Genomic DNA, 72,089 nt, shown 5'->3' with positions numbered 1-72,089 from the left:
GGACATACCCGTGCTCCTTCATTTTAGCATGGTCTTGCGCACCCTCGACATGAAACAGCACTTAATTACAAGGACACATACCATTTCTTCCCTGGTACTCCTGGATGACTTACTGCCCTGAATGGACAGTGATCAATTAATGAGCAATTTTCTTTTGTCTCAGTTAGCATGTGGCCTCATGCACATGTGTCGGATCCTGACCTGGATAAAGATTTGTAAATTTTCTCTACTGGTTTTCTATGAGTGTTGTCCTCTTCATACCTTAGGGCTCAATTCACCCTCAGATTTAGGTGCCAAAAGTGGTCTGAGGAACTGACTGTGACTGATGAAATTACCACATCCTAAAGCCTAATTTCCTGACAGCTGAGACACATCACCACATATTTTCTCTTGGCCTAAATAATTTCTTACACAAATAGATTACCTTCAAACTCATTTTGTTACACATGTCAGATGAAGTATCCAGCTCATCTGTGGGAAGTTCTTAACATAAAGTGACTCATTGACATACGATAGGGCCAGATTTAGCAGGGAACTACTTATGGAGAGAACTGAAAGGGACTTTACAGGGACCTTTCAGGATGGATAGGGAAGGAGATGATGGGATTCAGGGGTGCCTGGAGTAGACCTAAAGGGGTCTGTCATGTGTAGAAAAGCCTCTCCAAGGGCAGCTGGGAGGAGGCAGATTAATTATCCCTAGAATCTGTGACGGATGCTATGAGGTAAGTAGGAGCAAGGGAGAGCAGTACCTTTTAGTCTCTTTGGCCAAGTACAGCAGGAAATCATCTGGAAAAGACCCAGACATTTTGGAAGGGAGAATCCATCTCTATCAATGTCATTTATCATTTCTGCATCCATTCCCAAACACAACACCCTGTAGCCTCATCCTCACTGGCAGGACTAGGTGTGCTGTAATTAGGTTCAGTCACAACTGAATGAAATAAGCCCCTAATGAAAACAAAAAATCATTGCATTTATTAGAGAAACACCACTAGAAGGCTTCTTCACTTTGAATAAGGTTTAAGTCTACATATACTAATGCTACGTGGAGAGCTACACAGATGTGCGTGGATCTCAAGAACCTAGTGGTGTAGAGTTGGATCAGGGCACCGTTATGCATGGATTAGGAACACAGTGATTACACCAGGGACCTTGAATATGTTCCCTTACAAATAGGAAGGGGAATAACAGTTTTTACTGTGGCACACTGTCAGTTTGCACACTGTGAGTGCAGCCCTTCGACATGTAAAGGAGTGAAATTAATGAGACATTTTGTTTGATAAACAGTGGAATACCATTGCAATATCTAAGCTATCGGTTACAATATTTTATAGGGGTGTAAGTCGTGACCACTACTGAAGTGTGAAGAAAACAACATATGTCATTATTTTACCTTTTGTTTAAACAAAAAAAAAGTAAGAAGCAATTGTTCAGCCTAATTGTTGTATTTGGTTGTGATTTCTGTGCCTGTCAGATGGCAGTTAGCAGGACTATTAAAGTGCATTAGCTCTCTGCTGGTGTTTAATGACAAACAGACATGGTCCATATTCATCAAGCAATTATTTATATCACAACCTTTTATAGAGCTGTGAATTACCCTTAAGACTTTTGCAGTGAGTGATATTTCTAATAAACTGTTAATTTTACTCCATAAATTGTTCATATTTTTAAGCTGGGAAACTAAAAACTGTGAAATTAAACCTACGGTGCAAGCTGTGCAAATGGGATCTGTGAGACTAGGACACAGTTTCAGGTCACTCTAGTGTAATAAAAGTGCATCATTACAACAGAAATTAAAGAGAGCTGCAGATATTAATATCTGCACAATAGACTTTTATGAGAATAAATCTATGTGACCTGCCAAGGTAAAGAACGTACACAGATTTCTTCGGTGCTACCACTGGGACAGGCTCAGAGACGGCATTTGCATCAGGCTTACCCTCAGACCTCCAGCTGGAGCGGCTCTGTTAGACACTTTTCCCCCTCACCCCTGCTCTGCCAGCTACCTGTCATCAGGATGGCGCTGACATACATGCTCCGACGTGTCCTTGTGTTAGCAACACATTGCTGCTGTGATCCAAAAAGCAGAAGGAAATTTTGGAGGTCAGGCCACGCACTCCTCAGTAAGGCCAAATGTTCTCGGATGCTGGTGGAGGTGCTGTCCTAAAGAGGAGCACGTGCTCCTGACACACCTGGCTTCTGTCACAGCTTGCATGTCCCCAGTCAGAAACTTGCTTAAGCTTTGTTCAGTTCTGCCACGGAGTCTGATTTTACAGGTACTTCACAAGCTAATGGTGCAGACGGGCATCTGGCGAGCTTATCATGAGGGCCTTGGAGCTTGATTTCCCACATTAAGGCACCTAAATGCTTTAAGGAAAAAAAAATCTGGTCCTAAATGACTGTGAGTGCCTTTGGCTCATTTTCAGAAGCAATGGAGGCTCTGCAGACTCTGTCCACCAGCCTGCAGAGAGGCATCTCCTTCCACCTGGGTTTCCCCAAAATCAGCCATGGAGCACCTCCAAAATCCTCCAAACTACTGATGGCCAAGAAGTGCCGTTGATGTCCAAGCCCCACCTGCAGGGTGGACCAAGCCACACAGGAGTCCAGATGCTACTGATCCTCAAAAAAGCATCTGGCTTCTAAGGCTGGAGCCACAGAGGAGGCTGACACTGACCGCCATATCATGCTGGCTGATACTCCCATGCATATTTCTTCCTAAACACAATTTCCTGCTGGTAGATGGTTGGGTAATGTAGTAACATAATCAGAAATTGAGCACTTATTATTTGGCCAAAAGCATTAGAATGGATCTTCAATGAATAAATTCTTACATTTCTCTAACAACAACCAAAACCAGAAGAATAAGATGACTCTTCTCCAGGACTACCATCTTTATTGCTACATTCCAGCACAAAGCAATTTTTCAGGAACAAGGAACAACTTCCAAAAATAGAGTTCAGAACAGAAACACCGATTTTACAGTTTTGAACGAGAACCTTATCATTCATGTTTCTCATGAATGTTTTATATCTCAACAATTTTCTGTTCCTCAGCAATGTACATCACCAGAAAGCTTACCTCATTATGTGCTTTCTAAATGGATTTTCTTCTTCTTCTCAATGCAGTATTGCCTCGTAGCATGTGACTGACCTGGCAAAATACTTTAAAATTTGATGCAGGGCATTAAAATGTAGTTTATATTCACTCAGCAGAAACTCGTTTCTTTTGCTACCTGCTGCCTTGTCACTATCCACATTCCAGACTAAGAATCTGCAACATTTCAACAGTACTGGGGCACCCAGGGCTTCCTGGGTGTCGAGCTGAAATAACAACTAATTAATTAATTTTGAAGCCTACAAACTGCTTTGGACAATACCGTCTGATCCCGAAAGATACAGCATAAAGTAGGGCTCTTATTTTACCTTGCTCGGTGCCATCTAGCACCCTGGGAAGGGATGAAAGATCATGCTTCACCCAGTAGAGAAAGTACCGTATTAGGCAAAGGCCAAGTGCATTTCACCTACATGCATAAAACAGCATTCAGGGAGAAAGGTAACTGAAGCAAAGCGCCTATTCCATCCTCTCCAGCTCATGTAATCATTTCAAACTGGCATTTATTGGTGAGAAGATGCTGGCAGAGTCAGCTCTGACTGCTTCATTGCTAGCAACATGCAACCCCGAAAATAATGATTCAGAAATTATTATTTTTTTCTTCCGATGTATCCACCAGGAAAAAATCAGAGTACCATAATAAAAACTGCAAAACCAGGCTGTTATGTTTTCTAGCTGTCCACAGAAAAAAGTAAAAATCATCCTTTTTTCCCACAAAAGTGCTTTTGTACAATCTTGCAATATCTCACAATCTAATTTTGTTTCAAATCCCATCTCCCAAGAAAATACCAATAAGAACTTAAGAGAGAGTACAGTACAGTACATATTTCTGTCATGAAGAAAAATTCTAATGTGCTTTCAAGGCTGTGGTGATTCTGGTTTTCGGAAAGAAATTGAACAATTACAGTACATGTAGTTTTGGTGGTGGGTAACTGGAAAAGATTAACACTTTCGCCTTACAGTTAATGGAGTGATATACTCCACTTGCTTAAGAATACAGTAATACTATTGAATGCAATTGGTTTGTGATTGCTCCTTGAAATATGGGATGAAATGACAAGAGGGAAAAGATTTCTCACTTTGAAACATCTCAGGTGGATGAGGAAGTATCAGTTACACTTTGTAACTTCATGGCTTTCTGGCTGGCATTTTTCAGACTGTCAACAGCATAGATGTTCGTGGACACAAATGTGAAGGTAGATCTCCTTAGGGTGACGTGACTTTCCAGGAATTCTTTTTATTTATTTAGGCAATATTGCCATTTAATTTTTACCCCAATTAATGAGCTAGTAGATGAGATGTTGTCGATTTAGCAGAACATGGCGGGCTGCTTCTCTGCAGAAGAGCAGAGACCTCGCGCATTTATGCTTGCTGCTTACTACCTAATGGCCACACTGAGAGTCAACTGCAATCACAGGAGGAAATGGCTTGCTTTCAAAGCAGCAGTGGCTCTTAACTAAAGGTAGTGTATTCCAGATAATTCAGCATTGACAAGGTTTACGGTTTCATGCGGAGTGGGTCTCGTATAGGTGCTCATGCTTGTGTTTCACAGTCCCAGAAACCACTTTGTTTTAGTAGCTGGCTAACAGGCCACCATGCAGCAAAGACCTGCATACCTGGCTCAGGGAAGGGAGGCACCAGCGTGAATTCAGGAATGGATGAGGATGATATAAGTCATAAAAACCTAGAATAATTTAGGTTGAAAGGGCCTTCCATTGGTCACCTGGTCCAATCCTGCGCTCAAAGCAAGGACAACTTAGATAAGACTGAATATCTCCTGGAGTAGAGATTTCACAGCCTCTTTGGGTACCTTGTTACAGAGTTTGACTATCCGCAGGGTAAAATATTTTCTTCCTGTTATCTGATTGAAATATTTCTTGCCGCAACACGTGTCCCTTTCCTCTTGTCCTACCACTGTGCACTTCTGAGAAGAGCCAAGGCAGATTCCAAAAGAGAGAAAATTGCTAGACCACTTTGAAATAAAGATATTTTTAACAAGCTGCCTAGATAGGTATATGGCAGTTGGCATTTTGGAGGCCAAGAGGTAAAAATGGCCCTGAATGGTCAGGGAAACTGAGGTTAAAGTCGATTCTGAGTCTAAGCCAGTGAAAAGATTCAAGTTTCTAAGTCCACTAGGCATTGCAACCCTTCATTCTGTTCTGGCATTAATTATAATCATCCTCTTTAAACTTTCTTCTTTGACTCTAAAGTGCAAGAAACTGTATTTTATCACTGTCAAGGCCTGCACAGGGTTCAGTTTCTGCCAAACCAGGCTCATCTGAGAGAAATTTCTGAGAATAAATAGAGCAGATGATAGATAGATTTCAGGGAAGGAAAGACAGAGACTAATTCGGCCAGCCTCTGGCAATGGTGTCTAAGATCTTGCATTCTGAAAAGATGGAGTGTCTTTCTGAATGGAATTGAACAAACCTCTCTCAGGAGAGCTGCATGTAGGGGCAGAGGAGGGTTAAGAAGAAGGTTCATAGCTTCTGTTTGTCTCTTTCCGGTGTCAGCAAATGACAACGATTAGATAGAAATCTTCCTTAAGTGGTATCTTTCCTGGGTTTTGTGCTGTTCTACTTGCCAGAACTGACAGTAGACTGAAACCAAGGAGCTGGCTACAGTTTTTGAGCAATGACGCACACATATGATTCTGAATTTCTCTTAATATACGGGAAGAAGATGTAAAGACACCAGCAATGCCTCCAGACCCAGGTGTTTTGTGGATTTCCATCCTTCTAAGCCTGAGTAGGGATGCCCCATAAATGCCAGCCACGAAACTAGACACAGAGGCCCCTGCAGAGCAACAGAGGTGCTCGAGATCCTGGGAGCAGAAACACAGCCTACAGAGAAACCTGGGAGAAGGTTTGGGAAGGGAATCTCCTGCTGTAAGTCATGACCTTCCACACACTGTGTCCTTGCTAGTGTCAGTGGCAACAAGACTGATTAGCGTGGCCTGATTGTTGATCAGACACGCTAGTACAAATTTGGTAATTCATTAAGTGTCACTGTAACAAGGCAAAGATGTAAATCCGTTTCCCAGAGGCATCCAAATGTTTGGTGTCATACTAGGATTAATGGCTATAGCTGCCAGGATCAAAGACCACAGGTGACTAAACAGAAACATGGTCTCTTCCATAGGAACTTCATATCTGCCATTATTTCTCATAGGTGTGGGAAGACAATGTGCTGCACTATAGGATCATGGCTAGCTCTACATTTCTGTCCTGACATTAAAGCTAGTTCCGGCTTTTCTTCAGAGGATTAGCATTTTCATAGCATGTGCTGGAAAACATCCAACAGCCTCTGACTTCCGTAGTCCCATGATTAATTCTTTGGAGAGATTTGGCTATTTTAAGAGATCTTGAAAAGATTTCTTGTCACCAGTGACTGAAAAGAATTTAACCTTTACAAACTGACCAAACTGTGAAGTTACTTTCAGGAAGCCCATTGCAAAGGAAAATGTGTCCTTGAAAGCTGAAGAATCCTGAGAGCATCCTACCTACAAGAGAATCAGAAGTGGAGCAGAAGAACAAAGAAAAAAACCACACTTATTCTATGGAAATGTTAAGGAACAGAGAGGCCCATACCTCCCCGCATGTCAGACAGTGTCAGTCATACTCTGGTTTACGTACTCACAAACTGAGCATGAGAAGTAGGTATGAACCCAGATTTATGGATACTGTGAGAATAAAAAAAATAATCTGATCTTTAGTGATAGTTATTGAAGGCATATACAGCTTCACAACAGGAATGTAGCTCTGGTTTATCTCTTGAAAATGGAGCTGAATAAGATGATACTGAAAATGCCTTTCTTCTGAGATATTTTTTTGGCATGGAAATTGTCAGTGAACAGGCTGGATGCCTACAAATTTCTTCCAGTTTAAAAATACTTGAATGTTAGTTTATGTGGATACACTTCAGACCTTGAATTAGTTGCAAACTGTTTGCTGGCAGGATTGGTTCTTGTAGCCAGATTTCAGCCTTTGGAGTGAACCGGGAGCCCCCCTGTTCAGTCCGTAGCTGTGTGTGCAGGTCTCAAGGGACCGTTCCTCTTCTTTGGAGTGACCAGAACCACATGACTTTTAAGGAGGACTAAAGAAGACTGGTCTTTGAGCACTGGGCACCTGCCAGATGATTGAAATGTCCCTGACAGATTGGCATCCAAAGTCTCATTCATCCTGAAGCTTGGTCTACTCGAGAGGAGGCGAGCCTTTTAAAACAGCCATTCGATTAGCTGTCATTGCTGACTAGCCAGAGCTCCATGTAGGAGGTAACAAGTCCTCACTGTTAATCAAACATCAGCAGTAGCACAGCTTGAGAAATGACAGGCTTTACATAATATATGAAGCTGCAAAAAGACATATGCATTGTCAATCCTGTTGAGAAAATTAGCATTGGTGTTGACTGGACATTTTTACAGAAGAAAGTGTGACCTTCCTGTGACCTAGCAGCAGGTAAAACATCTCGTCATAAAATCACGAAAGTATTGTGCGTTGCTGGCCCTATGCCTGTAAAGGAAAAAGAAACAAAACAGTCAAAGCAGAATTATAGGATTTATAAATTTACTAACTTTCTATGAAGGATTGCTATTTTAAACGTACTAAGTATCAGCCTTGGGAGAAAAGTAGTAGTATCACATCTATAAATTTATATATAAATGTCATGGCTTAAGTAGAGAATCTTATGATCAATACAGAATGACCTGAGGCACTCAGATATGCCTCACAAATGTCAACTCCCACAACAGCTCTGTGATTTAGACAAACACCCTCATCTCCATTTTATAGCAGGGGCACTTGAAGTCCCCAGAGGCGGAGGCCAGGAATCGCCCTCCTGACCATCAGGCCTTTGACCACCCTGTGACCAGTACAGAGAGAGGCAGCTCCAAAGCATGAGCTCATCTTTTAAGTAAAAAGGGGTTTCCATGATGATGCTCTTCATTTAAGCATCTTCTTTCTGTTCCTAAGTACACATAGTGAATCTCAACATAAAAGGCGTCCCAAAGCGATAGGACATGGTGGTGCTACAAACAGGAGAACTCGGTAGTCCCAGTCTCCAATACTTCATTCATGCTTATTTCTTCCTACAAAAAAACAGCTTTCTTTAGTTTTCTTCAATTTTTTTTCATAGTCGTGTTTCTCAGCCATATACAAATCAGAAAAATACATTTGGCATTTGGTTCTCCTCTGTCACTACTCTACAGACTACCTGTTGGAATTACTCGCGTGAGAATAGAAGAATGATTTAAACATTTGATGTTACAAGTCTCTGACTTTTTCACAAAGTATTGGCTATGAAGGATTTGCCACTGGCTTCTTGGAGAAAGCGTGCAGGTCCAGAAATGGTGTTTTGTTTTTAGCTGCCAGCTTTAAATTAAACTTCAAGGTGTTGGCTTGGAAGCAGCAATGAACTGGGACCAGCCTCCAGAGCACTTCAGATCTGCTCGTCTCAGACCTGCAGAGCAAATCAATGCGTTTCTGCTGCTTCTAACAAGAAGGCCACATATGCTAAAACTAGGTTCTGGAGGTGGGGAGCATGTCTTCAAGCACAGCAGGATCTCACAGAGTGACCAAAGAGCCTCTTTTCAAACATCTCTGAAACAAGAACACACCATCATCAGTATTTTAAACACATTTCATACAATCATAGAACAATTCAGGTCTGCAGGGACAAGGAAAAATAATGCTTCTCAAAGGTTTTTCCTTACAGAGGTCTTTGACAAGGGATCTTATAATGGCAGAGGAAGGGCCCAAGCCAGTATCCCTTCAGATAAGGTATGGAATGCTCACTGTGCAGACAATTGTGTGGCAAAGAACCTCTGGAAGAGTGTTTTTCACTGTTGGCAAGGAATTGCCTTGGAGCAATTTATTCCCCTTTTTTCTTTCATTAGGATTAATTACAGTGGGAGTACAGAAGCAGGAAACCCAGGTCCCTCCTAAACCCCCATTCATGGCATAGGCTTTAAGCCTAACAAAAAAATTTGACGGAAGGAACATTAAAGTCAATTTGCAGCACAAAAGAGCCTTCTGGGAACTTGCAGTAAAACACCAAATGTCTCAGTCGAAGGGATGCTTACAAAGCTAGGATAGCAACAAGGAGGTAAAACAGGGATTGGGATGGCCTTATTCTCTTCAATAACGAAGGGGTTAAGTCTAGATATAAAATTGTGCTGCACTGCCCCATTCCCCCTTTTATAAAACCCAGCACGAGAGTGGTTTCTTCCACTTCTTATTTTATCTTTTTAAAACATATTTTCCTTATGAAGTAATGAGGTCCCTGCGTTAGAAACTGAAGCTCCCAGAAGACAAGGAGATCCCAGACAGTGTAATACCTCCACAAATATATCTAACTCCTGTAAAAGACAGGGGATTTAATATGTTTTGTGGGTAAAGAAATACAAAAGCATTCATAATTGAAATAAGCTGTGCGAATGATACTGCTTTCTAAAGGCTTGATCCAAAAGTTGCAGAAGTGAATTAAATCTTTCCACCAAATTAGTCCAACTTTGAAATCAGGACTAAGTGTTATTATTTCTAAAATAATTAGGAGTAATTTGGAATAACTAAAATGACTAATCTAAAATAATTATGAATATTCTGGAGATAATTACAAAAACTAGGAATAAGATTATTATTCCAAAGATAATATATTCCTAAAATACATAATAAATATAACAATCCCTAAGTAAAAAGGTGTCTAGAATCATTCATTATAGCCAAACGTAACCAGCTATAAACCTCTTTAAAACCTTCCCAGTCTTGTCGGGAATTTTTCTTCACTGGTGCAAATTCTGGCCTGTTTTGGGGTAATTTTGTGGTTCACCAACTCATTTCATTTAGACAATTCAACAGACATCAAATGCAACAACATCTGAATAAAGTGCATAATCCTCAAGTGAAAAGCAACACATGCCATTTTCAACCTCTTTAGCCATCTGGTCTCTCATCATCAGATTATTTTTAATATTCACAGACCACAGCCATAAAAACTGCTTGGGGAATAGAGAAAAATATAATTAATTGACATGACCTGAACTACTTTTTTTCTACATGGAGGACACCGATAGTTTAATTAACATTTTGCTGGACTGTTCTGAAGGGCTGGAGGGATTATTATCTGGACTTAATTACCAGCATTTCATAAAGCACTACATACTCTGATCAGAAATGTTTACAAATTGATGAACTGATGCAATACCTTTGTCTGGTGTACAAGTTTGTTATTCCTAATTAGATGTCCCTTGAAAAAGAACACCAAAACAAAGCTTAGAATGGTAATGACACAGTAGGCACTCACAAGGATCGACATAATTGCCTCTATAAAACCAGAATGGCGGAGCGTTGTGCCACTTTTTGCTCTTTTACAACCAGCATGCACAAGGCAAATGCTCCATCAGAGGGCCAGGTGAGAGAAGCGTGTGTGCGTGCGCACGTGTGTGTGTGCAGACCACATGCGCTGCAGAACATCAGCTCTGCAACCAAAAACATCATGGGGCTGCAGAAACCGCAGGTCATGGGTGCCGCGGTGTCCTAGGAGGTCCCCGGGGATAGAAAGCCCAAGGCTGGACCTGAGCCAGAAGCGATTGCCACTGGTGAAGGAGTGTCTCTGAGTGGACACGAACACCCAGGACACCAGCTTGTGGTGTCATGGAAATACGTCCTGCTGGGCTGGGGTCTCACAGGTGTCCCTGGGCACATGCCAACTGAAGGGCTCTGGCCTGTGAAGGTCATGGATCTCATCTGGTAAAACTCTTTACAAGACTGTGCACTTATGGCCCGCCATCAGACCAAGAAAGATGATCCTCGTGCTGATGCACGACCCATGTCAGTGGTCCCTGACTACAGAGTGGGCTCCTGACCCTCCTGCAGGTCTTTTCCTTGACAGGACACCTTCTCCTCATCCTCCAGGCCATGGCGGAGGTAAGCTGCCTCTTGCAGAGGATGCAGTGTGCTCCAAAGATGGCAGTTATGCTCTTTGGAGTGTGTGTGAGCCTTTGACAGACAGTTACAGAGCAGACCTGGTAGTGCAGGCACTCGGAGGATGAGGGGCCAAGATCACAACCTTCAGAGGAGGAGAAGAGAGCAGAAGGGACAAGCCACAGCAGCTGGTGGAAGCTGAGATCAGAGCAGGCACCCAGCCCCTGGGATGTGTTCAGTTCTGGGCCCCTCTGTACAAGAGGGACATAGAAGTGCTGGAGTGTGTCCAGAGGAGAGCTACCAGGCTGGTGAGGGGTCTGGAGACCAGGTCATATGAGGAGAGGCTGAGGGAGCTGGGCATGTTTAGCTTGGAGAAGAGGAGGCTGAGGGGAGACCTCTTTGCCCTCTACAACTACCTGAAAGGAGGTTGGAGAGAGGTGGGTGTTGGCCTCTTCTCCCAGGTGAATAATGACAGGACCAGAGGAAATGGTCTGAAGTTGTGGCAGGGGAGGTTTAGATTAGATATTAGGAGGAATTACTTTACTGAAAGAGTGGTCAGGGACTGGAACAGCCTGCCCAGGGAGGTGGTAGAGTCACCATCCCTAGAGGTGTTTAAGAAACGTCTAGATGTGGCACTTCAGGGCATGCTCTAGTAGCAGAGATTGTAGGTTGTTTGGTTGGACTCAATGATCTCAAAGGTCCCTTCCAACCATGAAGATTCTATGATTCTATGTGCTCCTGTGGCCTGTGCTGAGCTTCTCAGAGGGTGTATGGGTTCAACCACATTGCAGGGAGCATGGCTACCATGGACACGTGCCCCCCCCCCAGCCATGACCGGACTCTGTTGGCATGTTTGCACCCAAGCAAGATCCCAGCAATTTGGTGCCAAAGCCTGTAGGGTGGAGCTGACCATCCCTGGTGGCCATCACACCGACAGCATAGGTCCCTGACATTGCCACCTCTTCCTCTCCTGAGCTCCTGGAGCTCAGCAGCTCTGGTTGGTCCTGGCAGACACTCCACACAGCCCACTTGCACAGGCCCTGAAACATCTCAGGCTCTGCTTGGCTCTTCAGAGAGGGACGGGGAGGAGGAGGAGGAGGGGCAGGGGGGCTGTCATGACTAGTCCCTTTCAAAATGCTATTGGTAATTTTGGGGGTTGAGAGGAGCCCTCAGGAGGCAAAACAAATCAGGTGGGTTTCTTAGCGGACCCTTGCGTGTCTTTAGTAAGGCACTTCTGGGAAGAACTGATTAGACACAGTAACTTGATTTCAAGTACTAAGAGTAGACAATGATCTAAAGATAGCTACAGGGCTCTGTGGCATATCAAAGTTAAGTAAAGCAGAAAGGATATTTTTGTTAGAAATCAATATTATGACAAAGAGGTTAACCATAAAGAGACTGACAAAAAGCTGTGCAGCCCTAGGGTGCAGCGAAGTGGTTAGTAATCTGATTCCCTTGGGGGGAAGGGAACTAAATGATTAAGTGATCTTTGGAAGTATTAAGATCTATGGTCTGACTTCCTAGAATAAAGTGATTAATACTTTTTCCTACTTATTATGAATATAATCTCTGCCCTTCCCCCCCAAAAATCAGGCACTCAAATTTTTAAAGCTGAAGAATAAAAATAGAAGAAAGCACACCTAAGGGTAAGGGAGGGAGAGAAGGGAGGGAGGGAGGGAGGGAGGGAGGAAGGGAGGAAGGGAGGGAGGGAGGAAGGGAGGAAGGGAGGAAGGAAGGGAGGAAGGGAGGAAGGGAGGAAGGGAGGAAGGGAGGAAGGAAGGAAGGAAGGAAGGAAGGAAGGAAGGAAGGAAGGAAGGAAGGAAGGAAGGAAGGAAGGAAGGAAGGAAGGAAGGAAGGAAGGAAGGAAGGAAGGAAGGAAGGGAGGGAGGGAGGGAGGGAGGGAGGGAGGGAGGGAAAGAAAATTTGGAAATGCAGAGGTGATGAAAGCGGGCCTCTTTTTCTAGCTTTTCTCCGGAACTGCTAAGCATTTCTCCCATTGGTTTCTGCTGCCAAATAAAACCTCCTCTCTTGTGCCTGGAGAGGGGAATGGGAGCAGCTGGCTGCTCACCCCAAAACAAGCAAGAGACGAAGCAAGAGAAGAAGCAAGAGGTTACAAAACCAAACAGAAGCAATGTCCCTTAAATGCCAATAAAATAATATTTACATGTGTACATGTGTGTAAGCGTGTGTGTGTATAGACATATATATATAAAAAATATGCTTGCACACCCGTACACATACACACAGAGAACACAGCTAACTGATCGTTATGTATGTACAATTCTGATGTCATAGGCTGCTACACAGCTCTATAGGTGGCCAAGTTATGCGATCACATTAAGAAGGTTCCTGGTTTTCCTCACTACTCTTTAAGAAATACAGTTTCCTCCAAAAGGAGGTTTCTGGTTTTGCTAACACTCTTTCTGATACACCTTTCTGGTAGTATGACTAATGGCTTCATTAGCACAAATAAGCCATGTTTTCTTTTTATTTTTAATGTTCTAAAACCAGTTCCTGTCCAGGTTGCATTTAAATTGATCGATATGTGGTCATCTGTGTTTGCAGCCCTCTGGCCTGGTTTCATCTTGTGTTTGTTCACTCTAGTGGAAGGCTATATGCATACACGCATGTAATCCCTTCTTCACTGCGGGGTTTCAATAGCTCTTTACAGCAAAGTTAAAGGTAGTTATCAAGCTTATTTACTTAGATTCATTCAATTCTTTCCAGCCTACTACACCTCTGACAACCTGAGCTGCTGCAGACACCTCTCTGCTTTTTCTTTGTGGAAAATTTGCGCAGCTTGACCAGAGCACATCCTTCCAGAGTGTTTTCGTTTCAGTGAAAAAGGAGGGACTTTTGTGACAGACAGACAGTTGCTGCGCCCTAAGTGCACCAGTGGGTCCCCAGTAACCACCTTTGGGCACGTTCATACCCAGGCGAGGTAGCCGAGGGGCTGTTGTGCGTTTCCCACATGCCGCAGACACAAACGTGCGCCCGGGCCATTGCCGCAGGAGGGCTGACACGCTGCGAGCCCACACCCTGCGCTACCTCACTGCAGCGTGTTCCTCCCTCCCTCCCTCACGCTAGGTTAGCTTAAATGGCATAAACTGTGGGAAGTGCCTTGCCCCAGTTCTATCAAGGAAACTGGAGAACCCATTTTATAGAGGGACAGCGTTGCTTAAATGTGCTACCAGCACATGCACAGATTTCAGTAGATGCAGTTAGTGATTCGTGGGTAGAATTGATTGAAATCATGCTGATTTAGGTTTAAGCCAGACTTCAATGATCAGGAATAAGAATGCTTTCAATAAATAGAAGACTGTCCATAGAGGAGACTGCAGCAGGGTAACTAAATCAGGTCCAAATGACACCTGGAGGCCTGTTTTTTCAATCTGGACCATAGTTTAACTGACTGATGTTGATGCTGGGCTGTGATTCAGGCTCCTTTTATTAAAAAACTATTTGCCTTTTAGATTGCTACTTCGGTTTTCTTTTCTTCCTATTTGTTTCTTCCATCTTCCCATTTTTTCTTTCCTTTGCTGTATTTTCTCCTCATCAGTGTCTCACTGATGGGAGAAGTACCGTGCCAATTATCTAATAAAATTCTGGCAGAAACTCAATCACACTCAATATGTAAGACATTTTTTTTTAAAAAAATCTGAAGTATGATTGAAAAGTCAGGGATCTGGTTATTCCAACAGCAATAAAGTATCAGACTTCTTTTTGTTAACACTCTCGTCTTCAGAAGGGAGTGGGGAAGGACACAAGAGTGATTTCGGTAAATGCAATTATCCAAATGTATTTATAGCAGACAGATCTTTTTTCCCCACCACCCACCTCCTGTAAGACAACCTATCTAGAGCTCAGCTTGTCAGTACCCACAGAATCAATGCTGACAGTGCGTATTACAGCTGTGGAACTCAAAACTGTTAAAGAGTTCTGCTCAAAAAACTGAAATCGCTGGTGTAACTCACTACTAGGTGCCTGGCATGCATTCACTAGGTGAATGGGAGACAGCCCAGAGTTTCCAGGTAGCCGAGTCTGTGCAGCAATGGGCACCAGAGGGAAGGTGGAGTTTGCTCTGAGAACATTGTGCACTCAAGTATTCAATCACAGATTGTCATTTGCACTTACAGAATACTTCAAGTACAAACTAAGCTTAAATAGACCTGAAGGGTATGTGAAAATGGTGCATCTACCAGCCATCACAGCTTCCTGATGCTAAAGAGGTCTTCTGCTGGACCTGTCCAGCTCTGGGTGGCCCTGAGTGCAGGACTGCCCCAGAAAACCCTGCTTGGGGCCAACCAAGGGAGAGTAAATCCTTCTTCAGACCTCATAAACCTTGATCCCACCACACCTGGCAAAACACACGGCCCCAGACAGCAAGCAGGGAGTTTTGTGGTCAGTGGAAATACACGTGGTGCTCATGAATGCTGACGGTCCACCGGTAAAAATGGAGAGGCTCCCCCCATTGCTTGCAGCGCAGCTCTAGCACGGGGACTGAAGGCAACTTCTCTGCAAAGTGTAAAGCTGTTAAGAAAATGTCAGAAAAAGACAGCTCGGTGACCACATTTTTCAATCTTAACTGGCAAGTGAAAAGAAACATTAATTGTCTGTTTATGTCATCTCCTCCCACAGCTGACTGATGCAGAATACAGTTTAAGGTGGCATTAAACTGTAAGGTGGGTGTTATAATTTGCCTGAAGTACTTTAGCAGTTTTTAGGTTTTGTTCCAGAAATTATCTAAAGATTGCCATTCTACCAATGTCCTTGTAAGTCACCTACATCCTCTGCCATTCAGTACAGGAGCCTACAACCCCATGATTTAGCCAGTGTTTCCAGCAATGACAGTGCCTTAGTACATGATGTTCCTTGTTTTGTGTAAAAAGTGTATCAGAGGCGGGTAAATACCAGTCTGGTACCCTGCAAACCTCAGAGCCAAATTTTGCCCTGGGATCATCAACGCCTCCCACCCCCGCCCTACTTTCACTGCCGTGGGAGCTGTGCATCGGCAGCGATGCTGAGACTGCACGGGCTGGGACCGATCGTGCCTTTCTGGAAGTAGATTTCCAGATGTCTATTTAAAAACACAGAAACATGCTCGATACTCCTTAAACAGGCGTGTTTCTGGCCTCCTGGCCCAACCTGATTAGTAGAAACAGCATCTTGCTGCTTTTTTTGTAGCACTGATGGGTCCTTTGCAACTTCAAAACAGCTCTTCCAAGGTCTGAGTGTGGCCATGCCTCCTCCTGCAGCGCTGAGATGCTCTGGCTGAGTGCCCCAAACCTGCGGGTGCCACGGTGAGTGCGGGAGGGCACAAAAGAGCAGCTCACAGCAAACCAAACGCACGAGTGATCTTTCCCCGTGTATGAATCACCACTCCTGCCTGCGCTCGCACAAAGGAAACGGCTGCGGCCACAAATCAGGCAACTTAATCATTGCACTCCCCAAGTATTTCCCTTCGAGCTTTTCTCTAAACAATACAGAAGAAGCATCTGACCACATTCCCTTCATTAAGGAGCATAAACGAAGTGAGTAAATCTGCCAAAATATGCCATCCGCTGACCAGTGAGGTGTAACATCCAGATCCTGTTAACATCCCTTACAGTAATGTCACCACCAAAGATGTTCAGGTTTGTGAACCGACAGTATTTTTTTTCCAGACAGGCAGCTGATAAAGAGGGAATTTGCAAAAATCCTAATTCATGCAAACATAAAGACAATTAGATCTAATTATCTTTGTGGCAGCAGATACACCATACTGTACCCAGAAAGCGGGGGTGTTCCCCCCAAGGATCACCTGGTGCTGCCCAGTGCAGCGCTGACTGGCGGTGCTGTGCCAGCTGAACTGGCACTGATGGGCTGCATCTATTTTACCCACCCTGAAGTTGTGTAACATTTACTTTTGTCTCCCTGCGAGGCTGCCTTTCACCGTTTCGCTGCTGGAGCGGGAGCCGTATTGCCTTTGACGAGCAGGTCTCTCTTCAAACAATTCCCTCCCCGGAAAATGTCCCCTCACCTCCATGTTTCACCCACTTCCTCCGAAATCCTCCTCCTTCTGCAGTCCCTGAGGGGATAGGCCAACTAGGGACTGGAAACTTCAGTGCCACCCCCCTCCGCACACACACTTCTCTGCCCACTTGTTCCCCCAACACTCGTGCCGCAGGGCAATGGAGCTGTTGCCTCCTCTGAGCACGGAGCAGTTTTAGGGCACTGAGCAGAGCAGGTCCAGCCTTTGGTCAAAACAGAAAAGGAGTGGGTGTTGGATAAAAACATAAAAGGTAAAAAGGTAAAAATGTAAAAAGATAACGCATTGATAAATAAGTGAAATTCAAGTCCATAATTCCTAAGACTGGGAGTCTGAAGAGGTTCTTCCCAAAAAAACCTAAATCCACTACAGGTCAGGGGAGAGGCTTTTTTTAAAATGCAAGTCTCTGGTATCCTGTTATTGAAACCTTTAGGTTGCAAAGGAGTTCTCCACTGCATGTTGCGTAGTTTCATACCCATTAGGGCCCAACAGAATGCTGAACATTTGAGGGCCCGTAAAATTATCACAAAGTGGCTTTCATATGCCATTACACCCATTTTTCTGGAAGCATCTCTTCTTCACGGAAATGTTCCCAATGACATTTATGTTACAACCCGGTGGGAGGTCAGTTTTATGTTTTATATTCTTCTCCTGAGCTGTACTTTTCAAACCAGCACTTATTAGAGTGGAAATGGGAAGAAAGCAGGGCCTTGTACACAGAGCATACACAATATTAATGAAACTGCTTACCTAGACAGAGATAGGAATTGCCACAACAAGCCTTACAAACGGTCAGTTGCATTTAGTGCTATGTCTCTAATAGCAGGCTATGCTAAATGGACTAAGAAAGAGGCATAAAAACCCTGAGGTGTGCCAATATGTTTTCCTCTAGCTGATTTACTGAGCGATCCCACTGGGATTTTAGTCTTTATTTTATTGTACAAAATTATTTCAGTAAGCCAAGAGTAACATTAAAAAAAAAAAGCAAAACCCCCATTATTTTACGTACCATCTTCTTAGCATAAAAACCAGCCACATGAGATCCACAGAAGAAAGAAATGCTCTTTTCGGAGCCCACGCGCTGATTGCCTGGGGTGCTGCGGCTTTTGCGCTTTTCAGTACAGCTTTTCTGGTGATGTTTACTTCCACGCTGTAGGCGAGGATAGTCCAAAAAATCCAGGAACCCAAGGTATGGCAACAGGACTTGGTATTACCATTACTGAGAAACAGCAGGGATTCAGCAGCGGTCCCAGTTTGGACACTGAAGGTCCGGGCTTGGCCAGTTGAGCCATTTTGGTGAGGTGAGAGCTGTGTACAGCTTCCTCTCATGTGCTAGCATGGATTTGATATAGAAAAATTTCCGGTGCCCTCTCTTTACAACTGACCAGAAGTGTACATGGGGGAGGGGGGAAGAAGGCAGAATAGAAACATTTGTCTTCCAGCTGAGCACCGAAAAATCATGAATCAGCTCCCTCTTTCCCCATCCACTATGAAGAATTAAAAACCGAAGTATTTTAGCAAGTAGGAGGCCAGGTCTTTTTACAAGTCTCCCCTACCTGAGCATCTAGGCACGCATTTCACAGTTTCCTTCACATGCAGCTAGAAATATCCTTGCTGAGAAAGGAAGATGAAGTGACTAACTGACTGGTGATGTTCTGCTATTCCTATGATTTCCATAAATCCACATGAATGCAGACACTTGTGCTACTTGGGCACTGGTGGCCCAACTGAAGTGCGTGGGAGGAGGGAGAAGATGGGGGAAAAGGGCAGGGAAGCGGCTGATACCCGTTGCTGTTCATCAGACTTGCCAGTGGCTCAGTGGCCGCTTGAGGATGAAACTCAGGTTCACGTTTAGTCTCATTTCATCTTCAATATTTGCTGACTCCCTTTCAATGAAATGCCTCCCTTTTAGTTTACACAGGCAAAAAAAAAAAACAAACGTGCTCTCTGAGAATAACAGAGCATAATGGTTTCTTAGAATAACTTTTTACCTCTCTGTGAGCTCCAGCAGGGTTTTTCTCACAGTTTCCATGGCCGTCACCGCTGCTGGTTGGAGGTGGGCTATGTGTTGTATTAAAGCTCAGAGGATGTTTGCCAGCCCCCACCACAGTCTTCACTCTGAATTGCCAAGAGCTGCTAGCAATCTGTGTTAATCAAAGTTATCCGTGTACCTTTCCAGCACCAGCTGCCTGAAATTTGTAATTCCCACAGGGAGACCAAGTCAAAGTCTTGCTAAACCAGTAAGGCAGCCACCTTACATTGATCCAGTACAACAAGGAGCTGATTCTTTGCTACCTCTGGCAGCCACCACAACTCAGTGTTCACCTTATAAGCCACTTCCCACCATAGTGAGAAGGGGTAAACACAGGTCCCTAATTACTGCTTGATATAGCACACATTTCCATTCACCCAAGATCTATGGTCAAATCCTCTATAACCACTTTTCTTTTAAAAAAATCACATCAATTCATTAATTTCTGATGTTTCCAAATGACATTTTTTCTATCCGATTTAGCTTTGCCTCACGTTATCTAATTAGATCTATTAATGGGAATTGTCATTACACTGCAAGTTTGACAGAGAGATGTCTGAGCAGAGCTCTCAAAGGAGAGGCACAATTGAGGGGTCACAGTACCAGGGAAAAACCCACTCTGTTGCATTCTATGTGGAGTAAGGAACCTCAAGTTTAAAGAACATGGCTTCAGGGTAGTGTATTGGGTTTGCATGGCAAGGTTTTGGTAGTGGGGGCGGCTACTGGGTTGGTTTCTGTGAGAAGCTACCAGAAGCTTCCTCCATGTCCTATAGAGCCAGTGCCAGCCAGCTCCAAGATGGATCCACCACTGGCCAAGGCCAAGCCCATCAATGACGGTGGTAGCACCTTTGGGATAGCAGATCTAAGAAGGAGGGGAAAAACCTGTGCGGTGGCAACCAGGAGAGAGGACTAAGAGCAACAACTCTGCAGACACTGAGGTCAGTGAAGAAGGAGGGGGAGGAGGTGCTCCAGGTTCTAGAGCAGAGATTCCCCTGCAGCCCCTGGTGAAGACCATGGTGAGGCAGGCTGTCCCCCTGCAGCCCATGGAGGTCCTGGTGGAGTAGATATCCCCCTGTAGCCCATGCAGGACCCACCCTATGCCAGAACAGATGGATCCCCAAAGGAGGCTGTGACCCCATGGAGAGACCATGCTTGAATAGGCTCCTGGCGTGACCTGTGGACCCGTGGAGAGAGGAGCCCATACTGGAGCAGGTTTGCTGGCAGGACTTGCGACGCCATGGGGGACCCTCACTGGAGCAGTTTGTTCCTGAAGAACTGCACCTCATGGAAGGACTCATGTTGGAGAAGTTCATGGAGGACTGTCTCCCATGGGAAGGACCCCACACTGGAGCAGGGGAAGGGTGTGACAAGTTCTCCCCCTGAGGAGGAAGAAGTGGCAGAGACAACGTGTGATGAACTGACTGCAACCCCCATTCCCCATCCCCCTGTGTCGCTGTGGGGGAGGAGGTAGAGAAAATCAGGAGTGAAGTTGAGCCCGGCAAGAAGGACTGGGGGGAGTGGGGGCTGTTTTTAAGATTTGGTTTTATTCCTCATTACCCTACTCTGATTGGATTGGTAATAAATTAAAATAATTTTCCCCAAGTTGAGTCTGTTTTGCCCATGATGGTAATTGCTAAGTGAAGCCCCCTCCTTATCTCGACCCCTGAGCCTTTTGTTATATTTTGTCTTCCCTGGCCAGCTGAGGAGGGAGTGAAAAGGCAGCTTTGGTGGGCAGCCGGCATCCAGCCAGGGTCAACCCACCACACGTACAAACCTGTGTGGCTGGCAAAATCACATGATCAACCCTTCTTACTTCTGAGTAACATTAAAAGAGGTTAAAAAGTACAATAGAAATACACATTTTCCATATAAAAACTGCTTGCTTTCTTAGCAGTCATGTGACTGATGAAGGGGGAAGGCAGAGGGCTGGGTAAATGCAATGCCTGTAAGCCAGCCTTGCTTGAGTAATAGCTATCCGGTTGGTGAAGAAATGAGAAACATCAATCCAAGGTACCTTAACCACATTTTAAAGCAGAAATATACCTGTAGACCCCCAGGTACGCTTCAGGAGGAAGGGTTCATATTTTTGCACATTTAGTTCTTCTGCTGTAGGGGTAGCAGATATTTTTCTGGCTGACTTGGCGTGGGGACAGCCAAGTTCAAAAAGCTTTGAAGTTTGTAGTAGGTTCCCTATCAAATGATAGAAAGGGGGAAAAGAGTGTTAATAGTCTAAGGAGAGAAGGAGGGTGACACGAAGAGAAGTGACATTAACTGAGTGCCTGGAGTAACACCTGGTCAGGGAGAAACACACTTAAGAAAATTTAAAGGTAGCAGCACATTGTCTCAGCCCATTTCCTTGACAGAACATTTTTTGTTGCAGGTGATTTTCAGGGTTGGTTTTTTTTTTTAAAGGGGCTGGTAAATCAGAACTGATAAATGGAATGAAAAACGTTTTCTTCCCACTTAAATGCAGCTCATTATTAATACCTAGGTCTGAGTCACGGTACAGGAAATGTATTTTAGTCCTCTCAGGCTATTGTGACAGTCACCACGAGCGCTGAGGCACAGACACTGATGCGTGCCGAGCTGCAGCCGACCCAGGTACCACCCTTCACCTGTGGAGAAATGTAAAATACACTTCTGGCTAAGACAGATAAGGCAGCCAATTTAAGATGCGTTTTTAAGCAGCTCTAAATGCAATTCATCTTTTAAAAGCAGATTTAAGTTAAGGTCCTGGTGCAGCAATGCAAAGCTTCACGTCAAAAGTCAGTGATTTTCTGCCATTTCTGATTCCTGATTTGAAAGCAGCAAACAACTGAGGTCAAAGTTAACGTGTTTCAAATACGAATGCATTAAAGCAAGTTAACATTTCTGATTGATCTGATTATTTAACTTTGACTCTTCCCGCTTAGAAGAAGCTGACCACACCAAAAAGTGTCTAAGCCTTTGGACTATTAATATTCAATTAATAAAGTTTATTTCCTGGTTTAGATGACTTAATTAGAATCCACCTTCGAGTTTTATAATGCAGTGAAACATGTACTGGAGCAATTGTTTAAAAAAAATAAAAATATCTGTGCCATTACTGATGGAATAGGATTTCTAAAAGGGTGTGTGGAAAGAGAGTATTTCCAGCTGACTTCAGTGGGGAAGACAGCTGAACAACAGGAATCATCAGAAACACGGTAGAGTTGAATGGATGGATAAACTCAAGAAAAGCATCCCTAGCTGTGAGAATAGTTTGCATCATAAATGCAGAATAACATCAATTTCAGTCCTTCTTTTCTTCCATATAAAAGAAAGTGAACCAAGAACAGAAAGTAAAAAGGTGTTTTTTAAAGGAAAAGGAGCTTAAAAATGGGACACAGGAACATGTTGAAAGACAAATATGAAAGATCTTTTAAGGAGCGTCACGTCCCACTCTCAGTAAAGAGGTGGGGTAAGTGACTTCAAATTCATAAATTCTCAATGGCGCGGACTAAGGTGAGATAAATCTCAAGGTCCATATAGAAACATTTATTAGCTTCCCAAAATGGTTAGTATAGGTCTTAACAAGTCCACGATAATTGGTTAGGTATATAATAAATTATGGCAAATGGTGAGGTATGCATTGTGTTACTTAACAACAGGTATAGGACAACTTATGGCAAGCGGTACTTAAGGTCGTACTTAAGGTCATTACATAACAGCTCTAACTGTTACTTAACAATTCTAAGAGAAAAGAGAAACTGAGGGATAGTGAAAGGAAAAGACTGAGGAAAAGACAGAGAAAAAGACAGAGATTAAGAGATCACCGGTCCTGCTTCCAGTGTCTTTTTTCAGGGAATCTTCCCAGGCATAATCTTCTTTCTTGGAAAAATCTTCCCAGGCACGGTCGTCTTCATTTGTTTCTTCTTTGTTCCCCCCCTAGGGGCACTTATTTTCCCCTTTTATGTTTGCTGAATTAGCATGGTCCACCCCGCCTTGCTAAGGACAGCCTCATCTCAGATTTCTCCCTTCTCCCAGGTGACGTGTAGCATGATTTGGGTGGAGAGAGGAGTGCCATAGTCATATGTGTTTAGCATGATCCCTATAATCTTCATTAGCATATGCAGGGCTGTGTGCTTTCATATGCATTTCGCAGATAATGAAGCAAAGGTGACTTATCGGACACAATGGCCTTGAGAACTGAGAACTAGCAAGCTCACCACACGAGTGGCAGAACTAGCCTGTCTTCACAAGACAGTTCTCCCACACTTTCAGGCGCCAGAAGTGTTAGCCTTATCAGTTCTTTGAAAGCCAGGCCTGCATTATTTATTTCCTTGCTAGTGTTTGAGGCGTTCCATTGAAGGCTTGGAGGGCCTTCTGCCCCTCGTCAGGGAATTTACGGTCCGTCTCTTACAAGGAGCCAGTCACCTACCTTGCACAGAGTCTCCTAAACCCTCGTTCTTAATTGATACGAACATATTTCTTTGACAAAGGGCATTTCACACCCTCATACCTCTGGGACAGGCTGCAGATTTACAGCCTATGGGGAAAGCTGCCGTGGGCAGGCTGTTATAGCCATGTTAGGTATTAGTCACCATCAACTGTTTCCGCAAGGACATCTCATGGCTCTCCTGCTCCCATCAATCCCACTTTTTCAAAGGTGGGATGTCTCCAGCCACATTTCCGAAGGTATTTAGACTCCTTGAGACTCACACCCAAGGGTCAGAGGTGCCAGTGGCATCAGCAACCCATGGGCTCTCTCCAGTGCATGGGAAAATAAGATTAGCAAAGAAGTGTGAAATCTTCTGAGCTGACCACCAGTCTCTGTGTGAGAGTCTGTAACATGGAACCTAAATCCACAAAGCTAACTGTGGATTTAGGTGCAATCATATGGCTTGAGGTGACGCCTGTGGAATTTTACCATGCATTTAAGCAGCCATGGATCATGAGGAATTAGGCAACAGGGTGTTTTAAAAAAATTCCACTGGTCATCCATCTGCATGTTTGGGCACGTAAGTGCGTTTGATCGTAGAATCACAGAATGGTTCAGGTTAGAAGGGACCTTAAAGATCATCTAGTTCCAGCCCCCTGCCATGGGCAGGGACACCTCCCACTAGACCAGGCTGCTCAAAGCCCCATCCAGCCTGGCCTTGAACACTTCCAGGGATGGGGCATCCACAGCTTCTCTGGGCAACCCGTTCCAGTGCCTCACCACCCTCATAGTGAAAAATTTCTTCCTGATGTCTAACCTAAATCTACCCTTTTCCAGTTTAAAACTGTCTCCAGCTTTCTTGTAGGCCCCCTTTAAGTACTGAAAGGCTGCTATAAGGTCTCTCTGGAGCCTTCTCTTCTCCAGGCTGAATGACCCCTACTCTCTCAGCCTGCCTTTGTAGGAGAGGTGCTCCAGCCCCCTAATCATCTTCGTGGCCCTCCTCTGGACCCTCTCAAACAGGTCCATGTCCATCCAGGTTGTCTTGTGGAAACCCACAGTAATTCAGGAGTTTTGGTATTCACATCCCTGTTATCTGTCCTGGCTGCTGGCCCTGAACGGGGCTCCAGGCAGAGATGCTACCTGCAGCCCCTGCTCTTCTTCCCGATTACCCAAAGAGCCCTTCTGAAGAGCATTTCATGTGCACAGCAGAGCATCTAACAAATCAAGGACAAGGAATAAGTCTGCTATCACACACTACAGAATAACCCGTCTAAAATGCAGGTCTGCCTTAATCCAGACTCTAAAAATGGCTCTAGATCTAAACAACCAGCAATAATAATCTCAGGATAGGCTAAAAACAATCATGCACAATAGTTGCCTCCAGCCAGTTTCTCCGATTCAGAGTACACCCAGTTACCAGCACAGTCTGGTGGTAATCAGCACGTGAGCAGCATTGACAGCCTGGCCCCGGGCTGAGGCTAAAGCGAGTGGTGGGCTCACCCTTTGTCTTCAGGACTGGATTGGCCCAGGGTATGTTTAAGATCTTGCATTCAGTTGGAGTTTAGTGGGAGTTCATGGCCTGCAAGCAAGTGCAAGACTGGAGCTGGGTGTCCATCACAGGCAGGCGCGAGCTGCTTGTAGGTCTAGGCTAAATATAGCTTGGAAGGTCTCTGGGCCTGCCAAAGGTCCGGTCATTAGGGAAAAGCAAATAACTTAGATGAGGAAAAGCTTAGCGAACACACATATTAACTGGAAACAAGATAACATTGCACTACCTGTTTTATAGTACATTCTTAATTGCTGTAATCAAAGAGTCTATAAGGACAAGCCTGCAGGTGCAGTAGGACCACTATAACCTACTTGCCATACTTATTTATGAGCCCGAGTTTCCTCCCACTTTCTTTCTTTGCGTGTGGATGGAATATCTCTGTAGTCTAGGCTTATTTTTTTATTATGGTCCTACAGACTGGAGCACAATGAGCCCCACATCTGGAGTCTCCAGGTGCTGCTGCAATACAGATAAACAAATGACTGATAACAATACAGCCAGATAAATAAAATACACTGGCCTGATATGAATTACTGCATTAGTTAGGCAATTTCCGCTCAGTAGCAATTTCTCACTCAGGGTACTAACCCACCAAAACAAAGTGAGCGGGTTTTTTAAATCTTCGTTACTGTGTGTGTTAAATTACTCTTTGATAATTTTTAACAGGAAACCATTATTAAATATTAAAATTAAACAGCCAGATCTGACATAATTTCAAATTGTGATGTGATAATCCAGAATTTATGAATTATTCGCTGGAAGTGAGACACTGATTTATAACCCTGAGGCTCTTGGGTAGTAGCCCAGGCTCATAAGTTGTCCCCAAGTGATAGGTTTTGCATTTAGTTTTCTGACTTCATTGAAATCCATACGGGAACTCTTTTTCTTTGGTTCGAATCCGCCTATTTTGTTCACACACAAGACACCCCAGATACTATATAGCTGCCATAGCTTTGGTTTGCTTTTGAGATTTGTCTGGCAGCACAAGGATTGATATAAACCATTTGCTTTTTGCCAGATCATATCTCCTTTAAGGGCTGTGCAATCCCATGGGAAACACAGAGCAATAGTCAGTTCACCTTAAAAATCCCCTTCGCACACATGCTGAATGCTGCGGGGCACCTCACCCTAAGCACCAGGCTGAGGGACCAGCAGAGCATGAGAAAGTGGCTCAAACCACTGTGGAAAACATTTGATGCTGCAGCTGAAACTTGGTATTTATTTGCCAGCTACCAAGTAAATCCCACCTAACCCCCAAGACGATGCAGCGGTTTTGGGTAGCGCTGCCCACCCTGGGGCACCACAAGAGTGGTGGGACCCTTGCCACCCTCCTCATCCCCATGCCAAAGCGCAGCTGCCTGCCTGAGGCAACCAGTGCTGCTATGACCGGGGTATGGTTTGGGGACAAGACATCTATGAAAGTCATACCTACCTTAGCTGACACCGCAATGTCACCAGTACAGCCCCCCACCTCCCAAATATGCTGTGCCTGTGTCCTCTCCAGCTCTACGCCACCAGCACCTCCCTGCTTCCCCTGCGTCTTCCAGCAGGTGACAGTGGAAGCCGCAGTGGGGATGTCTTCTTCTCCCTGATCAGTCGTGGTCCCCCGTGTTCGGGATGGTCTGGCAGAGCAAAGCTGCCCTACCTGCAGAAGGCAGTTTGTGCCCTCTTCATGACACCAGAACGGGGTTTCCACCTCTCAGATGACAAGTGAGGAAAATTCAGCTTGACGAGCAGCAGGCACCCACGTTATCCCAGTTTGGTCCAACACCAGTCACAGGCACAATGTTTCACTCCACGGCTAGGGAGAAGGGAAATACCCATCAGAGGAGGACTGGGGAATTTGTGTATTTTGGCACAGATCAATTTCCGATTTGAAAGCACTGTGATGGCCTGGGTTTCTAGGGATGGAGAGAGGAAAGGAGAGAGAAATTCCTCTCCTAGAAGAGAAGATACATGGGATCATCTAGATCCCCTCTTCAGTTAAATCAAAGTTGGGCATAACTGAGGCGTATATTACTGAAATTGCCAAAGACAAAGGTAGACTCTCTTTTAAATATGTTACCCCTATCTATGTGCATTCCTCGTGATTTCAAACATGCAATAAATAAAGGAGAAAATACTATCACCTACTTTTATGGTTCTCATTTCTCATTGTTTTTCCTGGTGCTTCCTCAGGTTCTGACCTGAATTTCAGCCTTTGTTTTAGAAACAAAGCTCTGTTTCTCATGGTTAGAGAGAAAAAGATGAAAAGGTTAACCCTAAAGTCAAAATGCAGAAGCCACATCAAACAAATCCAGTGTTTATCTCCATTTTACAGCTCATTTTTCAAGTCTATCCTGTGATTTGGAGAGCTGATCCAACATTTTCAATGTCCTGGTCTGTCAAGAGTGGTATATGAAGTATACAAGGAAGGTAAGTCCTAAGTACACTGGAATTCTACGGCAACGTTGTGTCTGCCACAGAGAACACAGGAAGATTTTAGAAAGAAAATCATAGCACAGCATGGATAGATAAATATTGTGTGAGTGCTTTGCCTTGCTTCTGTCTTTGACAGTTCATGAGCTAATAAATATTGCATTTCTTAGATTTTTCTAGCTTTTCTGTACAGATGGGTGTTCTTGAAGTTCAAGAAAGCTCAGGTAATTGAATGGAACAGCTCAGCACCACAATTAGCATGCACTAATTCTCCTTTAACTCTTTCTTTCTCCACTAAGGCACATTTGTAATGATAGTGCTAAGCAACATGAGTTTAGTTTATCATCTACGGATTTTATCATTTACATGGTCATCAATATAGAGAGAGATACTAGGAATTACCAGGAATTAGAGATATTATATAGTAGATACCTCACTAATTTCCAATTTTCATTTTAATAATTACTCAAAGCAGAACTCTAATCCAGCAGGTCCCGGCCTACAGTTGATGGACTCCTGCTAGCTCCAGCAAGCCGTGGCCACCCTGGAGTCACTTTGTCATGGAGAACATCATTATTTACTGCCTCGGGGTAGCAATGGTTTATAGCGGGGGACCCAAACATCTTTGTAATACTAGACTACTCTTAATCCTCACAATTTCACGTGTAGCACTGTGGAACCCATCACCAAGCCTGCAAGTGAGAGTATTGCTGCTGAAAGCAAAATTTGCCCATTCCAATGACACCCGAGTGTTTTGTGAAAAGGAAAAATACATTATGCTTTACTGAAAACACTGTGACCACAAAAGCTGGCCAGTCCTAGTAACACTTTGCGAACGCACCCAGGGTGCATTTATGGAAATATAGAACTTACTTGCACTGATACATGTCTCCTGGGGGCAAGAGCCATGCAGAAACACTTGAAAAGTGAGGAGGAGATGTCAATACATTGAACCTTCATGCTGATACTTTTCTGATGTGGAACTTTTTATGGGCTTCATTACCCAGTGTTTAGTCACAGTGTCTAGATAAAAGAAGTTGCGCCTAAATATCAGGAACCAAGGACCAGCATTCGTGTCATGCCCAGTGTGGGCCCTGACCATACCGCAAGATGCATATCTGAATTAAAACCACTTAAGAACAATGGTAGCGTGCTGCCATTATATAATGTTACTTTGAATAAAAACTTTGAGAGTTTCTTCAGAGGTTCTTGTGTGTAAGTCCCTCACTAGACTAGTGATGAAATGCATAAAATAATATAAAACCAAAAAAATTAAAACCTGAAGACAGTTCCCCTTGTCTCTGTTTTAGGTACCTTCTCATGGTAGAAACAGAAACCATGAATGACTCGAAATGAGGGAGGCTCAGAGTGCAGGTACCCAAATGGCTTTGATTTATCAGCGTCCTCCTTTGCAAGGCCTTAAGCCACGTTAGACGTCTCTTTTCTGGCACAAACAGCTGTAGATTTGTCTTGTTAAAACAAGTTACTTTAGGTATTGTCTTCTGTTGCTTTGCATATTGCCAAAATAAAGTCGTTACATCTGTTTCATTTAAAATTCCTAATTCAGGCTTACAGTCAAGCTTCAAACGAGTTTTGAGGAGTTACCAGAATTAAGCAGTGACTTATTCCTTTGTATTCTGAAAATGCTATTCATTTTAATACATTTGTCAATGTAAGCACCAAGTAAGTTTTTAGTGTGGTCATTCTGAAAAATTGCCTCTCAGAACACTATTTTCCTAAATTATGTACTCTGCAATAAATTATCTTAAGCAGTTTTGCATAAATCAAGCAGCTGAACTGAGTTTGAGGCGACAATAAATGATGTCTTTATCTTACTTTGCACACTAATTACTGTAATAACTGTGACACTATTGTTGTTCATACTACTTCAGACTGCAGGGAGGTTATAATTCAGTTTTAATAGTTTAAAACAACTCTTCGCTATAGCAATGACAGGGTTGCTTGTTTTCATTTAGTTTGTTGTATTTTGGAATGCACAAATAATTTATTTAAATAAAGGTATATACAAATATGATGGAGGAAAAACTCTACAGAATTCAGTACAATGGCTGCATGCACTGGGAATGACGCTATGATTTGCTTCAGAGGTGTGGAGTATGAACTGAAAACTAGGAAAAGTTTTGATGGTGTGCTGAAAATCCCATCACCACATCGAAGGGTCTTCAAACCTGAAATACATATTATGAATAAAAAAAAAAAATAAATTAAGCACATTGTAAAGCTCCTTGTGAAAAATTCAAAGTTAGAACTACCCAAAATTTCCATTTTAATAGTAGCAGCAATAAGGAATACATATGCATATCTGCAGATAAAGATTGCATACGCCACTCCCATCAAAGCAGAGGCATCCTGGTTGGCCAAACGTCTAGGCTTGGGTACCAGAACTTGTCCCTCCACACTGCTGCCCAGATGGCAAGTTTTTACACCCCTGAGGCTCACTGCAAAGCTGCTTTATGCCATTAAGTAGCACTTAATGAAATTCAGGTAGAAAACTATGATACGTTGAAATATAAATAGAGGTATTTGTCCCTCTTACTCAGGAGTAAACAGTTTCCAAAGAGAATTCACTGAGCCAAAAAAAAAACCCCAAACCACACATCATGCTGTTAGCACCTTCAAACAAAACTGAAGTCCACAGCCACCATCCTAAAATATTATCGTGGTATTCCACTGCTCAATATCAAACATTTGAAATACATGTTGAAAGGGGTGCTGAGGGCAGGATTTGTTCTAGAGGTTCTCCCCTTGCAAATAGCTGTTTGGTCTGCACAGAAAGAAAGTCAGCAAGTGGGAGAACATGGAGAGAGACCAGGGAAAATGCATTTGCCACAATTTTTGCCACCTAAAAGGTGGGCAACTAGTCTTGATTAAACATCTAGTCTGCCTCCACAGTCACTGGAGGGACACTGAGACCTTGAGAAGGCAATTGATCCTGCCCATATTAGGTTGGAAGGCTCATTTTGGAGATACCCATCCCTCTGACTGACTGCAAAGGCAGCCTAGACAACTACTTCACACTAGATACCTAACTTTCAGAGGCAGTTAGACAGGTATTATTAAGTTCTAAAGTTCTTCTCATGACTCCACAGGATCAACAAGATCCGAAAGATGCCACCTCACATGTTTTTTTCATAAGAACTTATATCTACTCAGGTCAGGGCACCTCCTTTTCTTGTTCCTTAACTTCCTATTTTTTAACTGGTTTCTATAAGAATCTCTCTAAACTTTCTTCATATGGTCAGACATACACCTAGACCGCAAAATACTTTAGGGCATAAATCAGCAAAAGTGAAATGTCAAACCAGGCCAGCCAAGCTGAATACAGTTAAGTTGTTTCTTAGTACCTCAATGTTTAGTTACAAAGTTCAGTTTCTGACAACTCATTAAAGTGTGTCTCTCTGTCACTGATTCACCGCGTGCAGATTACATCTGCTCTGTAACTGGCTGCATATATAACTATTTCCAAAACATATACTTCATTAATTTAAGCTCAGAATAATACCAGCCTGCCTTTTATTGGTTCAGCCTGGCTTCCTCCAGGAAGAAGGCTTATACAGCCGTGCTCTACCTGGACGTATTTGCTGTGTGTCCAGCTGTCCTCCCCTGCATGGCTCCCCTAACTTCCCCACCGGCTTTCAAACCCTCTGGACAACTTCAACCAAGTCAGAGAGGGGTACAGATGTCTCAGAGATATTAAGTTCCTGATGTGCCATGAAACACGGGACTGGGTAGAAAGAAGATTTAATTATGTCCTCCACATGGAGGAAAAAGCTGTAGTGGGGTTCAGAATCCATACAGGGTTTTATCCTAGAAAACATATCCATAGGAAACTAGACATCATTGTTCCCAGCACTCACATAATTGTCATCGATGAATGACAAATAACACGCTCAGTGTAAAGTGCTGTTACAGGGGGTATGAAATAAAAATGTGTTTCTCATCAATTCTTGATCTTAAATGCAGACTAGTTTGTTACTTTGCTCATGAGTTTTTGCTCCCTGGTGTGTTATAAATAGCATTATTGAAACAATAATAATAACCATCAAGTTTTGTTATGAAGGGGTGAAAATTACAGAGAGTATTAGACTTTGTACTACCCTGTGTGTTGCCTCAAATTCATGGCAGCGGAAATTTCCCATTATGTGAGGGCTCTGCCTTGTCATTACCAAACACGAAATAGTCTAATACATTTCACTGCACTCCATGCAGTTTTTTACATAAGCGTCTGCAGAGAAAACTGCATCCCCACAGCTGCGGTTAGTCATCAAACCATAAGTCAACGGTCTCCCTGTGCGCAGAACTGCAAGTCTCACGGACAGCCTCCCTTGATGGCAGTAGAAATTTTGGTCACCTTTCAGTGACAAGATCATGCCCTAAGTTCAGTGCTAAAGACTATTATGCTTAAGTACTTAAACTAGTCTAATCGAGCCTTTGCACAGCTGGTGAAAGTGCAGAGCATTCGCTTGTAGACTCCTGAGACGACTACTGCCTAAAACATTTCTTTCTGCAGTACAAGTATTATCAGCAAAACTTCAGGCTACCAGTAAAGGCTTAAACCGAGCTCATTTGTGTGATTGTGAGCAAAATGAAAACAAAGTATTTTCTTTCATGGGTCAAAACACCCCCTGCATCTTACTTTTCAACATACTTACTTTCCAGCTGTGTAAATTGTAGTCACTACTACAGTATCTTACACTACAGCTAAAGTGTCATTACCTCACTAGATAAATACAGTGTGTACATTTGAAATCCCACTCTTGCTTGAAACACCACTGTTGTTTTAAACCAAGGGCAAATGGAAATATGAAGGCCTTTTTTCCCTTTGTAAAACATTAGGTAGAAAACCAATGTGAAACACTGTATTTTAAAGACCAGTCATAGCCATGCACTCGTGTAGAAGTTAACGTATGTGCATATTTACCACTCATACATCTTTAGAGGAAAAATTTAAACCAGTTTGAGTAGCAAATGAGTAGAAATATGCCATTTTTGGGTCTCCAGTCCATAACTGAATCATCATCAGGCATTAGCATACAATTCTGTCTAATAAAGCCCAGTATGGCGCAAGCATTCCTTCCTTCAAACAGCAGGTGTGGCCTGCTCCCAAAATCAGGAAACAAGGAGATTGGGCTATATTGTGTCTGGTAAGGTATTTCTTGCATTCATAGGTGGTGCTAGGTCTTAACAAAAAAGGAATTAAAAATGTTTTTTAAGGACATGTTTATCCAGCTGTTCGTGGCATATGTTTTCTCCCTGTGAAACACATTTATTGATAACAAATGAAACTGTTAAATCTAAATGAGAAGTGAAAGCCACCATAAAACCTCTTCATACATACCTGGATCTAGGAATATTTTCTGTGCTTTCCCTCAACAAGAGGTCTGAGATCAGTGTCTCTGGGCTTGATCTCTTTCCATATCTAAGGAAAGAGAAAAAAAGTATATTTTTGTATTTGTCAGTGTTTAAAAATGAAGACTAAGCACAGAACCATTAGACATTTTTTTTTCAGAAAAAAAAAAAAATAATAGAGCAGACATAAAGACAATGTTCCAGCAAGTATTTTAACTTAACTTGACTTAGCCGTGTGAGAAAATGTTTACTCTTCAGTATTTCTTCATAAATATTTTTTCCATAATTGCGTTACATGATAGTATTGAGAAACTCTGAATATTTCTCAATTCTATGGTTGTTCCTGGATACTCTAAGGCCTTGCACCTTACTGAGGTGAGCATGGAGGAAGGGGGAGGAAGCTGGGCACGACGTGACCTCTGAGCATGTCATTCCTGCCTACAAACCCAGTTCCATCATCTCATTAACTTTTGCGTTGTTTTAGATGCTACTGTATTGTAAACGAGGAGTCAATTTTATCTGTTAAGCGAATAGGAAACTAACTCAGATACGCCATATTATCCAAGGAACTGGCCAAGATTTTTTAAGATAGCTTCTACATTTGGGGCTGTCCAACACACAGTACATTAAGTCGTAAAAACAGAGCTACCCCAAGGTAATCATCGCTTTTGAACTACATGGCCAAGGGAAAGAAAACTTTCTGAATCAGAGTTCTTCTAAATAGTATATCACTGGCTACCTTTGTCCCATATTTACACAGCAGCTGTCTTTCTGCTGCCCTTTTTTTTTTTTTTTTTAATCCTGGATACTATACACCACTCAGCATTTAAAAGTACTGCAATTCCTGGTTCTTGGGAAGGAATTTGCTCTCTTTTCCTGAGAAAACAGAAGCAACAATGAGCAGCCAGCTTGACAGACACTTCATCGCTATAAGGATTCATTAGCCTAAGAGTGAGAACTATAAGGAAACGCTCCCTTGGTTGGAAAGAATTAAGAACATGGTTTATAACTTGTGTAGGTAATTAGCCTGAATCACAAAGTACATTAACAGATAACAGCTTTGTGAATGCTGCTTGAGTGAAATTCTGATTCCAGAGAAATCAAAGGTGTAATTAAGGACTTTGATTTTATCCATTGCTGTCAAGATGCTTCTCCAATGACTTGATATAAATTTGAGGGGTGGGGGGGAACAAAAAAACCTTCCAAAACTATATTTAAAAAGCTAGCAGTTTTACCTGTTGATGGCATGACTTACTGAAAAGTATAAACATCTCACTTTTCAATCATTTTATTCAACTTCTTGTATTTTTACAGTGCCTTTATCATTTTAGTACATCACCTGTGCTCCAGAAAGACAAAGCATCAGTTTCAGAATTTTAAAGCAAATTTCTTAATCTAAACTGAATGAGAGCAGGTATCTGAAAAGAACCAGTCAGACACAGTAAAATGCTATTACAATAACGCAATCAAGCATGATGCTGAATCAAATACCTCGCACTCCATCACCACAAAGGGATTTCTTTCTTTCTAGTTCCCTACTCCCATTAATATGGATGTGACCTGGACTTCAACTGAGGGGGAATCTAATTTGCTGTTGTTTTAAAGAAATCAATTTAACAAATCGGCAACTTGCTTTAACAGCTTACACTTGGGGCAAAACTCCCACTTACCTCTCAGAAAGTTTTGTCTGAATGAGAAACAAGTAGCAGCTCTCTGGAGTGCAGAGATTTGGTCAAATCATGAAGACAACTGTGTTGGAAAGATACCTTTTATATGAGTCCCTTCAGCCCCTTGGCTAGACCAGTGCTGCTACCTGTGCTGGATGCACCCACCATGTCCTCCTACAGCAAAGCTGCACATGAGCTGATTGCCAACTGTGACTAGCTGGGCTGGCCAAAGAGCAGCCACTCTTCCTATGTCAGATGCCTGAGCCTCCGGTCTGCCCCATAATTTTGCCACTGAGAGACAACCATGCTACAGCCCTAATAAAAAGAGCCCATGGACAAAGTCAGTCTCTTCTTCCTGAAGTAAATGCCTTGGGAGATCTTTGATCCAGCTGCTTCGTATTTGCTTCCTGTCTACCCTGCCCAGGTCTGAGACAACGTGAGCACAGAAAGCCAGGCCTTTATTTGCTGTTTGGGAAGCACTTTTATCAAGTATCATTGCTGTTTTAAAAGAATGGGGCTCCAAGCTTTGTGAAAATACCTGGTCAGGTTTTATGCTCAGCTTGAGACATCATGGCCTTTTTTTCAGGCATGCTGGTAACCCACAACTCCAGCTGAAGTCAAAGGGATTGAAGAGTAAATGTACTTATTTTGATTAGGGACATAGTATCCCAGACTCAGTGAAACCTCAAAGCTTGCCATGAAAACTTGGGTCTTGGGAGCCAAATCCCATTGATGTCCAAGGCTGGCAAGAGGAGCTGAGGGATCTCAAAAGCATCTTGTGGGGCTAATTCAGAAAACTGACAAAGCAACCCAAGCTCTCAAGATCTGCTCCCTTCCACGTTAAAGGGTGTTGACATGAAGTGGGAGCATCAGTACTGCCTAAGTCAGACAGAATTCCATATTCTCTGCCCTGCCTATAGTTCAAGCCATTTCCAGCAGGAATGGCCTTACTGTTTTGCTACAGCACAGAAGAGCCACAGATGCAAGAACAAGCTATGAGGGACAAAAGGAAGGGGGCCTGTTGGCAAGAGGGAGCGCAGGTAGTACCGAGCGGCAGGAGTGATCCAAGGAAAGATGGGCTCTGAAAAAAGCCCCCTGCACAGTGCAGTAGAGGCAAGGACCATAGGATGGTTTTGAGGACAGAGGTGGGACTAATCCAAAGATACAAAGACATCTGCAAGGTAGGAGTCTGCATCTGTGCCGGTCACTTTAGGCCCTCTTTTAAGTCATAAAGACCTGACATGTAAGGAACAAGGGCTCTCATCACAAACAAGAAGTCTGAAACAGGCCTGGTGACCTGCACCCCACAAGTACCTGTTTCCCTCAGCTAACCTCAAGGGGCTATAAAGCTGATGGGTACAGATGCCTAAAACTAAGTGAGATGGATTTGAAGGAGAAGGATCTCAAAGGAGAGAGGGAGCAAAGCAGCCACACAGATGAAGTCTAAAGACAGGAAGAGAAAGATGGTCTGGAAAGAAGAAGTTTCATGGGAACTGGGGTGAAGACCCTGTGGGTCACAGAGGGGACACACTGAAATGCTTGGGTTACGCCAGAAGCAGAAGCCAGGAGGATGAGCCAGAAGGTTATTCATAATCACAAAAACACCAAACAAGACAAGACAGATGAACTTGAAGAGGAAAAAAACATTGATGTCCTCGTCCTTTCCCAAGGTGCTCTTCCTGCTCTGTCTCACCAGTTGCACAGTGCCCAGGCTGCAGGCACCAGGGCTGGCGAGAGGCCGAGCACAGCTCACCCCCACACCCTCAGGAGGAGCAGGGGGACCCCGCCCTAGACCTCTCCATCTCCCCCTCATCACGGGGCTCCTGAGCAGCGCCAAGCACAAAAGGGCAGAGGCAAAAAGCATACCTGCCAAAATAGGCTAACTCAGTCAAATTCTTAGACCGGTCCAAAACGCTTCAAAAGTTATTGACTCATTTTGCAAGTGGCTGTGTCAGTGCCAAAACAGGGAACCTCCAGGAGCCCAGTTAAGCCTCCCAAATGGAGGTGGCAGTTACTTTATTTCTGCACTGTTAATTCACCACACAGTGGAAACAGCACAGCGTTTGTTGTTGTTGTTGTTATTTATCCTATGTAGTCAACTTTAAAATGTGTATCATGAAGCTATTGTGGTGATTTTTTCCGCCAGCCTCCTTGTACTTCTAGGTCAATTCTGTTCCCTTTAAATATGAGAGGGTGGGTGGGAAATTTAGGTGAAACCTGAAAATAAATTTAAATTCTGCACTGCTTTACCCATCAGCAACAATAACTATTTTGGTTCATTTCACTTGCACCCCAGAAATTGGAGGAAAAAAGATACATAGTCAACATCAAAGCGAGCACAACAGGGCACACACCAGAAGTGGAGGTTGAATAGAGAAGCGGGGCTGGGTGTTTGGTTGGGTTTGGGTTTTGTTTGTTTGGGGTTTTTTAAATACGATTTGGTTTTGGACAGGAACTGCCTTTGAAATCAGAGATGAGAGAAACAAAAGAAGAGATGAGAGACCAGCCCGGAGATCCCACCACACGCAAGGGAAAGGGGCAGCAGGGGCAGAACTCAAGGATCAGATAATTTTAGCAGTAACCTAGATAAAAAGTTATCCAAGCACAGATTGTCACACAGAAGCATGCCATACACATGAACGAGTTGTGAATATTGCTTTAAAAGTCCAGGATAGAAGAACTGTATTTCTATCAGCTTCTTCATCTGTGTTATGCTATTAGTGCACTGGCAGACAATGTTATGGGTTTGCTGGGAAAGCTCTCGGTTACACGATAGCCTGCCTCCTAATTTAATTCTTCAGACTTCTAGAGGGACAAATGAAAGCCTAATTTTAGACCTCTCATCTGTTTTTGATATTAAAGAAATAGACAAATATGTCAAAGCTCTTCTGGGTCACACACTGTTCTGGGACCTCAGGGGAAACTAATTAATCACACAGTCTAAACTGGACAGATACTCCAAAAAAATAATAATTTTTATAATAATTTTCACTTTTTTCAGACTGAGCCTTTATCCTTATTTTAACAAGCAGAGCCATCCTCAGAAGAGAATGGCAGGTCTGGGTCACACTCTTTTCTCTTTCAGCTTGGGCTTGAATTCTTGCTTGTGATCTTGAGAGAGTTCTTGGTGGGACTAGAGGGTTTTTCAGCACTCACAGCTGCGTGAAGGAGCTGGTAGACCACAAAGCATCTGAACTCCCTACAACTCCTCAGCAGGGCGAGAGGGGCACTTTTTCTCATCCAAATTGTCATGAGAGTCGGTGGCAGCCACAAAGGTGGGAAACTAATCCTACTGCCCTAACTCTCTCCAGCTCCCAGGTTAGTTATGTTTCCTCTCCCTTTGGGGGGGCTCTCCCTGTGCACACTGCCCTGGCAGGTCACGCTCCTGTCCGTGACGGGGCTAGAAGGGGATGAGCGAGTGGAGGCAGCATTGACACCCCTACCCCTTCTGCCAACTCGGATGGTGGAAATTCAGCTCCGGAGCCAGAGGCCACTCAGGTGTGCACGGCTGTCACCCTCTAAAGGGAGTCTGTGCACCACATCTTTCTCCGTGTTGGTGGGGGAGACACCCAGGTGTGAGGGGACACCCTATTTTCCCCCCCTCCACCTCGCCATGGAAAAAGGCAGCCCGGGGAGCGGGAAAGGGGGATGCTGGCCGGGCCGCTCTGCCTACCTCTGCCTGGTGATGAGGTTGATGTAGTGCCTCAGCGCCGAGTAGTATCTGGCCATGTCCTCTGCGGGGGCGTCCTCGCCGGGGCTGTCCGGTTTGGAGGGGTACGCCTCTGCCAGCGTCCCCAGGCAGACCAGCAGCGACAGGGCGAAAGTCAGCACCGACACCCACAGCCTCACGGTGCCCTGCATCTGCACGGTGGGGTGGGATGGGGGACAGCCGCCGTCAGCACCTGCCCCGACGGCGGGACCAGCGCGGCCGCCCCAGCGCTCCCCGGCCCGGGCCGCCCCCCGTCCCCGTGTCCGTCCCCGTCCCCATGTCCGTCCCCGTCTCCGTCCCTGTCCCCGTCTCCGTCCCCGTCCCCAAGCCCGCCCCGTCGCGGCACTCACGGCGGCGGCTGCAGCGGAGCGTCTCTCGTCTCAGCGAGGCGCTTCTGCCCGTGGGTCGGGGCTCCCGAGTGCGGGGCTCCTCGCCTCGCCGGGGTGTTTTAAGGCTTCCCCGGCAGGCAGGAGGGGCCTCGGGCGATCACGCCTCGCCCGCTCCGGTCTCCCCCGTCCCCCCTCCCAGCCCGCCCCTGCCCCGGGAGGGGCACCGCGGCCGCGGTCGGGCGGGGCCGGGCGGGACAGAGGGGGCGGGCGCTGCCGCTGCCCCCCCGCAGCCCCCGCACCGCCCCGGCACATCCCACCCGAGGGCTGCAGCCGCGCTCTGCCCCCGGCCCGGGCCCTGCGTGTCCCGGGCCCGGCCGCGGGAGCCCGGGTGGCTGTCACCGTGCAGCCGCCGCGCCGCCCGGTGCCCGAGGCCGGCAGGGGAAGGGGAGCGAGTGCGGGGAACGGGTTTACCCCGCTCCTACGGCACGGGAGGCTTGAGCTTCGTGGCAGGAGTACTGCCGGACATAAAGCCAAGAAAGCAGAGCGGTTTGGGGCAACCGAAGGTACCAAATCAGTGCCACAGGCTCAGACATCCTACCTACTGAAAGGGTAAATCTTGAGGCTTAACTCCCCAGGGGACCGGCGGTGGAGCCGTGGCAATGAAATTGTACCTCCCTCCACGCCCGCTCTGCCAGGGAGACCCTCTTACTCCCCTGCCCAGGGCCACCTTCTGAGCAACTTTTCTGAAGTGAATTTATTCTCTTTTCTTTCTGTGCCTGAGCCACATGCCACAGAAAACAGCTCACCAATGCCACGGGATCACGCCGGCCTTTCCAGTAGCCGTCCTGACCCAAGGGAACCACTGGTAAATCTGGGACATGGCAACTTCTCCCAGCAACAAAAGACTACAGGGACCGATCCGGACAAGGTGCCAGATTTACGTGTCTCCCTGAACTTGTCCAGCCATAGAGCCAGTGGGGAGAGTTGGGCACCCTGACAGTGGTCTGATCCCTCATACAACAGAGGTCTGAGATACGCAGAGCAGGCATATCCTTTCAGCAACATATCCTTTTCCACAGCAGCCTAGGCGACTAAACTAGACTAGACGCCTGGCTACCAGGGTGCCTGACGTTGGGTAAGATGAATCCAACCCAAACAAAGTTTCAGAATTTGTGAGGAGTTTGGTACGGTTGGAAATTATTCATACATATTAGTAAAATTAAGTCAATTCCTTAGAAACAGGTAATTTCATCAGCATCTTGATGACCAGTGACTAATTCCAGTTGGAATGACAAATCATGACTCTGATCGTATCTTATTTTTACTTTCATTTGAAGGTAAAATAACAATCACCCAAGTAAGAACATTAGACATTCTGACAGAAAGCTTTAAGACATATTCTAAAATTATATCATACATATACTACTGTAAATGTAGTTATTAATTTCTATAGTTACTATCATATGCAGTTACTGGCTTAATAATAATCCAGCAGATTCTCAAAAACAATATTCTGTTTGCAAGAGCAAAGCCAGAAATCGTTTTCATCACTCCAGAAACAGAATCTCAACATTATCTAAAAAAAAACCCTAGCAAATAAATGGCTCTTGCAGTGTGCGAGGAAGGTCACCGGACTATGTCCATTTCAAGCCATGGAAGCAAAGAAAATTCCAGAGTTCTTAACGTCAAGAGATATTTTGAAATGTTCGTGACTCCATAGTGGCCACAAACCTTACAGCAAGATTACAGGCTGCCTTTTATCACATACTGAGTCAAGAATTTTAATGTGTGTGAATAATTTTCCATGCCACGGCCAGCAACGCTAGCTCCTAATTTCAGCAGAGCTGTGCATAGGGGGACATCACATCTTACAAAGTGGCCTCACCGCATCCCTGCGCTCTCTGTCCTCCCACCAGCAGCACTCCTGCACATGTAGTGTTCACGTTGTCCTCACGTTGGCCCAACAGAGGCAGCTGATGTGACTGTCTGATATCGGTGACACTGCAAACGCCCTAGAGAGCAACCGTGCTCTGGCTCCGTTACTTTCCCTTTGCCACACTGAATCCAATAAACTGCCTAATCCAAAGCTTGCATTGATCCAGTTTATCAGCTTTTATGGGGTGTAGGGGACAAGCAGTGACAGCGCCAGAGACTGAAGCACCGGGGAAGGTGTGCCACAACGACAGCTCTCACCAGCTTCAGCCTGATTCTGCCACAACCGCCTCCCACCAGCTCACAGGGCTGGGGGTGACTTTCTCACCCTTAAACTCTCTCACCACTTACAACTGAGAGTGCGTCTCTCCCACCAGCACCACTATTTTTACACGATCAATCTTCAAGGCAGTTCAAAGAAAGTGGAGTAAGCTAACAGACTACAAGCAAAGCAAGATAAATGTGAAGTCCGGCATGTACATGCCTACTTGGGCTACAAGGAGGCAACAACATTCCCCCATCGCGGGTATGTCGGTATTACTTCACGCAGCAGTCTATCACGCTGCCGTGTCTTGGGACACATCACCACCCAGGCAGTCGGCTGTCAACATCTCCAGAAACCCTGGATGAATCCCTGCTCTTTTCCTAGCATGAGGTACGAGCAGTAAGCTGCTCCCTCCAAGAAAACGATTAACAAATCGTATCTGCTAAGCCCATTTACAAAATACTGGGTCTGGAGCAACAGCTCCCCACAAAAATAAGGTACAGACCACACTAACAGTCAGTTTGCTTCACAGCGTGAGGAGGAGTGAGGGAAATCCTCTCTCTTGTGCAGGAGGAGGAATCAAATTCACCTCCCATATGAGACAGCACTTCCTGCAACTGCAGGCTGCTGGGCAGGGTCCGGGGAGAGGTTTTCTTCCCTGCGGCACCATGACCACAGTCAACCCATTCGTTGTGGCTTACCTTTGGATGAAGGAGCGTTTCCCAGCTTGTCCTGAGTTTGGACTCACGCCCCACTCTGAGCGGCTTAAAGGTTCGTGAGGTGTCAAACCCTATCACTCTCGCTGCACCTTCAGAATGACACTTCTTTCTGTACAGTTCCAGCATTTAATTTGTGAAATCCAAAATTTTAATCACCCTGCTTTCCACAGTGCCTATTTCTGTAACAGTCTTGAGGCACTGCCCAGCTCCAGGTGTGTGCTTATGCCCTATTTCGTCATTTAAGACGAAGCACACATCTTAGAGCTTTCTTGAGTCCAGAAACTTTTATGCTCAGAGCCATTCTGTAAGTTCTTACAAAAATTTCGTCTCTCTTCTTCTGTTTTGAAACACTGAAAATCTATACAGGCTCATCCAGTTCCTACCGTAAAACATATATTAAGCTTAAATAACAGGTAAAACCTACTTTGGATACATACCATAATCATCAGTATAATCTCAATGCAACAAATACTGGCATTTTTAAATCAGTGAAACAAACCCTACACCTAAAGTTACAGACATAGGTAGGTTCCAGTGTATCAGTGAGACTGAGCGTTCCTAGGTCTCAGTGATCTCAGTGGGCGTTTTACAAGTGGTTTCCAGAGTCAAAGTCTCCTGCACCTTTGATGAGGCCTGTTGCTGATTGCTCCACATGGATGCTTGCCCAGCATTGCCGTCCTCGCGCTAAGCAGGCAGGTGTTGTATCCTGGCAAATGGCAGAGCTGCGCGTTCCACAGGCAGCTTTAGAATGGGCTATAAAGGCGAAGGAGAAGGAGGTGAGGGTAGCTGGAAAGAAATGAGTAAGACTCAGAAGAGCTGCTGAAGAAAGTTGGGAAGAACGGAAAGGAGTTAACGAATGCAGCCTGGGAGAGAGAGCAGAAAGACACAGGCATAGCTCAGGACTGGCAGCACTTAGATATCCATACTTTTTTTTTGCCAAATATTATGGCCTTGCAGATGTGCAACTCCTAGATACGCTATAGCTAAGCAATCGAGAGCTTGAAGAGTAATTAACTACATACAGAGAGAAACCCAAGAGTTTCAAAGCTCTGAGCAGGTATCAATGCCAGGTCCAGCACCGATGGGGAAAAAAGTGAAAAGGAACCTGACAGACAAATCTTGCCATCTTTTTAGTATCATGACATTTAAAGATTCAATAGACAGCTGTTTAACCTCAATTTTCAGACTACACTAAGAAGACTTCCAAGATACCAACATATTAAAAGTAAGACGATATTGTTCTACAAGCAGCATAAATGTGAAAGAAAATTCAAGTCATTGATTAACGGTAATATATATGATTGCACCAAACAGGGGCATGATATTGCTTTAATTAAAACAAAATTTAGTGTGACTAACTTTGTACAGAATATGATTTATAGCATGCTTTCTGTGGTAGGCACTGAATTAAAGCTGTTCTTTATTATTACAAATACACATTATGTCAGTTTATCAAGGAAACAAAGTAAGGTTGTGTGCATCAATGATCCTAAACTAACATTCTGTAATAGTCCATTAATACTCCTTTTTTTAAATACAAGAACAAGATCAATCTCCTAGTAGAGGGAAAGTGTTAAAAATTGGAGCCCCAGGAAGAAAAGTTTTATATGGTACTAGAGACCTGGAAATGGCAGATTTTATCAGCTGATGTTGCCTAAGCTCTTGCAGTTAAAATGTCTCACTAAAGGTTTCCATAGCTGAGCAAACCATCCAGAAATGCTGAATCTTTAGGACTGGAAGTTCAGTCAGATAAGCGGTGTATAATTATTCAGTAGTCACATGAATTTATCTCAACCTATTTGAACAGAAAATGGGGCTGTTAATCTCACGAAATCAGGCTCTCACACACTTTACAGTACTGCTAATTTCAGTCTGCTTAGCAATACTTTCAGAAAAGCTTCTCGTCGTGCTTTGATACATCACACCAATACCCACATTTCCTAACTTTTATGTGAGCCTTTCAGCACTTTTCTTCGCTTCCCCCTGTACACAGCGGTAAGAGTTGAACAGAACACCCTCTAATCCTAAAGCCACTGCCCCTTTCTGCCTGCTCAGCAGTAGTACTGTTTTCAAGAGGCATCCTTGGGAGTCCAGCAGGCGTTAAGCATGTTTGTAATACTCCATCAAAAACAAGGGCTCTGGCTAAGCACAAACAACATGAAAATATAAGAGAAAAGGAAAAACTATTGGATCAAACCAAAGGGCTCTCTATCTTGCCCTCAATGGCATCTCAAAGCAGATTCCTAAAACTGTCAGAATACATTACTCTATTTTCCCACTATACTTTTCCCAACCTCTAGAAAGTTGTGGCTTAGGGACTTCCTAACTAGCAGTTGAGGTTTTGTATATTCCAGTAAATTTTGAGCGTCACCAGCCTCCTGTGGCAGAGTCCCACAGCGTTCCTGCTGTGGATCACAGGACAGGAGTGGAAGCCACCAGCTGGCACCCGTCCCTCTGTTATGGCTTTGACATGACTACCTGCTCCTGCACGTCCCCCCGCCCCACAGCGCTGGGTCAGTCCAACACTGGGACCCCGGAGATGGGTGTTATTCATACACCAAGGTGGTGAGTGCCTTCACATGGCAGCGTGACACTGCTGTCACCAAGATGCCACGCCGAGCCACAGAGCCGTCTGCATGGCACCTCCAGCCCTCTGGCAGGGAAAGGGAAAGGCAACTCTCCGTGACATGAACTACTCCTGGTGATGCGCCAGTGGCTCCCGTACAACCACTTGACAGTGAACTGCGAACCCAAGAAGTAATACAAATAAATGCTTTGCTATTTAAAGCAACGTTGTTTGCAGCTTCACATCAAAGGCCCTGCAAGCATTTGACTCACAGTCACAGCAACATATGACTGGAAACCAAAAAAACAAAGCCTGGTTTCAGTGGAATCTTCTAACAAAAGCTGTTGGGTTTCTTTTTTTGAAAACACAGCCAGAGAGACTTCTGAAACGCTGCAGCAAGGTCAGAGGAGCATCAGCAACTGTCCTGAGGACACACAGTGCAATGCACAGTTTTGACAGGAACACAACAATACTCAAATAAGCAACAGAACCAAACCCAGTATTTGCAACTGTAATGACGTTTGTTTTGCTATACCTTCTTCCCTTTCCCACTCCCCCAGGATAGCAGAAAAACAAAGACAGATCAGCGGGGTGGAAATCAAAACACTACCTCTGGCAACACGTCTACTGCTGAGACCAAAGTCAGTAAGGAGCAGCTTACAAGAAGATAGTGGTTTAAAGGAAACAAATCGAGTGTTTATATCCGAAACAAAAATTTCTCTACACTGAAAGAAAGTGTTTTTTCGTGCATATAAGATGAGGAAGTTGGCCAAGCTGTCATGACTTAAAGACAACCAGAAGTATTAGAATTAACCATCCTCTGCTTCAGTGTGCATCTTGACTTCAACCCTGTTAAAGAGGCAAATGGGAGAAGAAACTGAAAGAAGTCTAGACAGGCTACACTGTCAGGTTGTGCTGAGTGACTCTGCCTGAAAATGAAACAACAAAGGCTTGCCTGAAATGTAAGAGGTATCAGAGGTTGATGGGATTGTGCCAAGGACGGAAGAAATCCAATCACACTTACATGGAGAACTGTCACACATCTTACCTGCAGGGAGTAAATCAGAGAGGCAGGTTTAAGAAAAACATCTGCAAATGCTTCTGAAAAACCCTGCTATGTATGTTCATTCGCAGAATATTACCACTTACTGATATGTGTACAGAAATGAATTCAGCTGCATCCAAGGCACTGGAGCTGAAAAACATTCTTATGCTTAAAATGTGGATATTATACACAAAAAAACCCAGCCGTCTTCTCTCCTAGCAGATTCGCAGTCCGAGCAGAGTCAGAATCATTTTTGCGTCCTGTCCTGCAACACTGATACAGCTGAGAGTTAACTTTACCCCAGGTGGTGTCATAATTTTGTCTGTGTTGAATGCTTTATTACTTGTCATGGCACACAGCACAGGAAACTCTAAGTGCCAAAGTCACAGCGCTTTTTAAAAGCAGATCGAAACCTGGAGACAAGGGTGATAGATTGATTAATTCCATGGTAATACAGGAGGGGATTTGCCTCTGCTAGCTTTGGCTATCCAAAAAGTAGGCTCCTGCTTTAAGAATTGGTCCTTGTGGTCAAAAAAAAAAAAACAACCCAAAAGGCAGGTGGCTGCAGAGCAATTCACCTAAGATAAATGTCCATCACAACTGGGACCCCACCAGGAGATGCTCTTCTCTCTTCTCTCCCCATCATCTTAAAACATACAGATCACAGGCTACCTGACCGTGCACAGTTAAAGAAACCAAAGAACAGGCCGCACACTGGTGACAGGGAACCCTTCACCATCACAAGGGCTTGGATACCACAGGGGACCACAGCAGTTGTCCATACTAGAGATCATTCTTCATTTAACAGGCCTAGGATTTAGGAAAGGGTCATACCCTTAAGATGGTGTCATACCAACTGTACTGGTCTCACAGAGAAGGGACACATGGAAATGACTTGATATGCTCTTAAAAAAATGTCCGAAGGGTCTTGGTTGTGCACCGGCCTTCTGCAGTTTGACTGTATCTTAGCTAACAGCTTTTCATTCCTGCTAAATGGATCACTGCTATCAAATAAATTCCATGTTCAGCCATTAATTCAATAATTCTAACATCGGGAAAGAAATGTTTATCCATTATTCTGGCTTTTTTTCCTCACAAACCAGTGCGATTTGGAGCAAAAGAGCATGACAGCTGTAACGGTAAGGGCATGCTTATTTTGTGTGTGACAAGCACAAGAAGAACACGGATTATATTGTTTGTTTCACAGCAGACTTGATAGATGTTTGTAAAACCAGCCAAAATTTCCCCAGTTATAATAATTGACATGATCACTAGATATATTCCAAAGATTTTCCGGCATTTTCTTGGATATCTCTTCTGTGCATTTCCTATGCTCTTAATTGTTCAAAGAATAATAGTCGTTCCTCATTTTTCAGAAGTTTCTGGATGATATTTTTTTTTTTTTGCCAAGCAGAAGATTAAAAAGAAGATCCATTATTTAAAGGTGTTAGATCAAACCAATCCCTACAGTAACTTTCTCAATCCAGCAGTGCTATTGGATTGTGGTGGATTCACCATTGTGATGAATTACCACATCTGCTTTTAATGCGCTGACCTTGCAGTGCAAAATTAATACGACGCAATTTTTGCATTGTCATGATGGTATTACTGTTGAGTTTATATTCCCAGGTTTTAGATGGGATTTTTTTAGTTGGTTTTTTTTTTTTTAGTACAGGTAACGGCAATACATGGGCAAAACTAAAAAAAAAAATCTCCCCCAGATCCAACCATATAGAAACACACAGGAAAACCTTTGGTAAACGTTGGGTTAACTTGGAGTTATAGCTGCTTTCATTACTGTAAAAGACCATACTAATTCATCTGCCACCCAGGATATATAAATACTATTGGAAATATTTTTTAATATGGCGCACCAGGACATGGTAGCCTGTTTAGAGTGTGCCCACCTGCTCAGCTCCTATCAGGGGCAGGACACTTATCAGCTATGTTTAAAAAACAGCCTCAGACATATTTTCAGGTGAAGCTTTAATCTGGATGTTTACTGTGTTTGAAACCAGTGTTTTCAGCATACTTCTGCTTCCAGAAGATCTTAACATGCCCACCTAGTCATGAGATGGATGATAAAAGTACGGTATAGGAAATAAACAAAAAGGAGACTCTTGGAGGTTGGTTGCCCAGTTCTACGTATTTTCTTAAATTCATAAATTTATAGAATTGGTCCTGCCCTTCTAGGGAGCTTGAGGAAGGGTAAAATAACCCATGTCCAGTTAAGTACTGAAGAGGATCCATCGAAAGGGACAGTTTCATTACAGTGTGGCATTACCATACAACTAGGGAACCTTTTTTGTCCTGTGCAGCTTTTAGGGGCAAATTATTCCTATGATGGAGTCCCAAAGTCTCATTTTTCAGCAGCTTTGATCGCTGATGTGATATAACAGTGGCAGTACAGGTCAGGCTCACTCTGGGTGTATTTCATAGAAACTGTATTTATCTGTTAGCTTGTCTGTGCTGTGTGTAACCCAAGTATCCAAGCATCTCATAAATGCCAGTGAATTCAGTTTAATTTGCCAGGGAAAAATACAGCCCCACTCTCCACTAAAAGCAAATGTCCTAACAAAGTCAATGAGCAGTGCCTCTTGAGCAAAAAAAAAATAAAAATTGCAATATCTTCTGCAGGAGTTCCGTTGGCATCCCTTGGTATACCACATTCTCCATGGACTAGAAACTCAGTGCACAGTCCCCGAAGCTGTAATTACAGGAGCAAGTGGTCCCCCAGGACCCGCACACCCTCTAAAGAAACCGCTTGTTCCTGAAGAGAATTGTCCTGGGGTGGAATGTAGTAAAATTCCTTGGTTGGCATTGATATACTGCAAGATAGTGGGTAGTATCGAAGGATCAGAACATTTCATTTCTTGTCAAGGAAAGCAGGATGAACATGCATTCCCAGGGAGGAGGAAATTCCTACACGTGTGAAGAGTTCTAGATCCTGACCCTTGCTTCAGGGATGGTGCATACTCTGTGTACCAAAAAATATATGTTCCTCTTGTATTTTAAAGAAACACTGTGAGCAAAGGCCAGCAGACAGGGTTGCCCCTCTCCCTAGAGAATTCCTCTCTTGCGGGGTGGAAGAGTGAAATTCTTCAATTTTCTCTTCCATGCTGTTTTGAGCACTGGCCCAGACCTAGAAATTTTATCATTATTGTCAACACGTACATGAACATGTTCAGCACGCTCCCACCATGCCTCTTCTGCAGGACTCAGGAGGAGTTTAATCACCTCCCTAACCAAATTGCAACTGCTCCAAATTGCAGGGGAGCTTGATGGGCACTAACAAGCCTGTTGCTTTCAAAATGGAGCCACCAGTTGACTTTGAGTGCTTTCAGCCCTGCTGCTAAAGTGCCACATTCCAAATCTCACCCAGTGACTTACACACCCATATCCCACCTCGACTCCAGTTTAGGTGGAACTGAGACAGCATGACTTCTGCTTTTTTTTTAAAGTTTGATAAATTAAAGCTACCTCTGAGATCAGCGTGGGCGCCAGGATCAGATTGTGCTGCATGTCTCCACGGGCGTGATCACTAAACAAACTAAATCTAAGCTAAGATCACACAAACGAGGAGCTGCCACTTCCTTGTAGCTCTGAGCGGCATTCTGCAATTTCCCTGTAATTTTAGAATTCTCAGGGACCAGGTTCGCATTCTGGGAGGGCTCGTGTAAGAGTTGTACCTGTCGGTGATTCCAGAATTCCTCTCAGCTGGACTCAGCACTGCTGAAAAAGGTGTGCTAACTCTTATCAAAAGTACATTTACACATGGAGGAAGTTATGTCCCTAAATGCAAAAAAACAGTGCTACTGCAGAGCAGGCTGTAAAAGAAATTATCCTCCTTTGGAAAGTGCCTGGATGTCAGTCATACCACTTCATGTGAATTACCTATTTTGCAAGTTTTTTTAAAAAGCGTAACACATGCAGTTTGCAATGCTTTAAAATATTCTTATCGAATAGAGTTGAAAAAATATCTATGTGATAATAAGGATGAAGATAATTTTCCTCTCTTTGTGTTCAGAGTCCCACAGTATTGAGCTGCAACATGACAGACAGCATCCCAAGGCACCCTTCCCCCAGCCATGGTGTCTGCGCAATCCATCACTAGCAACCGGTCCAGCTTTCCTTGTTGTTTTCTGTTTGGATTCTCTTGTCACTTTTGACTCTGTTTGAAATCCCAAGCTCTTCCAGTCATTCTAACACAATTCAATGGGTCTGGGTTTCATTCTTAAAATTAACACAGTTATTACATCATTTATGCCGGCAAAAGCCTGTGCTTAGACCTGATTAGCAAGTCCTCAGGAAGGTGCTGTCTTCACTGGGGTTTGGCTTGGTCCCATTTAACATTTATTAAAGTATACCATCACCTACACACACTGATGAACCTGATCCAGGAAAGTGGCGAGGGCAGAGGAAAGCAAACCTCCGTGTTGCTTTTTGTCTATTCTTTTACATTGATAGCATAAATGGTGTGAGACGTTACCAAGAAAGACCCTTCCGACAGAGAAACAGTATCAGATTAAACCTCAAGGCTAAACTCATTTTACAAACAGGTAGAGAGAAAAAACACAGTAAGCTTAAAAAAACCCAGCCCTGCTATCTGAAGTTACACGCTCATTTCTAGGGATGAATTCTGTCTGTGCACTGGAACAGAAAGGACACGGTCACCACAGATTGTCTCCTCGGAGTTTAGATAGCTTGGAGGTGTCCCTGTGAATAAGCCAGGCCTCTTGAGATCCACTGAGCTCATCTTAGAGAGCTGCCTGCCCACGATTCGTGGAGGTGGAAACATGCAGGGAAATGACATACAGCCCTGTAGGAGAAGTGGCCACATCTGTGTTAGCAACTGCAGTGATCCAGGGCAGTTCTCTGGCCACAAAGGTAATGTGACAGCACAGCTTTTGTCCACGCAGCTAAACTGTTTTCTCATCCCTAAAACAGGGTAGTCTTGTCCAAACAGCCTCTCTCTGTTCTGGTCATCTCTGACAAATGCCACCTCTTGGAAGCTTACCATTTACAGAAGCCTTGGCTTTAATTTCATTTATTGTTTCGTTTATTCATCAGGATTACTTTTTAAGGAGGTTGCTAGACCTCGTGAGTCCAAATCACTGGGGGTAAAAAGACCAACGGGCCAAATGTGAATGAGCATTTGGAGATGTTCAAGACCACACCAGCTACAAAACAATTTTTGATTATTAAAAAAGTGAAGGTCAAAATAAATTAAAAAAAAAAAAGAAAGAAAATGGATGATTATGTAGATTTGAATTATAAGCTGGGAATTTTAAAACAACAAAAAAATGGTAAGAAAAAGGATGCAAATCCATGGTAAACAGGGCTAACAATAGTCATAAGGATACTGTGAACATAAAGGGAGCAAAAGGAATCCTAACAGTGGAACTGGAAATTATAAAATTGCCAAAAATAGCCCAGAAAAGGGAGAAGTGTTCAATAAATAGCTGTTGTATAGTTGGCCAAGGATCAGATGATGTGATCACTTCATAAGAAAATCATGAAACAATTTTCACTCCAACAGTGCATCTGAAGGACGTCAAATAACAGCTACTGATTTTAGACGTATTTATAGAGTTAAGTTGCAGAACTAGCACATGAGAGTTTAAAAGGAGCTATGTGAAAACCCCTCCAGACCATTAGTGTTGATTGTTCAGTAACTCTTGTAATACCAGAGAAGTTGCAGAAGAGGAGAAAAAGTGACACACCACCAGTATTTAAAAAAAAAAATAAAAAATTAAGCGGGAATAAATGATACAACTCAAGTAATTACAAGATTGTCAGACTGACTAACATCAATCCCAGGCAAAATAAAGGAATGGCTGATACAGGACCCAATTAATAAGGAATAAAAGAAAGGCAGTATAATTATCGTCACTCAGCAGGGGTTTCTGGAAAATAGATCCTGTCAAACTAACTTGATATCTTTCTCTGATGAGATTACAAATTGGCTGATAGAGGTAATGGTATCGCTATATTTGGACTTCTACAAGACATTTTATGCAGTCAGTACCATATATTGCAAAAAACGTTGATTGAGAATGTTATGAATCAACACTGCACACATTAAACGGATTAAAACTGGCAAGCAGTTACATACCAGAACGTCGCTGTAAAGATGTATGTTTTTAGTGAGGTTCAGTGGGGATGCAGTCTCGGTCCTACATCAGTTAACATTTTTGCCTGAGATGCGGAAGGAAGCATAAAGTCATCGTTGATGAGAACTGTAGATAACACAAAGACTGGGTGAGAAGTATATAATTAAGATGATAAATGACTGATATGGAGGGATTTATGGTGCTTTATGATGCGTCAGAGGTGATGTATGATGTTACTGCACATCAGAAAATACACACACGCTTTCGCCCACATATACATAGACCAGCAGGAAGACTCATGAAATGGGGAACATAAAAGCAAACATTCAACGCTTAGCCAAATTTTACCACATGGCAAGGTGGACAGAAGAAAAAAACATAGTATCAGGACCAGCTGGTGGTCATATGTTTAGAAACAAAGGAAGGAGGGCATCTCTGGGGACTCAATTTGGAGAAACAGTGTCCCTTATGAATATGAGATCTCATGCAAGCAGGAACATAACTCCCAGGAAGGAACATGTGTTCTCAGTTCAGTTCTGTGGCCAAAAAAGGAGCTCCAGATCTCCTAAAAAGATGAGGAGCTGGTCCTGCTTTTGCACTGAACATTGATGTAATCACGACTGGAATATCGTGTCCTGGAAAGGACTTTGATAACTGAGAGGGATCGAGGCAGCATTGAGAAAGATTAAAGAACAAGAGGAAGCAACTGTTAGTAACACTGCAGGAACTCAATCTATTTAGTTAACGAAGTAAAAGGTTAAACGGTAATTTGATGAGTTTGTAAGTACGTACGAGGGAATACAACTTTGCTAATGGGTTATTCAGCTCAGCAGACAAAGAAAAGCAAGTAGATGAAAGTTAAGGCTGGAGATATTTACAATGGAAATGAGATGCAAAATCTGGCTTTGGTAGAAAACAGTCTATGAAGCACATTTTCTGGAAATGGCAATTTTTAAACAAACACTGAATGTTGTTCAAAAGCCAGTACTCTAGATGTAACACAAATCAACTTAGGAGAGGCCTACAGCCTGTGATACACAAGAGGTCAGCCCACAGGACCTGCTTCTGCCCTTACTACCTATTTATGGGGTAAAACGGCATAATTGGCATAGCGATGACTCCCTGAGTCTGCAGAGAGCCTGAAATACGAAATTAAAGAGGTCAGCACTGCCACCAGGCTCAGTAATGTTAGCACCAAGGCTTGCTGAGCTGGAGTGCCCGGTGCAACATCAGCAGAGGGTTGTAAATCTGATGGTAGGAAAGCGAGAAGCAGTCAACCGTGCTCCTGCAGGTGTACTGCGGATGGCTGTTAAAGCAGCGAGCTGCTGGAGACCAGTGACCTACTGACCTACCACCCCAACAAGGTCATGTAGTATACTGGGAAAGGAATAAAGCTATAGAATGGGATTCAATGATTCCTAAGACACCAGGATGGTTTAGCCCTCCCTGGAAAGTGATGCTACAATGGGGAACTCACACTTACAAATTCCCTTGCAATAACTGTGAATTCTGGATGCTAAATCCTATGTCCTTACTACCAACACTACCCTCACAGCACAGGCATAGAAGGAACAGAAAATACTATTAGCCCTGTGAGAATAACATGCAGCAGATAAACAAAGAGGAAGAAACCAAAACTGGTCTATAAATCACAAAAACATTTTTTGTATTTATTATCAAAAGGTACATGCACTGAGACATATAGAAGGATGTTTGTAGAAAGGTTGTGGACACAGGAATCACAGGAAGAGAAACGAAAAGAAGCAGTAAGAGCAGTAATTTTTAATAGAAGCAGTTTGTAATAAAAGGGAAAGCTATATCTAAGACTGTGTTGTGCGGTATATAATTCAAGATCTAATCTAAATGTACCAATTTCCTTCACAAAACAATAGGTGATATTCTAAACTGTCAAATTAAATGGAGGAAAAATATAATCTGCCACCCACTGCTTCCTGCATTTTGATAGTTAAAAACCTTCACTTAACTTGCAGAGTGCTTTAATTTCAGCCTTATGTTTTCAATTTCTCTCAGATCAAGCTCTTCATCTCCCTGAATTCTCCATAGATTTGAGGCTGGCGTGAGAATAACAGAGGCAATCACTCATTGTTAACAATGGCAAATACAAAATAAGCAGGAAAGAGACACACTCCTTGCCAGGCCTTGTAATTACAAATTTGGCTTGGTTCATGCAAGTTCAACTCAATCCAGATTTTTCTGTAAATATTGAGGGTCCGAATCCAACAGAGAAACGCTGTTGGAATTGCACAAAGGATGAATTTAACCCAGACGGCTTAATGCCTGTGTGTTTCTCATGTGCATGTCCCCGTTTGGTTTTGTCATGCAGGAAGTGAATGCACACATTATAAACCATCCACAAAAGCATTTTATGAGGAACAGCTGGAAAACTTTGCCAGTTCCAAACACACTGCAGGTATGGGTCTTTTCAGTCAACACACAGACTTTTTTAGCTTTTGTGCTGAAGACTCCAGTGCGTGGGCACAGTCGAGTTGCACTTCTAACTTCTTTCCTTTGGTTCTGCTTGAAGCCCTTTGGTTCTTGCAGCCATGCCACAGGGAAAGCCCCCCCTCCCCTTGCCACTCAGTGGGATGGCTGATGTGAGCAAAATCATCACTCAGCTGGTGTTCACCAAGAAGAATTTGCTTCAAAAGTAGGTGGTGGATACCCCACAAACAGGGACATTTCCAGAGCAGTACCAGACTCCAGAAACAGAGGATGAGGTTGATCAGAGGAGTCCTCCAGCCCAGAAGTGTATGTCACCATGGCAGATGACCTTTTCCAGCATAGTTGGTGTTGCAAATGCTTAGGTGCAATCAAAAATACAGCCGAGATACAAAGTGAATACAGGGTAAAATCAACTAGTCTTTATCAATCATATAAAGGCAAAGCCAACTTCAGTTATGTTAAATTTGCCTACATCTTTTCTAGACTTGCACATTGCGTTAGTGAGGGCTTATATATGTGCTCTTTAGCACAAACAGTGTAAGATCATAGAACCATAGAATCATAGAATGTGTGGGTTGGAAGGGACCTTTAAAGGTCATCTTGTCCATCCCCCCTACAGTGAACGGGGACATCTTTGACTAGATCAGATTGTGTAGAGCCTCATCAAGCCTGGCCTTGAATGTCTCCAGGGATGGCGCCTCCACCACCTCTCTGGGCAACCTGTTCCAGTGTCTCACCACCCTCATTGTAAAGAACTTCTTCCTAATGCCTAATCTAAACCTACCCTGCTCTAGTTTAAAACCAGTGCCCCTCATCCTATCGCTACATGCCCTTGCAAACAGCCCCTCCCCAGCTTTCTTGTAGGCCCCCTTCAGGTACTGGAAGGCCGCTATGAGGTCTCTCCAGAGCCTTCTCTTCTCCAGGCTGAAAAACCCCAACTCTCTCAGCCTGTCTTTGTAGGAGAGGTGCTCCAGCCCTCGGATCCAGAACTGGACACAGTACTCCAGGTGGGGTCTCACGAGAGCAGAGTAGAGGGGGAGAATCACTTCTCTGGATCTGCTGGCCACGGTTCTTTAGATGCAGCCCAGGATGCGATTGGCCTTCTGGGCTGCAAGCACACACTGTTGGCTCATGTCCAGCTTTTCATCCACGAGCACCCCCAAGTCCTTTTCCGCAGGGCTGCTCTCTATCACAAGAAATAGAGATCACACTTCTGCTGGATGCATGAAAGGACCATGACTGCCTCCCTTGCACAAGTTAGTTCTTCAGGCTTTTTCAGATCCCTTTTGACATCTTTACTCTTTATCTTTGACCAAGAAGAAAAAGAAATTAGTTCAACTTTTTTTTTTTCTTTCTAAGCACTTACGCATTTAGTAGAAAGAAACTGCACTTTTTTCTAGCCCAATCAAGGATATAAATTACCTCTTGGATGAGAATTTTACAAAATCAATTAACGAATAATTATTTTTTGACTAATAGTACTGTCTCTTAAGTGCTTAAGGCAGAGGTAAGAAAGGCTATGATACTTAAGGAAGTGATCAATTTCCACAGTATTAACTGGTAATTCAAAGGTGCGGTTCAGCACCTTCAGAATCTGGACAAGTTTGTTAATGCTCTGAGAGTCTGAGGACTGACGCAGCTCCGCATACTAGTCTTTTCTTAGAACATATGTGGTCCTCGATCGCAATTCTATTCCATTCAAACTTTGGAAAATTTCTTTATCAGTCCTTTTTTAGGCTAAAAGTGTCTATAGACCTCTCTGGTCTATTAAGTCTTAGAAAATATGAATGTGAAACAAGGAGGAAACTTTCTTTTTTCTGTTTTTGCGGCATGCGAATCTCCTCCTTTTAGTTCAACATGGGTTAGTCAAACTTTTTTTGGTTTGACTCACTCATTTTTTCAGAAGAGTGTGATTTTGAGTAAGTTGCATCCTTCAGGTTGCTTGCTAAACCAAAGGCTGGGGAGCTGTAGGTAAAGCTATAGTCTCTCCATAGGAGAAGTATCACTGCTCCTATAACTCTGCTGAGCTCCCCCCTGCAGTGATGCCACCTTAGGACCTCATTATCCACCCGTGGCTGAAAGCAGCCCTGTACTGAGGCAGATGATAAGCCAACATTACAGATTTCAGAGGCCACAATCTCAAAAAACAGGGTGGTGAGCGCACGGACAGTTCCATCAATAGTCATTACGACGAGGGTACCTAACTGATTCTGGGAAATTATATTCAAATATTTAAACAAGACTCTTACCATCCATAATGACCGTAAAAACCCCTACAATGAAGCGCTACCCACTTGTAATTGCTGATTATAGGCTGGGGTTTTCAACTGAGGCTTTTTCCTTATTTGCCTTATTATCACAAAATTGGGCAGAGACAGTTAATATAATGCATACAAAAAAAATTAGACCTCGCACAGAGCAATCTGTACTTTCCTTCTTCATTTCTAGGTTTATTAGAGATAACACTAAGCAATTTCATGTTAAGGCAGAGTGAGGCGTAATTGAATACGTTTTCTCTCATGTTGTGTATTGTTTTATATAGCAAAAATACAAGGAACGGGTTTTCATTGAACAAAAACAAGGGTCAATTAATTAACATCTTAAAGCCATTGCCAAGCACAGAGGCATATGTGCACCTGCTCAAATTCTCTGATTATTTTTTTTTTCCTCCTCATAGCTCGGACACCCACATAGTTCAGAAATAGGTTGGAAAACAGCTATGCTTGCAAAACATCTCCCCTTCCAGGACAGAGAGCTGTTTACATTACAGCAATGTTTACCCAGACAAAGTTCTGTGACACTTCATTAAGACATACAGTGCATGAGCAGTGGTATCCTGCCATCTACCTGTGAGATGAATGAAGTCAAAGATGTGGTCCTGGTACGGCAGGGACCCACTTTCACTCTTGCCTTTACACACTCAGTGTGCCCCTCAACGGATCCTCAGTGGCTGACCTTCAAAGGCAGTCTGCAAGAACAGGGACGAGGTGTGTTAAGGATTTTTATATCTGTTTGCTCCCAGTTCCGGCCTAAACGGTCTCCATGTTCTGTCTGAGAGACATGTGGAGTGGGAGGCTATGGTAGACATCACAGGCTCCCCATGTGCTTTCTTCCCTGGACTGAATGTCAGCCTCTTAATCAACTTCTTAACGACAATAGTGGGTTTCCAAGGTTGAAACTGGCAGCCTGCAGGCTCTTTCTGTTGCACAAGAGTATCTGCAGGACAGATGTGTTTGGATCATATTTTTAGCCAGTGTTCATGAGCTGTTTGCTGGATGGTAGCCCAGCGTGCCTCCAGGTTCAGCTCAAACAAAGGAGAGAAATGGGGTGCTTCAGCAACATCTGCAGAAAAATGCATGAATGGCCAAATCCGCAGCATGAGAAAGAAAACGCAGGCGTTTGGTCTTAATCAACACGTTTCCATCGGGAGATCTCTGCATCATTGTTTTAGCTGTCCCCTATCTACTTTGACCCCAACCAAGTGGCTGGAGAGCAGAAACCTTCAACCAAAACAAGGTCTCTGAGAAGCGTGGTCCAAGCCTGACAGCAAGTGCAGACCCCGCTCTCTGGGTAGCCCTTTCTGAGAGCCAGCAAAGCGGTGCAGGCAGAAATGAGGGACATATAGGTGCCGTTTCCCTCCAGTAACTAGTCATGAGCTCATGAGTAGAAGAGGAAAGGAAAGTTCAGCCTCAAAAGGGCTGAAATAACTTGTTTGTCCTTCTTCCTGACTTGAAAAAGGAGGACTTGTGCCCGAAAGGAAAGGCTGAGTTGAAACGGGCAATGTTTGTATGTGGATGAATGGTAAACAGATACCTTCCTTCTTTAGGACAGGCAGTTGTTTTGCTGGCTTGTACTGAGTGTCTTCGCTGGACAAAACAATTATTTGAAAGGGATCCTCAAACACCATAACCAGATGTGCGCTGAGTGTGCATCTTCCTGAGCTACCTCGGCTGGTTTCCAGATTCTTGTCTACCTGTTCTTCTTGATCTCTCTCACCTTTAGCTGCATAAACAAACATGCTTTGCCAAACACTAACCATAATTTCACTTCAGGGAGATATTTCCCATGTGCTTCCTATTGATTCTGTGGAGAAAAAGAAAAGACTTTATATTATTTAGTATCCATGCATTGAAAGAGTAACTGAATTCTTCTTACAAGTATAATTTTAGAAGAACAAGTATTCTGAAAGCTGGATAAAATTCTACTATTTAAATTATTTAAAGACAAATGCATTAGCATACTAGTATGTCTGCATTAACAACATATAAGGAAAAAATAGTACATTCAGCAGTAAAATGTTTTAGTAAGCTGCTAATAAAAAATAAATTAGCATAATGTAGTCATTCTAATTTAATGATCTTCAGTTTTTTATGATATACAGAAGAATAAGCAAGCCTCTTGTTGCTTACACATACACATTTTATACATATAAATATATTTGACATCAGTTTATATGCACAGCTATGTTCTTTCTTAAGGATTAATACATCAAATGATAGTTAAATTATATCTGGCTGCAAAAAAAAAACCCTGCTGGGATATTCAACAACTAAATGAGTTCATCCAGAACTATTAGTGATCATTTTCAAACAGGAGATACAGAAATAAGGGAATATGCATATTTTGTGTGATTAATCGGGACATTTTATCTGCCAATGCTTCTTAGAATAGCTAATTGGTTTTCCAGCATCTGTGCATGGTAGGTGTTGGTTAGCTGTGCATTAACAAAGGGCAACTCACTGACCCTGCATAGTCAGACATCATTATTTTCCATCAGACCAGTCAGCTCCTAGGGTAAATTACAAATCCATCGAATATTTCTGTTTGTTGTGCCAGCCAGGGAGCTCATACATTTGACCCAAATGGAGCTTCACTCTCTTTCTGGCATTAAGAGATAAAAACTGAATGGAATTTCTTGTTTGTTTGATGGGGTCTTTTAGAAAAATTGCCAGCTGACATTTTGTTTGGAAAGTCTTTTTTTGGCTTAAAGTGAGGCGAAAATACACCTCTGATAATACCTGTGAGTATCGCCCTACCTCTCAAAAAGATACCACTAGAAAGGACAAACTTAGCCTTGACTAGCTGATATATGTTAAAAGCAGTGTTGCGCTGATCTTCTCTTTAAAACTTGGTATTGAGTGAAGTAGGTCAGGAATAGATTCTGGTATGGAGCAGGCACGTCTGCCTGTAAACGTGTGTGAAGTCACTCCTCCCTCTTTCAGGTACAATTATCCTGGTATTTTGGCACAAGTAGGCAGAATTAAGTGGGACCGTTTATGCTTGATCTCTTCCCAGGAACAAAGAAGCAGAGGAAATGAAAACATCCTTTAAAATAGTTCAAGTCAACAGCAAACCTCCTCTTTCCCTCCCTTTTCCCACTTTCCCCTCATTTCCTCTCTCAAAGAATAAGCAGAGAAGAAATGATGATGAAGGCAGTTATTTGTTACGCAAGAAATGACCGAAATCTTCTGTTTATAACGCTAACCTTGAAAAAAAAATAATAGCAATCATGTGTTAAGAGTCAGCTATTTTTCCTCAAGCACCTGCTATGTTTTTTACAACACTTGGTTTAAAGTATTTATGGATTTTCTTTGAGCATATCAAGGAACCCTTGGAAAGAAAATGCTACAGTATGAGGAAGATGTTGTTGGTCAGTAATCAGAAGTCTGGGAACACCCAAGAGAAGGTTTTTCTCTGTCACCTCAGGCATGTGCCAGGCGTTCCCTTTCACGATCAGTGCGAAGCAGGCATTTGTGGGAAGGTGCAATGTCTCTGTTCCCAGGAGCCAGGACACCAGCACGCTTGATATTTACAGACGCCTGAGGACAGGAGGATCAGAAATCTGAAGTTTGAGTTCTCAGACGAAAAAGAGACATGAACGTATTTTGACTGTGGATGCCTCATCCATGAGGTTACGTGCAGCCGCGTGCTGCTGCCATCTCTTCCATTAGCATCCCAGAGAGAGCTACGTAACAGGCCAGGGAAAGGAAGGACATACCACCATCATCGTAACCTGTGTAGACACCACTGAGATGTCTGTGCTGCAGGAGCCTTGTCCCAGCCATGCGGTGAACAACAAAGGCCACAGAGTTCCTACACACCACATGGAGAAAGGTAGAGACACCTCTGCACACAGTCAGGACCATCCAAGTTAAAGATTCACCTCTCTCCACTGACTTTATAGAGAAGTTAGCCTTGAGGTTGTCATCTTCCAGCTTAAGGCAGAATTTAAGTAAACTGGATCACCCGGCTTATTGTTCTAATAAACCAACACTTACCTCTCCTTCACCCTCTTCATTGAGGTATGTTGAGGATTAGCCACCTATGAGCAGGACGCAAGGCCTCATATGCCAGGGCAACCTCTTCCAGGGCTTTTAAAATGTTTGTTTCTTCAGAGCCTGTCTTCTCAGTGTAGGCCAGGAGAAGCTGCTGCCTTAGTGATGGATATTATTGCCTGTAATACGATTGAATTAGAGCCAAAGATCCAGATCCAACAGTTTCCCAGGGAGGCACGATGGTCCAGTTACCTGGGCATTAGCCTGGGGTTTAGGACAGCCAGTCTTCCCTCCCCATTTCATCACAAACCTCCTCTGTGCCCTTAAGCGAGCTGCTTGACCCAAATCAAAGGAGTTTAGCTTCCCTGTTTTCAGATTCCCATTGGTAAAATGAGAGTCATGGCTCTTTTCCGCTTCAGAGGGATGTTGCAAGGATATTACATGAAAAATTGTGAAGCACTACAAAAGTGAGTATTTAGGAGAACATCAGAAGGTATAAAACTCTCCCTGCTCCCAGACCAGCCTGCTCTTTCATCTTTTTGTTGCTGATGAGTTGAAGCAGAATTTGTAGCAGACATACATTTCCCTTATCAAGGTGTTAAAGCCAGAAAATGGTAAGTCCTCACAAAACCCATTTCCAAGCTTCCAGATCCAGATCCAGGTGCAAGTCCTATTTTTGTGACTGAATTTCTTTTGGGCTTGCAAAGACACTTGGGACTCACAAAGAGCTATAACTCTGCAAAACTACTCTGTCCAGGGAAGGAAGCCTTGTTTAATTGCAAAGATTTATTTCCAATAGCAGTTAAAACATTGTGATATTAACACAATACCACGAAACTCACAAAGTGGCATTGTTTTGCAAGCAAAAAGTTAGGCTGAGCAATAAATTTGAGTTTTTAAATTACCTCCCTCAAAATCTAAGTCATTGTTAATAAAAGATTAATCCATTTCATAAATATATAATTTTTAACGTTTTCCTCCCCTTCTATCAATATTTAAAGTTGTCTTTATGTCTCAATCCAGTTTTTTTCGGTCCAAACGTGTCCTCCCCCAACACTTGTAGGACTTGGCTCTTCTGGAGGGTCTTACTCATCTTTGCCGGGGCTGTGTTTCCCTCCAGTGACAGACAAGGCAGCCCACTCCTTCATACTGTTGTATAGATGCATTAATTGAAATCAGACTGCTTTTATGACCTATTTTTAAAGCATTCAGAGTTATTTACTGTTGTGTTTATAAAATTGTGAGTAACAGGGCACATATTTTGAAAGAAGATGAAGAATAAACAGGCTTGTTAGTGTATAATTATTGTGTATGAGTTTCTGGTTAGTTGTTTCTATTTCACAGGCAAATAGGACGCACTTGAAAGCTTCAGCATCAATTCAGCTCCAATACTGGTACAGCAGATGAATATTTTCAAGGAGGGATAGAAATGTCAAGTCCACTAACGAATTTACAGTACAATACCGTGAAAGAGGAAAACAGTGTTTATGGACTGCTTTCTCCAACATGGTACTTTTTTATCCTGCAGAATAACACTTTAAAAGCATATTGACAAAATGTTTCTCTTCTCACTGAACAGTCTTTATTTTTAGACTGGGTGCTTATTCTATACGCGTATTTAGATTGATCTAGCAAAACTAGGTAGCCGATTACTTTGGGAAAGTGGCAAAAGTGAGGGTACACTGAAGAAAATAAAACAGAGTCTCATCCTCTGAAACCGGTTTGTCCAAACCAAGGATACCAGCTTGAGACCTCTCTTAGCTGTCTGGTCACCCAGCTGTGTGCAGTTTTCCACACTGGCTGCTGCTCTCCAGAGCAAGAGCTGTCTGCTCCAACCTGGTAGGACACGAAGCAACTCCAGACCGAGAGATGCACTATATGCAGATATGCACTATATGTATCTCAGACCCACAGAGTACAGCTCCTCCAACACCCAGCCAAGGTGGAGAATGGGCCATGTTCAAACAGGCTAAAGCCCGAGCCCAGGGACGTGCCCTGTGATCACACTGTGCCTCTTGCCACAAGGCTTCTGCTCTTGATCCAAGTTCCTACGGCAATGGTAAAATACTGAAGCTGCAGCAGGTACAAAAACCAGAGGGGGGATGTACTCGGAAGAGGCTTGAGCATCAGAAAGCCCCTTGTCAGGAATGACAGAAAGCATCAGCCAGGTCTCTCCCTGCTCCACAGGGTCAGCTCCTGCACCTACCTGCCCAGTCAGCGAGCCATCACCTCAGCACCAGCACAGGTCACAGAGTCACAGAATGGTAGGGGATGGAAGGAACTGTCAGGGATCATCTAGTCCAACCCCCCTGCCAGAGCAGGGTCACCCAGAGCAGGTTGCACAGGAACGCGTCCAGGCGGGTTTTGAGTATCTCCAGAGATGGAGACTCCACCACCTCCCTGGGCAGCCTGTGCCAGTGCTCTGCCACCCTCAAAGTAAAGAAGTTTTGAGATTCACACCCCACAAAGACCCTCAGAATCCCGAACAAGTTTGTCCTTGCAGGCAGCTGATGCAAAAACTTGTTGTTCTTTCAACGCACAGCCTACATTATCCTGCAGAAACTTGAGATTTGGACAAACATTTAGCAAACCAGTCATGTAGGTTTTGAACATGAAAGTGTGCCGGAGAAACAGTGCAAAGAAATTTAATCTTTTGAAGTCCTCATCACATTGGATTAATCTAGCAGACCATGCTTCTGTTCTGTTTGCATTATCACAAAGTGTTTGATTGACTTTGACATTAGAGTGAAATAGATGGATATTAGCAAAAGGAGACAGCTAAAGAGTTAGAGAGACAGATAGTGGGATCAGATTGTTCGTGCTTTTACACTCACACTTTATACACATGTCTATATATAAAAAATTGCTTTTGCAAACATCAGAATGTTCATTACACTATTCAGAAACGGAGGTTTACTGTGACAATCTGCTGAAAACTGCCTCTGAGATGATAACAGGAAATCAGTCACTTGTTTTGCTGGATTGTTCATAAAACTGACAGGCAGGCTCCGACTGAATCCGAGAAGCCTGCACCTGGTCAGAAAACTGTGAGATCTGACAACAGCCTTTCTGTTGCTAATAATTATGCTCCAGTTTAATCACCAACCTCATGCTTAGCAAAATGAAAGCACAAAACTGGGTAAATGATGAAGCTATAGGTATTTAAATCATACAGCATTTTGTGTGCAATTGGCATGGTGATGAGTTGCTCCTTTTTTTTTTTTAAATTCTAGATGATGCTGACAGTATTTAAAACTGAGGTTAGAAATTACAGCAGAAGAATGTGACTTGTGACACATGTCATAGAATATGTCATTTTTCTCCCAACCAAATATAGACTGTTGATCGCTTAAATCAATAGCTAAAAACACCTGCAATGCAAATAAGATTAAAACTGTATTTGTTCTTTCCTACGCACAACGGTCACTTCTTTCATTCCTATTTTGCATTCAAATTAGTTCAGCTGAGAAACACAGAGTATGGATGCAAGTTGGATTGTATCATTAGTGAAGCTGTCCTGGATCAATTTAAATCTGTTACTCTTCAGAAAGAGTTGAGAGATCTCTCTGTGGGAAGGGAAAAGGCATTTCCAGGCACAAATCTCATCTATTGTCATACGGGTGTGTGTGTTTTGGTTTGGGGTTTTTTGTTTGTTTGTTTGCTTTGTTTTCCCCTACAAGGAAGATGCACTATTATTTCTTTTTAAACTTTATGTTCTTTTAATCGTGTTACTCTGTCACAGCAAACTGTCTTCACAAGTGTCATGCCTCATATTTGGCTGGCTTTTGGCACTGGCAAATAGTCATAAAAGTGAAAACTTCAGTTAAGTACACTGAGAAAGAAAGTTAAAGGAAGAAAAATGGAAGAACACGAGGCTCTTCTAGGAGCAATAAGGACACTGATCTAACTTCAGTCTCAGTGTTGAAGCAACACTAGCAAGTGTCCAAGCACCACTTGTCAGCAGCTGATGGAGATACTGGATGGCTTTGGCGCACGGTACGTAATGCGCTGTGAACTGCTCATGCTATTCCTTTTGTTGTAAAATGCAGAGCTCTGCTAACACAGGCTGGCCTGCACTGGACTTGCAACTTCCTTTGACTGCCATGTACACGGTATTTCATTAATTCTGTGTGGGGCTCCATATTTTACTCTCCTTGCATCCTTGAAGGGCCAGGTGAACCTCAGCCCAGCAGCTCCCAGGAAGGAAGGGGATGAGGAAGGGAAGATGGGAGACCTCCCACAACGTTCACTGTTCCTGGAAAGGATCAGGGGAGAGCTGTGCAGAGCCATTCCTGCACCAGAAAAGAGAGAAATAAGGAATAGCAGGCAAAGTCTGCTGGTGGGACAGGTTGCCTCCAGCAACAGTCCCACCTCACCCGCTCCACCACACGTACACACAACTTCAAACAGCAGCAGCAAGCCAGGCTCTGCTCTGGGCTATGACAAGCTGGACAACGTGTTCAGCTGTCCTAGCAGCATTTTAAAATAATCCATCAAGTTGCTTAGCTTTATTCTCTCTCCTACTATAAGCCTGTCACATAAACAGAACTGGGTCTATTTAACACATGTACAGAACTGGGGCTATTTGACATTTGACAGCTATACATTTTGACGTTTTGATCAGCTAAAATATGCATGCCAAAACAAGACTTCATTTATTTACCTTAGGCCTTCAGAATACACAAAAAAAAATCTAAATGAAATTAAAAGACATCTGTATCATACGATAAATGCCTACGTTTGCCTGAAGACAGCCTACTGACCTGCCTTCCAGGTGACTACCCAGCTCAGAAAAGCTACTGGACACAAAATGACTTTCTCTAAGAGCAGCTGAGATCCATCAATTACTTTAAATTACCCTCATTCTTCTCCAGTAGTTTTTTTTTTGCCTGTGAAAAAGAGGTAGGAAATGGTTGGAGCTTTCCAGAGCATCATGTAAGAGAGGTGGAGACCTGTTTACATCTAAGGGTCCGACCTCAACTAGAAGGGCACACCACTGCCACGTGTCAGAAGGACATAGAGGTGAGATGCTGCCCAGGCACTCAGGAAATGAGGGATAATACTAGACAGCCTCCCATCTCTTGTTGTTTTCAAAGATGTGTAATTCTCAATTCTTCAAGCTTAATGCTTTTGTGGTACAGAGATATATTTAATTGCATCCTTTCCGTTCTGTTATGTCATTACCAGCCAGGTTAAACGAGCAGCACAGAGACTCCCCAGCCTAGAAAATTCCCCAAGTAGGTGCCTGGAGTGATGGACCTGTAGGCTTTGGGGGCAGGATGCACTGGGACATCTTTGATGAGGAACAAGTCCATGGTGGATGAGTGTCTCCTGGTCTTAAGATGCCAAATAAATACTTCGAGATTGAGAGCAGATCCTGCAGTCTCAGTGTGAGAAACAGATTAAGAAGCTTTCTCTGTTTTGGAAACATGTGAAACCTAGAAACCAGTCACATCAAGAGATGACTATTCAGAAGGGTAATGGACCATTTTTTACCCCACATCTGCAGTGAAGAGCAAGGTTGCAGTGTTGCACTTAACTGCTAATGACTAACTGTTATCTGGTTCATCCTTGTTAACGACATCATCTGCCACATTGCTAAATGTATCAGAACCAAAGAGCACTAAGAGTGGTCTAACCCCATTTTAGTACATACACATTTTTAGAACATGGGCAAGACCCAGTGAATTTTGCAGTATTCATTATATTTCATATTATTAAAACCTTCATTGTTTGGGGGAAAATATAGTCAGATCTGGGAAAATCATAAGAGTTCACACAGTACATAGTACATTTTTAACAAACATTGTCACATCAGGTTCAGAATGAGACTTTATAGATTTATAACGATTTACTTAAGACCAAATTAATTACTTCTATCCATAATTATAACTGTTTAGGATCTGTTTTAAAAGGAATGCTTTTGGTTTATAATCAGGCTGCTCTCAGTCCTCTGCACTTCTATTTGAAAGTTATCATTAAATGGCCAAATAAAGTACAACAGTTAACTTTAAAGACTTGCTGTTCTATTAATTATATTGCAGTATAGAACACTTCTGCACAGGGACCATCTTCTAATATCTCCTAACCCACTACCTCATGAATGTTAATTACGTGTAGCAAAGAAAAGCCCACATCATCAAGACCATAAAAGATGTATTATATTAGCACTGCTTGCAATTGCCACCACAAACCAGGACCTTAGAAAAGCAACAAAAAATCCCCACCCTCGAATTAATTAAACAATCAGTATCTCCAGAATTATTCTGTTATCATCTGGTGACAGATGATAACAAGCAAAGACAACAGAACAGCTGGGTAAGCATGTGAGAGATGTCACAGGCGGCACTGCCCTTCATTATGTTGTTTTCAAATGATTTATGGACACCTTCTTTGAAAAAAAAATGAGAAGGTGTTTACTAGAAACTTAAATAAGAGAAAATCTGGTATATACACTCTGAAATGGAAATGGCATAACGATCCAATGAGATGATTCCTTCAGCTTTGTAAAACCCTCTCAAAAAGGCCACACGGGCATCATCAAAAAAAAGAAGCCATTTTCTCCTTTAGGATGTTTACAGAGACTGCAGCATAGAACAGAAAAAACTAACACGAATGAAGAGTCCTTTCACTTTTCATCTGTAACAGTATTCTCTTATGTATTTTAATGTAAATTATTTTATAATTTTAATAACCTTGCCCTCTTATACATTGGTATTTATGGATGTCTGAATTATATATCTCTCTCAAAATTTCTGTGAATGAACTAACAACAGGCAAATAGCCAAGGAAAACTATATGGGGTTCTTTTAAAACAGCAATATCACCTACAAGCTTTGTCCTAACTCTTCCAATGGGTATCTATAACTGTATTTTTACATATTACCCACAAAGCGTTACTGCCTTCCCTCCTGGGAATACCGCAGAGTAACAGCCGTGTGAGCTAGTTAAGATGAGCCCATACTTCCAGGATCTGTTCTCCCCATTTTTATTCCAGTCATATAAGCACAAATGTGCATAACACCAAGAGGACAGCAGCTTAAGCACGACCAACAGTGTCATATGCAACTGCAAAACGCTGCACCATTTCATGGACGGAAGTTTAAAAAAGGCTCTTAAAATTAACATGGATTTATTTATACACACACACACACATAAGCACTTTGGGGTTTTTGCGCTAATGTACCTGCTGCCCGGTGTATTAGCGCAGAGATGTCTTTTGGCCTCTTACCACCGACTTCTGCTGGTGTTGAGGAAGCGCCTCCAGAAACAGCAGCCAACAGAAAGGTAATTCAGTTCTGCCTTGCAGCCTTCACTCATCCATCATCTGCTTAGCACTCTGCTGCTTCATATGATGCTTATCAGATTTTTGCCTCTTGGCCTGAAAAAGGAAGCAGAGTTTGTGAAAAGCGCTGAGAAGAACAGACTAACTCATATGTAGATATGCTGACAGACAGATAGGCAACACAGCGCGTGTAAATCACTGTTATCAGAACAGTTGACGCGAGCTTGTCTTTACAAGCACAAACGTCTCACAGAAGATGCTGTGTAGGCAAGGTACGTCGGGAGATAGCTAAAAGGTTTTTAAAGCTTAAAAAGCTATTGCTTTTCTTCTCATAATGGAGGTGTAATGTTTTCTACTAATAGCTCCATTTTGCAATTCACCGGAATTAAGTGTATTCAACTAATTAATTGTATGGCATATTATAACCTCTTCAAAAGAGATAGGTAGTAGATTTACTGTCTGGGTGTTTAATGGATAACTACTTTGCCACTTTACTAACCTTGGCATGCTTAAAGTTCATTGATTTAGTGTTTAATGAAACGAATGAGAAAGGGGCGATATGGAGCTCAACTGGGAAGAATCATACAGAGATAATATACAAAATTGCAAAAAACGAGATGGTACCCTACAATTATGACAATTACTAAAAACGGTAGAGAGTAAAAGTGAGATATACTTTCACTCAAGCAGATGCTGGAAACTGGCAGTTTAAAATGTAGACAAAATGAACGTTCATTATTTGAATTCATCTTTCAAAAGGTCTAAAAACATTGCCTTTCTGAAAACGAAGGGGTGTAAAGACAAATCTAAAATTCAGCTTTTTTTTACTTATCTGGAATTACAAAGCTTTGAATAAAATCTTATCTATCTGAAGCATCAATACTATTTGCTATGCAATTACACAGTGCTGCACAGAGACAGTGAGAAGAAGCCCTCCCAAGATGTTTCTGCTCCAAAGCTGGGTAACAGGAACCCTAATCAGAGTCAGCCCAGGGGTTAAATGACTGCCCCGTAAGTGATAGCTGTTATTTACAGCCCACCGTAAGATCTGAAAATAAGGTCTTAATGTTCTTATAAGGCTAAGAAATAAATGCCATCCCAACAGTTCAGAATCAAAAAGACAAAATATTTACCATCTCCGGTTTTTAAATTAAGCCATGACTAAATGAGGCTATGGCAGATCAAACTGGACTTTGAATCCCCCCAGCCCAAGCTCGATGCCTTAGCAGCACATCCATCCTTCCACAGGAATGAAAAAGGCGCCCAGCTGGAGAAATACAGGGGATGTGCAGAGATTTAGCTCCAATCTGGCAGCAATTTTCAGAGCATGATTAACATTAAGAGGTTTGCTTGATGGGGAATACAGTGCTCAGCACTTTGTAGGTTCCACTCTGTAACTACTACTTTGAAGAAACAAAAAACTAAGGAAGGAAAAAGATTAACGAGCTGTAGGGCTTCACAATTTACAAGCTGAGTTAATGGATGAAACTTTCCATGAAAACATCAGGAAAATTTTGGTAACGTCCTGAGAAAATCATCTTCTTGTCTGTGGTTACAGCTCCAAAGCAAACAGCCTCCCTCGGTGTGCTCAGCCCAGGTCACTGTGTAAAAGTCCCATGGTTGAACAACTCAGTTAAGCTACTAAATCCATGTTTTGTGACTGTGAGCATCCTTAAGTGCACCTTGAGCTTCTATGGAATACAGTAGGCTTTCTAGAGAAAAGTTCATTAAATGCCATTTTATGCAACTAATTACAAGATAGAGAGGCAAGCTTGCAAATGATTAGCTTCAGAAGCTTAAGCATGGTCAAGGCAGTGAAACGCATAAGCCTTGGCATGTGTGTCAAGACAGGTTGCAGTCAAGGGGCTCATTATAAGTGCGTTGCAGGAGAATTGAGAAAGAACAAGGGCTTAAGTCAATCAAAACTGAGCAAATACCTGAACCATAAATTTTAAAGAAAAATCTGCATTAGCAGGATAAAGATGGCACCAAAGAGTTGCATGATTTCTCCTGACTGAATAAAAAAGACCTAAATATTACACAACATTATTTATTTCAGTTCATTGCTCTAATTAAAAATACCATAAAATATTGGGGAAAAAATCTAAATATTTCACAATAATTATCCCTACATAACAGCATTTACATCCAAGGATTGGTATCCTGGCTTCTCTCTTTAAATGCTAAGTAAGTCATATGTGAGAACAGTGCTTACTGTCAACACAGAAGGAACCAGTAGCTCTTAGATTAAACATTGAGATTAAGCATTTTCTTATTTTGTCTGGTGCTTAAACTTGGCACACATGAAATTTCCAAGAGGCTACAAACTCAGCAATGTACCAACAGGTTACAGGGTTGGAACAGCCGCGTGATTCATTTTGCAGAGTACGTATTGCGCAGGCAGAACCATGCCAGGTGACAAATAGGAAACGCTTTACATATTTCCTTTCCTACAAACTACATTTCAGGTCCCATTTGCCAGCCCTTCCTCATGACAAATTCCCTGAGAATTCACTATTTTACTTGCAGACTGCACAACTGGAGTTACTAATAGCAGCAATAAAAATAAAAATGCTATAAACCTCACTATTTTCCTTTTCCGTTGTCTTCCCAAACGGCAATTAATTTCCACAAAAAGAAACTATGCTTTCTCCACGTTGGTAGGCTCCAGGAAGACTTACCGTGGCAGAACTAACCTTGGGCACAGCAATGCTGTTTCCCTTACAGATTTCTGTCGTGGTCAGGCTAAAAAAACACGAGCTTTGTTCCAGTGGCCCAGAAAAAAAAGCTTTTCAAATCTCCCATGGCAGATAACTGCAATATGATCATAACACAAAATAACCGCTGGATCGTAGAGCACACCTTGCCCCATGTGCGAAACACAGCACACGCAAGTATATAGACTTAACTTTAAAAAAATGCTGTCTTTAGTAGAGAGGACTGCAAAAACAAAGATTCTTAAATTTGAGGCAAATTGGGTTGCCAAGAAATTATCTCTAAATGTTCACACTACCACCGAATCTATCAGTGAAGCAACAAGAAACTTGCATTTTTTTTAAAATGCAGATGCCAGCGAAAATAGAAAGGATAATTTTTAAACATTTTCCAGACTCTGTAAGCATTGGGTTTTATTTCAGTGAAATAACCTGGCTTCTTTGACTGTTTATTTTGAGTGTTAAATTGGATCAATAAAAATCTTGCTAGACATGAAACAAAAAAAAAGCCCTAAAAGCTGTGTTAGTGTTTGCTATTGGCATATATTCGTGCTGCTGAGTTCTGATATAACTGCAACCATTCAAGAAAAATAAAAATGGTTCTCTCCGTATATTCATTTTGTAAAGTTTTGTTGTATTTCCCGATGCAAGAGAAGAGATGGCTACGGTCATTCAAGATAATCAAAGTCTGAATGAGGTTTCAAATTCACCAGCTCAGAAGGGTTTGACGTCACGTCATTTTGCACAAGGAATGACACCTGATTTCGAAGGGAAATGTAATTTTTTTGGAAGTACCTCACTTAATGACTGATAAAAGAGTCTGAACGTGTCTTCTGAAACATGCCTTCCCTATTGGATGGAATACAGACATCATCTTATAAGGGTGAAATTATGATACTTTCTCATTTTAGCAGTATTTGCAGATATCTATATAAATTCTCTCCTGCATTACAGGGAGAAAACGACTCACGCTCGCTGCATGGAGGTGGTGACATTGGTTCACATGAGCAGTCCCAGCTCCTGCAGAGGTAACATCTGACTTCTCCCAGAAATCCCTCAATGCTGCCATGCGATGAATAATCGTGTCTGAAGGTAGAGATAAGTTACCTACAAGTTCTCCCTGGGGCAAAATAAGGCGGAACATTTCATTTCTGTCAGGCTGCAACTCCCAAGTCCCACTACACATAAAGATCTCACTTAAGGTTTATGAAGCAACGATGAGACGGTAGGAGAGACAGAAACCTCCCAGGATACAATCATTCACTTCCACGTGGACTGTTAATGAAGGGTCAGTCAAAGCAAGTATCTGTAGAAATGAGGCAGGACAGAAATTCTTTCCAAACCTGCATGATCAATGCAGTAGCCGCTTCAATTTAATCTCTCATCAAAGTAAATTGAATGTAGAAAATTAGTTCAGGCTCCCTGTCTTGAGATCTCTAGCAGCATGTGCATCATGTATCTGTCAGGAGGCTTCAAAAACAAAGATCCTGTGTTGCTCTTTAAGTGATGTATTCAGGTTTAATTTAACAGATTATGAGGAGGTCTTATTAAAATATCAGGATCATTATTGCAGCCCGTAGGAGCTGAGCTGTAGAAGTTACACAAAAGCAAAATATTATCGCTTGCGTAACCCCAGCACGCAGAGGCCCCAAGTCAAGGGAGTCCCATGGTGCCAGGCACATCCAATCTTTGCGTGCACAGCCTGAGCCACGCGCTAAAAAGCAATTTCTGAAGGAACCTGCCAGCAGTGCCAGAGGGATTTTGGAGCACAATGTCCTAAACTTTACGTTTTTGTGAAACCCCCTTTCTACAGAGCAAAGCCAAAAGGGTGGGAGAAAGCGACCCCTTTTTACGTCTCTCCCCACCCGCAGAGCAGTTTGTGTGAAGAGGAAATTGGATCGGCTTCCGCCTGGGGTGTGAGCCCACCACCACGCACCGCCCAAGGGAACAGCAGTCACAACACCACAGCTAAGCACTGCCCGTCAAAGGCAGAGTCAATACCTCACCCAGGTCTCCCCAGTACCTGTAAAGAAAACCGGAGTACGGCAGCGGAGAACAGTCCAGCTGAGCTGCTCCTTGCTCCCTTGATAGCAGATGCCACAATGGCCCAAAACTCAACCTCACTTGGAGAGGACACACCCCTAAGCGACTTTAGGAACCTCAAAGGATGCCTGCGACAGG

At 43.2% G+C, this 72,089-nt stretch overlaps 1 protein-coding gene across 1 annotated transcript; it reads right to left on the bottom strand.

The window, feature by feature from the left end:
* Positions 1-29,356: 29,356 nt before the first annotated feature.
* NPY (neuropeptide Y) lies at positions 29,357-38,736 on the bottom strand. Its single transcript, XM_063325026.1, has 4 exons — positions 38,553-38,736; positions 38,167-38,354; positions 32,816-32,896; positions 29,357-29,645 (listed from the first exon to the last, which is right to left on the bottom strand). The coding sequence occupies exons 2-4, from the start codon at positions 38,352-38,354 to the stop codon at positions 29,621-29,623; spliced, it is 294 nt and encodes a 97-aa protein (XP_063181096.1). The 5' UTR covers positions 38,553-38,736; the 3' UTR covers positions 29,357-29,620.
* Positions 38,737-72,089: the final 33,353 nt, after the last annotated feature.

Source organism: Chroicocephalus ridibundus, chromosome 2 (genome assembly GCF_963924245.1).
Source record: "Chroicocephalus ridibundus chromosome 2, bChrRid1.1, whole genome shotgun sequence".
In the NCBI taxonomy this organism is placed as follows: Eukaryota; Metazoa; Chordata; class Aves; order Charadriiformes; family Laridae; genus Chroicocephalus; species Chroicocephalus ridibundus.
The sequence above is the reverse complement of the archived record's forward strand: the minus strand, read 5'-3'. Positions and strand labels throughout refer to the sequence as shown.

Excerpts from the sequence above, each read along its gene's own strand:
- NPY (XM_063325026.1), bottom strand. The coding sequence starts at position 38,354 with ATGCAGGGCACCGTGAGGCTGTGGGTGTCGGTGCTGACTTTCGCCCTG. Across the intron at positions 32,897-38,166 it reads AACCTCATCACCAGGCAGAG|ATATGGAAAGAGATCAAGCC; the intron begins GTAGGCAGAGCG and ends CTCTTTCCTTAG. Across the intron at positions 29,646-32,815 it reads GAAAATATTCCTAGATCCAG|GTTTGAAGACCCTTCGATGT; the intron begins GTATGTATGAAG and ends TATGTATTTCAG.